Here is a 72089-nt window from a genome sequence, read left to right on the forward strand (position 1 = left end):
ATGGTTTTTTTTCTTCTTACTTTAGGGACATGCGCAAGCGTTCACTGTCTTCGGGTTATATATGTGCACATGAATCTTTCAATAAACTTAGTTGGAGTAGCGCCTGTCCCGTCCGTCTTTCTGTGTGGTTCGTCTAAAACTTAGGGCTGTATTTCCTTTGGTTTAACGCAATATCACATTTATACACCAGAAAATAGGAATCGCATGTGCCAACAGTATCAATTCTTTAGAAAAACGAGCTCTGTATCTGAGAGGAGAATAGGTGTGCTTTTACACGCGCATCCTGAACTATTTATCTTTTCGGCTTCAATGATTTCGCGCATTACCCTTTCTCTGCTTTTTCATATTACCAAACTTTTATCAAAGGTTTTTGACTTGCATGCGAGAATGTGATCAACCAGCGATTCGCCTTACTCATTTCTGATGTTGCGAGTGTGTTCCATTAGGCGCTCGTTCAGACATCTCCCCGTCTGGCCGATATAGTGTTTCCCGCATGACAAGAGAATTTTATACACAACACCTTCATCGCACGTGACGTGATTCATTTGTGATTCATCGCACGTGATTCCTGTTTTCTGGCGTATAAATGGGATGCTTCAGGAGAATAATGTTTCTTGGAAGCTAGCGCTCGTGGTGTTCGTCTCTCGTCTCATGTGTCCTCGTTTTTTGCTGCGCTATAGTGTATTGGAACTATGTAACACGAAGCTCAAAAAACCACGCTACTGAACTATAAGAGAACCAGTTCTCGTGTGAAACCACTACCTAATACTATCAAACTGAGCTACGAGTCTTTTTTGGTGCCTCTGCCAAGCTGAGGGGAAAACATAAGTTGGAATGGACTCAACGAAGTATATCTGAACCCAGGAATTTCGTGTGGGAAGCAAGTACAGAACGTTCTAGCTATTACACAAGTGGTCATCCCGGCTGTTAAACTGCTCCACACTCTTGCGCTCTGCACTGCGCATCAGCTTCGTCAGCTTCAACCTATGCACAAGAAGCTTTCGCACGCCCTACTCAATTTCGCTTCTTTAAAACCCTCCCAATTTTTCTATCCCCTGATGCAGCAAACTTGTTATTCTAAAAACACGGAAAGAGGTTCACACATCCATTGCTGAGCTCATTTTATCTATCCTTAAACACGTCTTGACCTGCAGCATACAGACAACAGGACTGCTGTACTTTGTCTGGGTAGCCAGAAATTAAGGAGCGTGATATAAAGACCTTCCAGAAAAATCTTTTCATAGTGCATCGAAGGAGTAAGCAATCTTTCCTTCGCATTCTTGCTTACCATGTCAGCATTAGGTATGATGAATGCAAGCCATACCTCCTCAGGAGATTACATGGCTGGAGGACACAATGTACGATTGCATACTACCACACTGCAGAGATGTCATACACAATGATAACTACAACTGCAGCTATTGTCATTCATTGACAGTTCTGATTGTGGCTCTTATATTCTTTCAAACCGTGTTCATACTGTTGTAAAGTGTTTCGCTAATAAACATATTTTCATTTTTTTGTCACTTGACAATATATTTGTTAAGTCATCATCAATATAATACCCTGCCAAACTACACTCACTGCAGGGTAAAGTGCTATCCCATTTCTATTCAGATAATGGAGTCCTGCACCAGATGCACCAAACTTATTCCTAAAATACCCCCCGACTTTCTACTTCCCCCTGCTTCACATGCCTTGCCCTCTGTTTGCATCCAGAGTCTTACACTTATGATGAAACGTTTCTTTCCATCACCTTATGAGCTCATTTTCGTGTGTTGATATTTAATAGATGACATTAAATCACATTTGATTGAAGCCTACTCTGCTCACATCCCATCTATTAAAGATGCACAGATTCCAAAACTTCAGGTACCTTTTTCGTGCCTTTAAAGAGACGCGCAAGCCAACTAATAATGAAATCCAGGTCAAATAAACTAGTGGACACTATGATTGCGTATTTATAATCAATTTTATACAAGCACGTTTGCTCTAGATCAGCACAGGGCTGGAGTACAATCTGCTTTCAACACAGACACAATATGATGCTTGATTGCAAATTTTGCTAATGGTTTGTCATCTACCACCCACTGCTACTACTCCAGGTAAGCAGCTCTTTTGTCATTGATTTTGTTGGTGGAATAAAACAACATTACATTATTTTAAGCCATAGGTGTGAATACGGAACGAGTGTTGGGAAGGGGGGGTGGGGGTCCCATTTCTTATTTTATTTATCATCTCGGTTAACTGAATAAGCATTAAAAAATGAGAGCGAGTCTGGATAAGTAAAAGCTTTGTCGGGCTTAAAGCCAAGGAAGAATATAAAAAGGTATCGAAAGCTACAGATTAAAAAATAACAGTTTAAAATGATGACAAAAATAATCCCCTAATCTTCTGAGAGGGATGCCAAGTCTGCCCCATAGAGTTACTCTCTCGGACCTGAGCTCTCATTTTTAGATGTTCAGGGATATGGCCATGCAGGTTTTTCGACAATACCGGTCACAGAACGATAATGGTCGCGAAAATAAACTTTTGTGAGACGAATGTCATTTTAAATTACGCATCTATGGCAAAGCTAGTTTTGTATTCTAAGCGCACAATATTTTGCATACGTTGCAATTCCATCAGATGAAAATAAATGTTTTATAAGCATTCCTTATCTTTGCGCTGCATTCTGGCTTAAAGGCCTTGATGCAAAGGGAGAGGGGGGGGGGGGATTGCAGTGAAACTTCGCTCCCCCGAATGCAGAACCCTGGGCACACCTATGTTTGAAGTAGTATAGCCCGTCATCACACGATGCTATAATGCCGAATGTGAAAATATAAATGGTAATTAATAATATGCCACGCAGCACTTGCAATTGAAACTGGAAGGATGTCTCCTCACCATGAAAAAATAAATGAGATAATTCGTTAGCATTCAAAATTAGTTGTCTTTGCCCTTCAAAGTTACGTGTGCCCCTTTCCTTTTTATCATTTGCCCTTCAAAGTTACTTGTATCACATTACATTCAGTTTAGGTGCAACTATTTTCATTAGCCTTTGCTTTCCGTCCCATACATTAGTACCGGTAAGATAGCTGTTACATCATTTCTTCTTGTGCCATTCTTGGCCTGACATTACTTTTCATATGGCCTCCCAACTTTCCTAGTAGTTGCGTTTGTACCATGATTTGGATCTGCAGTAAACGACCGGCCTTAATTAAATGTACTTCCTTCTCTCTTCCAGTGCTTTAGAAGAACGGAGGTTTGGGCTAGTTGGTGATCATCCATGTTTTAGCAGCAGCGCAAAAGGAACAGAGACAAGTGGAAGGAGCCGTCGTTGTGTACCTCCTTCCACTTGTCTCTGTTCCTTTTGCGCTGCTTCCAGTGCTTCACTGGCTGTTATGTACACTCACTACATGCCAAAACTTTTGAAAAATATAAGTTTTTGCCTGTTTATACAAATCATTTCGGTTTGCACTAGGCCTTCAACAAAGCTTTGTGATTCATCTCCTGCATTATTTAGCAAGGTGTAGCCAGCAGCATCGCAGATTACTAAAGCATTCTCCACTAACTTATACTCTTTACCCAGATAATAATAATACTTTCTAAACGTGAAAAGCACGGGAGAGATATTATACACCTCCCTACATAATGCCCACACATTTTGGAATTGTTATTTTCGTTGTAGAGGCCTATGTTTACTACCCTTGCAGCGACTATGGATGCTTTCCAGTACACTTACACGTGCTTCTTTTGAAACCTTTCCTCTAATGCTTTTCATGTCTACAAGTGTTTCGAAAAATGCGTTCTTTGAAATCAATTCCAAAGGTTTCCTACAACATAATCAAATAAGAAATAAGCTTATAATTTCATTTACTGCATCAGCATGTGCCTCTCTATAGCTGGTTTCAAAGGCAGCAGGTTCTGCTGTCTGTGCTGTCTGAAACAAAACGTTAATTCAATTGATTTTGTACATGAAACAAACTGTCACTTAATCCTGCACCAATGCAACGCATTGTAAGTGAACCCAGTTCAAAGCGACAACTGGCTTACTGGGTCTGCTCGAGCTCAAGAATTGTCACTGCATCTTCAATAATGTCACCATCCTGTGACACCTGCAAAAGAGGGCGGATGTTCGAAAGCACTGCACAAATATTCTTTTTGAGAGTACGGGACAATTTGTGATGAAAACAATTAACGTACTGTGCCTGTGTGCGGCAGCTCGTGCATCGCCATGTCAGCTTCCAAACTGCAATCGTCATCTGATGTCTGCTGTAGAGGAAAAAGTACATAAAAAGTACATAAATTCGATATCTTTGTGCGCTAATAAGCACACTCCAAAGGGGTACAAAATATGCAGCACTGACAAATAAGGAGTGGTTCCCGCTTTGAATTAAATCTCGCAGTGTAGCTTTGATTCACAGTACAAAAGTGAATTTATCTTTTTTTTTCATATGTGATACGATTGTAGCTGACCAATATAAAGATGGCAGTGCAAATACAAAAGCAACATTAGCAACTATTTTATCTGCAGCGTCTAAAAAAATATATTACTTTGAACAGAAGTCAATGCTATTATTTCAACTACGTGCTAATGCTGCGTAATGTCCAAACTTTGCCTTGCCTTGCCTCGGGAAGTTCCCGGTGCCGGCAGGGGTGCTGTTTTTATAGCTTACATTTCGCGTTCTTAGGCACAGAAGTCAAACATGGACAATAAATCATTGCAATGGCTCCAGTAGCATTGAAAAACCGCATCTAATTTAAAACAACGGTAATGAGCGGTGTGCACATTGCTTGGAAAAAGAAGAGACCAAAACGGTTACGAACCAGTACTTGGACAGTAACTGGTTCCGTGCACCTGCGAAAAATACATACAGAAATCAAAATGCATCTAGAAATCAATATTTGGCTACCATACATACACTCATTGCCGGACTTGGACGTGAGGCTTGCAGGGAAAGGTTTTCTTTTGCATTCTGGAAATTAAGGGGACCGCTTATTACCGGTGGCATCGCCACCACAACGAGTAAGCCTACCTTCGTCATCGGCGCTTCGATCTCGTGTTTCATGACGCGCCGTCGCCTTTCACGATCTAGGACAATTTTCTGGTTTAAATAACGAAAAGTACTGAGCTTTTCACGTCTGATGTGTAATGTTTAGACCGCATCTCAAGACTGGAGGCTGACAACGGAGACACTCGCACTGCTACACACCTATCTCGCGTATCCAAGGTGAAGCATCGGTTCCGGATTCTGAGATGTCCGCTTCCCGTCGACAAATTGAATGGAGCAGACACTCGACGACATCGTAGAGACGAAATCCTTACGATTCACAGCACTACTCCAGCGCTTCCTCAGGCCGGGGTCGGCTGGAAACTGATGCAACAGGTACGCGTTGCAGCCGCAGTCCTCTTCCAGAACACTGTGCTACAGTGCTGCTTTTATGCTGCATTGCGCTTCTTCTGGTTGTTTGAACAACCGTATACAGCGCAGTGCTCTCTAGACGTCGTCATAACTTTCTCGGATAAGCTTAAGATCGCGAAACGCATGCGCGGCACTCCACAAACGCACGCGCGACAGTCCTGCGAGCGAGGGCAACCATGGTACGCCAGCTACTCTCGCTACCGGGTGCCTGATATCCGTTTGTGACGCTTTGGTTTCGACGTTTCCGGTGCAAAGGTCTATAAACAGATACATTTCCGTCACTATCGCTTCCGCTCAGCCCAAAGCAGCCTCACTACTAGGGAAAAAAAGCAAGGAAGCAGCGCGCATATACTGCTTTGCAGTGCTTTGCCGAGGGCAGCTCCAAGGCGTCATTGGTTTGAAGCCACGCTCTCTACATTGACGAGCTTGCACTCCTTTCATCTATTCCGCACTGCTAAGAAAGAAAATGAAGATAGCTTGCGTGCTGTTGCGTGCTTTGCTCGCAGGACGGCAATGCACTTCCCATCCTCGAGCTCGAAACCGCACTCCGACATCCAAGTGCCTGCATTCATCCTTCCCGCGCATTAAACTACAGAGATATGTTGAAGCTAACCTTTCACGCCTTTAGGTAAAATGCAATTTAGAAATACAACGGCAAGAGACGCTGAACTTTTGCGTCACGTAATTGAACGGCCAGGACATTCAAAAATATTTTATATTGTTACTGAGCGGTATTCGCTGGTCGTGCTGACGAAAAAGAAGTGCGACAGACTCCCAGAAGAAGAAGACGCGGACGAGTGCGGTCCCTGAGGGGGCAGTTCTCTCGCCCGTGCTCTTTAAAATTTTAATGAGTTCAATTCCCACTCGTCAAGATGTTCGCACGTATATCTATGCAGATGACATCGCATTCTTTACGGCTGCACCTGACATTCAATCCCTCAACAGGCGCCTGCAATCGTACTTAAGCTCCCTTCAAAATTGGTTATGTGACTTAAGATTTACATTAAACGTTAAAAAGTGCGCTTTCCTTGCTTTCCAAATTCAGGATCCGGTAAATCTTTCTCTAACATTTAAGCAGGAAATTATTCGTCAAGTTAAGTCTCTGAAATATCTAGGGGTGATATGCGATGACCATCCGGCATGGAGGGATCACATTGAACATGTTGCAGCGAAGGGGGCGCGTGCTGTGGGTGTGTTGCGCAGGTTAAGCAATCCAAGGTCTGGGATGCAGCGAGACGCACTTTTAATGATTTATGTTATGTATGTCCACCCAATTATAGAATTTGGATCTGTGATATTTTCTGGTTCACCTGCTTAAAAAATTCGTCCGCTTGTTCTATTAGAGGGGGAAGCGCTTAGATTATGCCTTGGGCTCCCCAAATTTGTGGCTAACAATGAATTATACCTTGAAGCCCGAATACCACCCTTGTTAACTAGATTACAATTCTTGACTGTCCAGACATATCTAAAAATATATAAATCACAATTCCACCGCTCCATATCAATTTTTTGTTGCGAGCCAGACTCCTTTTTTGGAGTCGAATGGCCTCGGTTTCATACCCCGCAGGTAATTATAGTGCAAAATCTGTTACAACCTTTGCACGTAGTCGTTTCTACCATCCCTCCAACAAAAGTAAGTGCATCTTCGGTTTAAATTGTCTATGAGGACATTTTCCCAAATAATGCAAAACACTTATCACCTCACATTTTAAATGGATTGTTAGAAGATCATTTACAAAGTCTTCCTGTTAGCATAATGATAGCAACGGATGCTTCTCCATTTAATGAAAAAGCCGGCGTTGGAATATACTGTCCACTTTTAGACTGGGCTTTTTCAGTCCGTCTTCCGGATTTTACTCCAATTTTCCAGGTGGAGTTGCTGGCGGTAGTGCTTGCTCTGAGCAAACTAGAACCACAATACTCAACAGTGGCTGTAATTACAGACACTTATTCCTTGTGCTTGTCACTTTCATTGAATATGGATTCGCCAATTTTAAACACCCTTCTTTCATTTCTCCCCTCACATTTAACCTCATACATATAGTGTGGGTACCAGGACACAGTAATGTGACAGCCAATGAGGTTGCTGACTAACTAGCTAAAGAATCTCTGAATCGCCCTGTATTGCCCATCCTCCCGGCAACAGCGTACATAACAGCAGCACGATTTCGGAGGCGTGCCTTATTAAGAACGCAGTCTGTATCTGTTTTATCATCGAATTACTACCTGGATCTCAAGTATTCCTGGAATAGGAAATCATGTCAATCAAGGCTGACTGAGGTCTTTCTAACCAGGCTACGCTGTCGTATTTCGCCCCTAAATTTCTATATGCACAGGTCTGGTTTGGCGCTTTCTCCTGTCTGCTCATTCCGCGGGGAACCGGAAACAATAGACCATTTCTTGATATTTTGCCGCCGTTTTACCATGATGAGAAAACGGTATTCAGAAAAGCTGTTACAACATCTGGGTCTTAATTTGAGCAGCCAAATTTTATTATCGTTCGGTGCCACCATGCTTGGGTACAGCCACAGGCCTATTTTTAAAGCCATTCAAAACTTCTTAATAGAAAAAAAACGTCTACCTTGCTAATATGCTTTGAAGTTTTATTCTGTACATATAAATCTTTCTATTCTCCTACTGCGCGCGTTAGTATTTACTCTTTTTTATATTCGTTTTTCATATTTACATTTCCTTCTCTCTTCCCTAGCATTTATTTCTATTTATTTTTGCGATGTAGTTATACATCTCAAAATCTAATATCTCTGCACCCCAATTCTTGGCCGATCCCCCTTTGTGGATATGTGCCATCAAGTTAGAGAACAACAACAACTGTGCTGTGATCATGCTCAGTGGTGTGGACAGCTGCCGTACTGTAAATATTTCCCCTAACATCTCTTGGTGGAGGTGAATATTTTGATCCCCGTCACAAGCTGGAACTCCGCAGTGGCCGACGCATCGCTACCACCACTATGACTACTGACGCCGCTACATCTTCTGCCGCCGCACCTGCTGTCGTCATCGCCCATCCCCGTGACCCCGGAACCTTCTGTGGGACCGACGACGTTGATGTCGACGACTGGCTGGCCCTGTACGAACGAGTCAGCAAGCACAACAGGTGGGATCCCACACTTATGCTCCCTAATATCATATTTTACTTGACTGGGAACGAGCGGGTGTGGTTTGAGACCCATGAAGAGGACCTCACATCTTGATATATCTGTAAGCAGAAGCTCCACGACCTCTTCGAAAAGCCCATTGGCCGTAACCTCGCCGCCAAAAAGGTGCTCGCTTCTCACGTGCAAACGTCTACAGAGTCTTGCATCACTTATATACCGGACGTCCTATCCCTGTGCTACAAAGTCGACCACGCCATGCCTGAGAAGGATAAAGTCGGCCACATAGTAAAAGGCATTGCCGACGATGCTTTCAACCTCCTTTTATCTAGACATTGTTCCACCGTGGACTCTGTGCTACAGTGTTCCGACATTGCGAACAAGCGAGACAGTGGCGCATATCTCATCGTTTCGACCGGCTACCGAACACGGCTGCCAGCTCCTCCTGTGTCGATATTCCGAATCCTCGACCGACAACTAATGACACTACTTTAACCCGCATCGTCCGCCAAGAACTCGAGGCAATGACTCCTGCACCTTCACTCTTGCATACCGCCGACAACACCTTGGCTACAATATCACTCATTCAGGCTGTTGTTCGCCACGAGGTTGCGAATATGGGTCTCCCTTCTTCCTGCCGCACCGACACCGTGGATTCAGAACCTGCCGCTCCAGTGATTGCAGCGGCCTCACCCACCACCGGTTTCACGCCCCGATATGAATGAATGAATGAATGAATGAATGAATGAATTAATGAATGAATGAATGAATGAAATCTTTTATTTGCCATCAAATACAGATGGGGGGATTGTAGAAAAAAAGCTGTCCATGGACAGCTTGACGGGTCCACAATCCACATCGGTACCGCAATCCGAATGAGTGGCGTACCCATGGCAATCGCCCCATCTGCTTTACTTGTTCCCGCGTTGGCCACATTTCCCGTCACTGCCATAGCCGTTGGTACACGCCATCTCGTCAATTCACCTACGTCGACCGCCGCGGAGACTATGCCCCTCGCTATTCCTCTCCTCGCCTCGACCAGACCACTGTTGACCCCGGTGTCCCTGTTCGTGCTGCTAACCGTTGACCATCTCCGCAGACCCGACGCTCGCGTTCTCCTCTTCCTCGCCGCAGTTTGTCCCCGTCCTATTCCAGCTCCATGCCGGAAAACTAGCCAATGCAGCTCCCGGAGGTGACGCTGCATTTGTGACCCGGACTGAAAAACCTCTGCTGACCCCTGCCCTACAAAATAATCGCATCGACGTCCTTGTGGATGGTGTTCCAGTTTCTGCTCTCATTGATACCGGCGTCCAACTGTCCGTTCACAGCTCCTCATTTCGTCGTCGCCTCAAAAAAGTCCTTACTCCAGCCGTCTCGCCCACAGTTCGCGTCGCCAATGAAAGCCCTGCTGCCGTGGTTGACATGTGCACAGCGCGAGTTACCATTGGTAGTCGTCATGCTCCAGTGTTGTTCACCGTCCTCCAAGAATGCCCCCACGACGTTATCCTTGGCAGTGATTTTTTAACAGCCCACTCTGACCTCATTGACTACTCTACCGGCCTTCTTCGAATGGACCTTTCCCTCTACTCTGACGAACCCTCCTGCTCACCCCGCCTTCGATCAGCAAAGTTCTGCCGCCTTCCTCCTGAAGCTGCCGTCTACATCCCTATGTCGCCATTCCCACCCGTTCCAGACGGCGACTATCTCGCGTGTCCCTTTACTGATGTCATCTTGCAGCGGCACATCACCCTTCCTCAGCTGATTGTGCATATCTCCCAGAACCGTACCACTCGCCCGGTCATTAACTTCAGCTTGTCACCTCAAGTTCTGCCCGAGGGAATTTCACTAGCAGAGCTGTCGCCGATGACCGATTGTGCCATTTCAGCTCTGACTACCGGTAATCCAAATGCCGTACCTGCAACCCCTCCCTCGCCCTCTACATCGCGCCCTGATCCTGATAAAAGCATGATTGCAGCTGATCTCCAGCCTGAATTTGCCGCAGAGTTAAAGCAGCTTTTGCTCACCTACAGTGACCTTTTTGACTTCGGTACCCGCCCATTGGGTCAAACGACAGTTTTCCGTCACCGCATTGACACCGGTGACGCCAGTGCTATTCACAGGCGGCCCTATCGTGTTTCGCTAGCCGAGCGACGCGTCACCCAAACAAAGGTCGACAAAATGTTGGCGAACGACATAATTGAGCCTTCCAGTAGCCCCTGGGCATCCTCTGTTGTGTTGGTCAAAAAGAAAGATAACCGTTGGAAATTCTGCGTCGACTATCGTCATTTAAATAAGATAACCAGAAAAGATGCGTATCCACTTCCGCGTATTGACGACGCGCTTGATACTTTGCACGGAGCTAGCTACTTTTCGTCCATCGACCTTGCCGTTGTCAGATAGGAAGGGGACTTGGCACCCGAGGGTGCCGCGTCCCAGGATCGCACATAATCCATCAGCCCATCATCATTCATCCGACGCCCCCGGCAAGGCCCCCTCCCCCTCCAAGAATGGGGGGGAGAGTTTTTTTTGTTTTGGGGCGAAGGTCCTACCCGGACAAGGGCCGCAACGCGCCAGGAAGGCGGTTACGGTCACGGGGCATCTGCCCCCTCCTCTGACGAGGAGCTCAGTTCCACACAGTCGCATTGGCCTGGAAAGGCCCCACCACATAACACACATGGCGCAACAATCACGCCTTCGGTCGCGTACAGCGGCGACGGAGATCGTTCATTGCGCCGCTTCGCCTGAGTGGCAGCTCCCGATGTAGCCGAGCTGCTTGCGGAAGGGGTTCGGTGTCGAATGCGCGGCAGCGGTCTGCCTCGTTTCCTCCGGGTGACGGGAGTAAACTCGTCGTCATCGGACTGGACGAGGCTGCCGCTTGTCTGGCTCTCCAGTTGATCGGCTGCCTGCTGCGTAACGGCCACGTGCTCCAAACTCTCGGCCAATGGTGGCGCTTGCTGGTCGATGGAATCAGCAGGGCCGCTGTGAGCGTGGTCGCTCCGAGGAGCGAGGCGGTTCTGCACGGCCTGCGAGGACAGTTCGGACGCGGTAAGAGAAACGTCACTCACCGCGACTGGGGTGTCAGTTGTCTCCTCGTAGTCCTCCCCAGTAAACACCAACCCATCTATGAGACGGCTATAAACTGTCTTGCCAAGACAAGCAAGATGCCCGATAGATGTCTCAGTAGACCTCTGAGATGGCTACTAAACGTATATAATATGTCTCGACAAGATATGCAAGACATTGCCAGATGTCTTGATATTTCTTGTAGTGATCTTGTAGCTCAGCTAATGCACCCACTTTTTTAGGCTACAAGACGTCTTGCAAGATATCTCCTAGAAATCTGGAAGACAAATAACTTACTAAACGTAAGTCAGTCTAGCAGATAGCTATAAGGCATCTTGCCCAAAATAAACAAGTCACCTTATAGACATCTGAAGTGGCACCCAAGACAGCTGATGGACATTTAAAAGATGCTTTGACAAGATATGAAAGATGTTTTTATATGTCTTGGTACTTCTTGTAGCTGCCTTCTAGCTCAGCTAATGCACCCACTTTTTTAAGCTGCAAGACGTCTTGCAAGTCATCATCTAGAGATCATTAAAATAGATTCTGAATGTCTAAAATGAGCTCTAGAATCTCCTGCAATGCTCTAAATTATTTATTCTCTGCTATTTCTGGCAAAACTGTCTGAAATGCTTATGTATTTGCAGAGGTTTTCAACACCACTGCCAGACAAAAAATATAGTCTCATCAGATGCTACTACAACTAAAGCTGTATTGCCGTCACACACCCACAGTGCTCTTTCACACATTCAGTTATGATGCAAGCTAAACTGATGTACAATTGTAAATCATTAATTCTCATGCACTACAACTGTTGTCTAGTAATGAGAACTGTATGTTTTTATTACAAAGCGTGCCACATTTCACTGTTAATGGCCATCAGGTGCTCTTTAGAAAGTTTGGTAGTAACTGCACCCAATGCTAGAAAATGAGATGAGTAAACTACAGAACTCTTTAATTTCCTCAACATTATACATTGCAAATAGGCAACTTAATCTCATGCATGTTAAAAGCAAGGAAAGCCACAAGCAACAGTATGCAAATGAAAAAATGTGGTTCTCTGAAGCCTAATATTGTACCAAGGAAGAAAACACCAGAAAGAGCCAACTCATGAACACATGACATGTAAAGAATGATGCACATTGTCATTCATTCTCACAGACATTAAAACTGCAAACAGTAAGTGAGAACTGTACACATTCTTTTTAGGAAACATGCCACACTGTAAGGTGGACAGCCATGGTTGGGTGCTCTTTGGGAGATTCGGCAATAACTACAAAAGGTGCTAGGAAACAAAATGTGTAAATCATATATTTGATTTTTTTTCAACAATGCACTACGAAGTTACAAGCACAGAAACTAGACACTACAAGTGGTATGAAAATGACAAAATAATAATGCAGTTCTCTCCAAGCTTAAAATGATCTGTTTACAAAAGAATGACAACATCCATACTCCAAACAACAGGAAATGACTAGAAATAAACAGGGATAGGTATGCAAAAGTGTACAAAAACTGGTTGAGTGGTTGAACGAACTATCTGCATAATGTTTGTACAAAATAAAACAAAGCAACAAATTCGAATGAAAAAGCTTCAGTATACAGAAAAAGGCGCTTTCACAAAGGACCATCATCACGTGTTGCATTTCATACCATATGTGCATGCATGTCACCAACTGAATGCTGGTCATACATACATCTTGTAGAAACTACACAAACACTTGAGCAATAGGCACGACATCAAATCCATTAAAAAATCTACACTGCAAAAAAAGAAGCCAAGACTGCTTCACTGTTGCTGTTCCTGTTAGCATGACTAGAATGCACTGAAAAAAAAATGCAATGGCTGCATGCCTGTCATAGTTACATTCTACTATCATAACTAAAAAGTACTAAGGAAAAGGTAGCAGGTAAGGGTCATACATCACTCTACAAGAAACACTAGAAGGCACCATAAGGAAAAAAAAGGAAGGAGCAAAAGGTTTGCATCCCTGTCATTGTACATACCAACCACTATATTCCATATCAAAAGCTGTTTGCAGCACTACAAAAGATAAGGGCAGCATGAACCAGCCATGATGGCACCAACTGCCCTTACCTTTTGTAGTGCAGCAAACAGCTTGCGAGGAGTACAGAAGGCACAGCAAAAAAAAAAAAAAGAGAGAATAAAATTCAGTGTTGCACACCGTGCTGCTCTTCACATTCTGCTGGTATAAAAAGAAGGAAGTAAACTGCTGAGATCAAAAAAAAAAAAGAATAAAATTCAGTGTTGCACACCGTGCTGCTCTTCACATTCTGCTGGTATAAAAAGAAGGAAGTTAACTGCTGAGATAGTTGGTTTTCCAGAAATAAAAAAGGTATTTAGCATAACACAGACACACACAAGAAAGAAGACACCACGTGACTACAACTGTTTATTTAGGGGAAAGCAGTCGATGCATAGCTTTCACTGCTGATGTGCAAATGTACAAGGCAACAGGAAAACAGCACCAATCTTATCAAAGCAGGTATGAGAAATATCTGTTCAGCCGCAAAGAAAAGCTGGAGTGTCACTGACACAGCTCAAACCTGTTTAATGTATAGATGGTATCCTCTGCTCCCTGAAAGCTTGCTCAGCTAAGCCGTCACATAAGCTACGAAAGCAAACAGGTCGGCTGTCAGAAGAGACATGGCCAGCATTTCGTAAAGTGCACCACCGTCTATAAAATTCTACTGTCATGTAGAAAAATCTTATTTTGCACAAGCAGGATTCTGCGTCAATGGCCAACTTAGGGAACATGCAAAAGACATTAACAATGAAGGTGAGCGACTTCTCGTGCACCGTAGGGTTTGCACCAATTGTGAAAACTGTGGGTAACGGCTCATGAAACACTAGAAGCCCTTCATATAAAAAAGCAGGTTACAGCTGTGTCAGCAGCAAATTGGTTTTTCTTATGAGACTGAAGAAAAATTTCTCACGCATAGTTTGACAAAATGGTGCTGTTTCCATGTTGCCTTGTACCCGTGCGCATCACCTGAGTAGGCTATGTATATCGGCTGCTTTCCGCTGAACAGTTGTAAGTGCTGATGGTGTCCTCTGTCTTGTGTGCGACTGTGTTACGCTAAATAGCCTGTTATTATGCATGGAGAAAAGGCATTGAAAAAAAAACAAGGTCTGAATACCACTGCCAACATTCTGGCATGAAAGCATCGTAAAATGAGGGAGCTGGCATGGGTTGTGCATCTGTTATTCTGTACAACCCTAGAGGGCAGAGAAAATTGAAAAAAAAACTTCCAGGGCTATCAGATCCACTGCAGTCAGTTACAAATTAAGAATGAAGGGGCGAATATTCCTCAAAGGAGGCTTTTCTGCCAATCAGATCGTTCTCAACACTGGTACCACTCCAGCCCTTGTCCACAGCTCACTAGGCTGGGCAGCTTTTTCTTTATCGGTACTGAACACCAGCTGCACTGCCTCTTTTTGTCACCTACTGCCATGAAAGGGGGAATTCCTTTGTGGCTCAATTGATTGGGAGGCTCCTCTCTGTCAATTGTTGGAGGCCTACCTTTGCAAAATTACAAAGCTTCAAACTTGAGTTGTAAATGAGCACAGAAGGTGCCTTGATCCCAGCTGCTTGCTATTGTGGCACTGTTCATGGTGGCTCTGCAGCGCCTTTAGATGTGGACTTGGTCTTTGTCACAAGGCAAACACCAACCACTCTTTTGTGACGTCGGCAAAACTAAGTTTCATTGGTGTTGAAGGCTTTCCATGTCACACCTGCCAGGATTAAAATCAAAAGCACGATTTAGATATATGAGCTCCCAAACAGAAGGAAAAAGTCCCACTGTTGGCAACTCTAAGTTTTTGGCACAGTCAAACCATACCTGTGTATTCAGTCAGTAGCCCGCGACTGCCCAGTGAGATGTCAGTCCTGTGGCCCTCATTGCTAAGTTGTGTTTGTCACACAGACAGGAAAAGGATAGTTGCTAGGCAGCCGTGGAGGTGGTGGCAACCTGCAAGGTGTTCCAATGCTTTAAAGATTTCTTGTGAAGTTTAATAAAGCAAATCACTGACTACAAAACATAGGATATGAATTTAACCTCAAAATATGTCACATAAGGTTGAGAGTACTGAGTACACAATAGAAATATGTTTAACCAAGACACGCACTAGCAGCACAAAATAGTGCTGTGTATAATATATGTATATTAATAACTCCTTGATGACCTCGAAGGCTAAAACATTTTCTTGTCTTCACCAACAGACACACCTGAAGAGAACCACCATTTTCCTGATTTATACATTTCTTTTTTTTTTATTGAGAGTCACTTTCTATGCTGGGTAAGGTTCCTGCCTCTGAGTTTGCTAAGTGTTTCATTCAACATATGTAGAGAAGAAATAAATCTATGTATCATGTATATATGTATGGATGCATTACCTATGTATGTATCTATGCATGTATATATGTAGGTACCTATGTATGTATGCATCTCACCAGTTTTTCCTAGAACAAATGAAAGCAATATTTTAAACAGTGACCATGCACCCAGAGCAAAAAAAAAAAAAGGATGCATAGCTCACTTGCTTGAGCTGTTGGGTAAGTGTTTTGTTTACATGAAAATTCGCGCAGACACAAAATAACAAGAGCACCAAACACAGACACAACAGCACAATGTGAAAAAGAGCATTAAATTCTAAATTCTAAACTTAATTCTAAGTTAATTCTAAAGTCAAAGCTCAGCTACTTTGGTCATCTGACGAGAAGAGAGGAGTCGCTGGAGAAAGATTTGATGCTGGAAAAGGTTGAGGGTCGCCGGAGAAGGGGTAGGCAGCGAACGCGATGGTTAGATGGCATCCTTGAGGCACTGCAGAGGAAGTTATGTGATGTTAGGAAGATAGTGAGAGACCGGAAAGCGTGGCGTGACATGGTCCATAGGGTCACGAAGAGTTGGACACGACTGAACTGAACTGAAATTAAATGAAGGTATTTCACCTTTGATGCCAAACACCTTCACTTCGGGAGGAGTCCATATGCTATCAAAAGGTTTGCGTGGAGTCACAGCTTTGTTGTTGAGGACAGCCAGAAGGCATACACTGAACCCATTTATAACATGGCTACATTCTATACGCCTTAAAAGTAAGTTATGATTCAGTACTCTCTTTTCTTTTCCCAGTTCTGGATAGGAAGAGTCTATTGGCCCTGACGCAAGAAAACAAATGAAATTGATATGTTTTTGTATATTATAATAGGCTTTTCGTTATATGAGGTCCGTCCGAAAGATTTGCTTTCGATTTCTTTCTGTACCAATTCAACTGAAGCTTAATTTCTTAAAACATTTCCGCCAATTAAAAAAAAAAAAAAAAAAAAAAAAACCTGAGGACCAAAGCAAAAAGAGCACCAGCACATCACACAGCATGCAGTTCAGGAACTTAAAAAGAATTAAATTGTGCATTCTGAATATATGAAAATGTAAAATCACTTAATCACGGCAATGTAATGGCTGTCTGTAAACATTTTATGAACTATTAAAATTAAATCACTGCAGAATGTTTGTACGCCGTTCCTATCTCGCTATGTGTTTAAACTTGTGCCTGTGAACAGGCAGAGAGTATTTTGCTAGCAGTTGGGAGAGTCGCTGTGGCCAGAATGCACCTTACCCTCCCCTCTAAGGCGGCTTATTGAGATCGTTCTCTTTCTTTTTCGCAACCGCGGCATAACTTAGCGCGTATAGAGCTCTGCAGGCTGACGACCAATGCACGGCTTCCACTCGACGGTGCGCATTTTCTGTATCTTGCTGCAGAGTGAAGGCCACCCTAAGCATGCAGACTTTCGTGCTCAGTTGTGTTTCCTGGGAAAGTGTTAGAACCAGCGGCAATCAACGAAAGACGTCGGATCGCCAAGCTCATTTTGAAGAATTACATCGCGAGGTTCCGCCGCCAATGGCAGTTCACGAAACGCGGCGAGTGGAATTACAAGCGAAAAACCTTCCTGCATGCACAAAACTGTAGATGCGCCATAAAACACCGCCTTTCGTACTGACTAAACGGTCCGCGCGCGCTATCTTGCTCGCCCATACAGCCTGCGGCGGCGGATGCAAACAACGGTCTTTGCAGCATTTTTATCGGAAAAAGAAAACACTCAGTCACTTTACTGCTCCATTAAGTGACTCATTTAGAAGAAACAATTTCTTACTCACCCAGCGAAGCTTGCCTTGCAGCCAGAAGTAGCAGCCGCTGTGCGGGATACATTTTCAACGCAGTCACAAACCAACGGCCTAACGTGCAGACACGACTAGACACGACGAAAATTTGAAATGGCCAGCCGCCGAGCAGCGCATTGATACAATAACTTTAAAAACAATAGAAATCTGAAATATATTTCATAAAACAAGATATACAAGTAAAATGTAACTGTTGCTTATGACGTATTTGTTTCAAAACGGTAAATACAACCTGCGTCTTGCGTAATTATTTTGGCGCACTATTTTCTATCTCGCTGTAAAGAGGAGGGGTGCGAAAAGGCCACGGCGCGCGAAGTTTGGGAATGGCGGATCGTGCATAGCTGGCGTTCCGTATTAACATCGGCGCAGCAAATCTTTCCTCTGTGCGAACTACTGGCTTTTATCACACACGGGTACATCGCTAGCTTACTTTGTCGTTGTGAACACTCGGAGTTTGGAGTCTTCCGGCGGACTGGACTGCGCCCAGCGAGGTCGAACACAGTACGCGTGTGGCTATCGGCTGCAGAAATGAAGGTGTCAGTGGCTTTTGTACATTATGTTCAGATACCCATCGCCTAAACAGCATTTCTTGGTGCCATATTGGTCCTGCATGCTGGAAACAGCCCAAATTGCATGCTTAATTCAAAAGCGCAGGCACTTTGGATACAGTATTTTGCAAGCTGAAAAATTGCTAGAACAAACCTTCGACAATTTATACTTAGAGTATGCAGAACAGTGTCGTCCAGTTAAATTGTGTACATATTGCACTATAGGCGCATATATGTGACCCTGAAACGTCTTGTTAGGAAGTATGGTAGACTTCTGAAGCAGAACTCTAGAAGACATCTGGCGTAAGCCGGCTAATAACTGTCTTGCGTAGCTGAAGACATAAAAATTCTTCACTAGACAGATTCTAGACATCTTGCCGATGATGTCTTCTAGACTAGCACCAAGCGACGTCTTGTAGATGTCTTTGATAGCTCAAGATATATGTGACCAATATAGACATATCAAGACAGCTACAAGATACTCTGTGCTCAGTGGGCTCGGTGCCTTCCGGCGGTTGTTCAGAAGACAACGCGTCGGTCGGCTCTTTGGCAGCAGGCTGGGTGGGTTGTGGCACAGCTGCGGCTGCAGCGGCCACTACCATGGCGTGTTTGGCCACGGACGCGAACGTCCTAGCACCACACTTGATCAGCGCGTGGTCCGCGCCGCACTGGGGGCAGGGGAGGTTGCACGAAGCGTGGCCGAAGGCCCCGCAGCGCGCGCACAAGGGGACATCGCACGCAGCGCGCACGTGGCCACTAGCGCCGCAGCGCCGGCAAACACGTGCGACCCCCTCGTACTCGCACTGCAGGGTGAATTCGGCCACCTGCAGGAAGTTCGGCAGCGGTTCGTTCCGGCTACTGGCAGGTCTCTGTCGACGAGCGAGACCATGAAAAAATCGCGTTCATCACCCCTGACGGCCTTTATCAATTCAAAGTCATGCCTTTTGGCCTTTGCAATGCCCCAGCAACCTTCGAACGCATGAGGGACTCTTTGCTCCGAGGCTTCAAGTGGATCACTTGTTTGTGTTATCTTGACGATGTAATAGTTTTCTATCATATCCTTCATATCCCGCCCCCCAGCCTGCGTGCCGGGGGCGGGATATGAAGGGCTCCTTTACAGTGAAAATCAAGTTTTCATTCATTCATTCAAAAATATTCTTTTGTTCGGAGGGGCCTTTCACACACCTCCTTGTTTTAGCATCATGTCCCTTCATTATCGGTCCTGCAACACGTGATGGGAGGAGCGGCGACGCTTTACAGGCGCAAACGCGGAGGCGCCATCTGTTTCTCAACGACGCATCAGGTCCAGATTAGCAGCGGTGGACATTGCATGTAGGCGCTCGTTTTGCCAGCATGTTTTCCTCATTACTTTAGGCCAAACGACCTTTATATGCTATCATATATAATAGTTATGGATTTAAATAGGATTTACAATGGAATATTGTGGGAGTTTGATATACGCCATAATTCGATACACCAGGCTGAATATACCCATGACCGGCACTCCGTCGCTTTATACCATTTCTCGCATTTAGTGCGTTGCCCACTTGATCCCTGCGAACTTAACCTCATCCAACCACCTAATCTTCTGCCGACCCAGTATACGCTTTCCATTGGAATCCAATTTGTTACTCTTAGCGACTACCGGTTATCCTCTCTTCGCACTACATGTCTTCCCCATGCCTTTTTTTTTATTTATGTAGACTTGAATATCAGCAACTTGAGTGTTTCGTCTATTCATTCTGCCTGCTTGCTATTTTTCTAGGCTACACCTACCATTTTCCTTCCATAGCTCTCTGGGTTGTCCTCAACTTAAGTGGAACACGTTTTTGCTAGGTTCCACATTTTAGTCCCATAGGTGAGTACCAGTAAGGAGCGACAGTTATATACTTTTCTGACGAGCGATACCGGTAAGCTGCTTGTCATAATGTGAGAGTACGTTCCAAATGCATTCCGTATCTTATTCTCCTAGTTATTTCCCTTTTATGGTCCGCATCGAAGTTATTACATGTTCTAAGCACACGTATTCGCCTACCACTTCCAGCAATTCCCTACCTTAAAAGAGCGCGTTGTTGGGCGAGTCGGTGAGACATATATCTTCAAGGTATACTGCCCACATAAAAACAAGGACGAAAAAGGTATACACAGCAAGCGCTTGTTTGTACCTTTCTCGTCTTTGTTTTTGTGTGCGCAGTATACCTTGGGGAGGGGGGGAAGATTCACTACATATTTTAAACGTCTGTTCCTTTCCCTGGACCTCCAATATTTTTAAGATTTCTAAATATATTATTCTTTAGGCCTACCTGTCTGCTTCTTCTCTGTAGGTCATTAATCATTTGTTGCAGCTGTTCGCCGGAGCTAATTAACAAGGCTATGTCAAAGCGAATCGCAAATATTCTTCATCAACCTTGATACCTAACTGCTAACATTCCATATCTGTGAATATGTCATTTAAGCAAGCTGTAGTCAGGACTAGGGAGCTTGTGTCTCCAGGCTAACACAATTCTTGATTGGAATTTTATTACCATGTTTATACAGAAATCTGGTTGCGTGCTGGAGAGAGTGCGTGAACGCTTCGGCATTAGCGCCAGAGGCCGTAATAGAGGGCTCTGGAAGTTTCGAACTATGGCTGTGAGAGAGGCCGTAATGGAGTGCTGCGGAAGTTTCGATCCCCTGGGAAGCTTTAAAGTGCACTGTCATCGCACAGCACACTGGTTTCTTGCTTTCCGCCTGCATCGAAAAGCGTCCGCCGCGGCCGGGATTCGATCCCGCTTTTCTTCGGCACAGAAGACGAGCGCCATAACACACGCGGGGCCGTCAGGCTAATGTGTGACCGTTGTTACGTTTCTCCACCGAGAAGTGGGACAGCTGACGCGGCCACCGCATAGCAACAGGCAGAACCGCGAGCGGATCGGCCATTTCGACGCCGTTCATCGGCCGCGCAACGATTCCTCCCGCCGGCAAGTCTCAGCGTGTTCCTGTGCGTGCGTGTGTGTGCAAAAGGTGGCCAAGCCTGGAGCTCGAGGGAAAGTGCGTCGCCCTCTCCTGTCTGCAGGAGGTGGAGGAGATGAGGTCGGAACACCTGCGATTGAGTCATTCGTCGTGAACCAACATGTTTGGCTCTCCCTTTCCTGTGAGGGTTTACCCTTTCCCTATGAACTGGAAAAACTATAAAAAGCAGCGGCCGACTCCGCTGAGGGAGAGACTACTTTGACGCGCCGTTGGCACGACGCTAGACACCAGCTGTGTGAGAGTGTCTGTAATCTCTCCGGGTCAGCTTCACTGCCCGTTTCTTCCTGATGTTACAGTAAAGGTTGTTTCGTTAAAAGACGCCTCGTCTTTGCTGGCACCTTTGATGCCGTCCGCCGTCCACGGAGCCGCCAGGCCAACGCTACCGAGGGGCCGCGCGCCGCACGTAATAACTGCTGGCAGCGGTACGCTAACCCCGGCACTCGCGACCCAAATGCAACAATTGGTGAACAGCGGTGGGATGACGACGACCAAGCCGTAATCGTGGTTGGAAGGACGAGCCAGACGATACCGTCGTCCAACAACTGGTGAACAGCGGAGAGACGAGGACGACCAAGCAGTGACCGTGGTCGGTGAAACGAGCCAGGCCTGACCGAGGTGCAACATCTGGTGGGAAGAGCGGAGATGTCACAGGCGTGACTCGTGAATCAAAGCAGCTCAGCGGAAAGGCGGGAGCAGTGCAACGAGCCCTGTGTAATGACTGGTTGCCTGCAGCGGAACGACTGCGTTGGATTCTTGGCTGCGAGGTTGGTGAGTGCGGGACTTTCTTCTACTGAGTTTTGCCAGGCTTTTGTTAAGTAGAGAACAGAGCTGGTAATTGTGTTGTCGTTGTTGCTGGGTTAATTGCAGCAAGGCAATAGTGGGCAGTAGAGAAGGCAACATTCGGAACAGCCATGGATTTGGATTTGAAGTCGTTTCGCAAACCGAAATTGCTAGAGCTTGCGAAGGAGCTGGGTCTGAATTTGTCAGACAAACTCAGAAAACCAGAAGTGTTAAAGGCTATTCTTGAGTCGAAAGCTGAAGATGACGAGCTTTTGGAATGCCTTGAGATCATTGAAGAACGTAAGGAAAGGATAGAGAAAGAGGAGCGTGAACGTGAGCGTGAACGTGAACGTAAGGAAAGGCTAGAGAAAGAGGAGCGAGACCGTAAGGAAAGGCAAGAGAAAGAGGAGCGAGACCGTCAATTCGCTATGGAAATGAAACGTCTCGAAATAAACGCGGGACGCGCTGGCAGTGCAAGTCGGGCTCACGGTGCAGGAGAACGGGAATCGTTCAAAATGAGTGACCTAATGCGGCCGTTTAAGCTTGGAGAGGACATTGGTTTGTTCCTGGTTAACTTCGAGCGAACGTGCGAGAAGCAAGAGTTTTCTCGGGAAACGTGGCCACAGCGCTTGCTCACATTGTTACCCGGTGAGGCGGCAGACGTAATCGCTCGCTTGACAAAAGAGGAAGCAGAGGATTACGACAAAGTTAAATCGAGTCTGCTAAGAAAGTACAGGCTGTCAGCAGAAGCATTCCGTCGGAATTTTCGAGAGCATGAGAAAAGCAAAAGTGAGTCGTATACAGAGTTTGCCTACAAGCTTATGTCAAACATGTATGAGTGGCTCAAAGAAGAAAAAGCGTTTGGTAACCACGATAAGATTTTGCAGTGTTTCGGGCTGGAACAGTTTTACAGTCGGTTACCCGAGAACGTGCGGTATTGGGTCATGGATAGGCCAGATGTTAGTACGGTGGATAGAGCCGCCGAGCTAGCTGAAGAGTTTGTGACGCGTCGGGCTCGTGGAGCTAAGGACGGTCAACAGGGGGAATTCGGCTCTAAGTTTGAGAGGCCGAAGTTCAAGCCCTTTAAAGCTAAGGAGAAAAAACGTGGTGCGGATGCGAGTCAAAGCAGTCCGGCCGGCGATAAAGCGACGGAGGTAACCGAAGCCGAACGGAAAAAGAGGTTCGAGGCAAGGCAATCGCGCGTCTGTTATACGTGCCAGAAGCCTGGTCATTTTTCGGCGCAGTGTCCAGAGACGAAACCAAAGATCGTGTTTTTGTCGTTGTGCAGAAGTGACGAGAACATGAAGCTTCTCGAACCGTACACTCGAGACCTCCTCGTGAACGGGAAACAGTGTCGAGTGCTTCGCGATTCTGCGGCCACCATGGATGTTGTTCACCCTTCTTACATAGAACCAGAGATGTTCACGGGTGAATGCGCGTGGATCAAACAAGCAGTGGAAGCTCACAGCGTATGTTTGCCCATAGCCAAAGTGCTTATTGAGGGGCCTTTCGGCGCTCTTGAGACAGAAGCTGCGGTGTCATCTATGCTTCCTCCTCAGTACCCGTACCTGTTTTCAAACAAGTCCGATCACCTCTTGCGCGAAAAGGGGCTTGTTTTTGGAGAGGCTAGCGTACTGGCCTTAACCAGATCTAGAGCTCGGGAGCTAGCTGCAAAGGCGGTAATTCCGAAGATGAGGTTGTCAAGCGATGAAAAAGGGTCGGAGGAACAGCACGCTGAGATTGAGACCACGTCCGCTGTAAACACAAGTGAGCCTGAAAAATTGAAGGCACCGGATACAGGAGAGAAAATGCCCAACACGGGTAGTTTAGAAGAGCTATCTGCAGGTTTGTTCGTCGCGCCTACGTCAGAGAGTCTTAACTTGTTGCTGAATGTCAGCAAGTCTGCTTTGATAGCCGAGCAACGAAAGGATCGCAGCCTTGAGAACATCCGCTGCAATCTAAAAGAAGGTATCGCCAAGAAAAATGTCAGTTTTGAAGTAAGAAATGGGGTCCTGTACCGAAAGTATCGAGACCGCAGGGGAATTGAGTTCGATCAGCTGATCGTGCCTGAGTGCTATCGTCAGGATCTGTTGCGCTTGTCGCATGGAGGTTCGTGGTCAGGACACCTAGGAATTAAAAAGACTAAGGACCGCCTATTGCAAGAGTACTATTGGCCAGGATGTTTTCGGGACGCAGAAGAGTTTGTAAAGACATGTGACACCTGTCAGCATGTGGGCAAACCTGGGGACAAATCGAGAGCGCCGATGAGGTTGGTGCCCGTCATTACGGAACCGTTCAGAAGGCTCGTTATTGACACTGTGGGACCACTACCGGTAACAAACTCAGGGTATAGACATATTCTGACAGTGATTTGTCCCGCGACAAAGTTCCCCGAGGCAGTCCCGCTTAAAGAACTCAGTTCAGTGGAGATAGTGAATGCACTGCTGTCCATATTTGCGCGAGTTGGTTTTCCTGCAGAAATCCAATCAGATCAGGGCACAGTGTTCACTAGCGCTTTGACCACATCATTCCTGGAATAAGGCTCTTGCATAGCTCCGTGTACCATCCCCAGTCGAATTCCGTTGAAAAACTTCACTCCGTCATGAAGCGGCTTTTGAGAGCTATGTGTTTTGAGCGAAAAACTGACTGGGAGCTATGCCTGCCGGCGGCGATGTTTGCCCTAAGAACCGCGCCGCATGAAACTACAGGGTTTTCGCCAGCAGAGCTCGTGTACGGTCGGACGCTGCGATCTCCTCTTCGCATGCTTCGTGAATCGTGGGAAGGCCAGGGCGATGACCCAGTCGTAGTAGAGTACGTGCTCAGGTTGCTCGAACGTTTGAGGCGGGCGCAGGAGTTGTCAGAAGAAGCCATGATCAAAGCTCAGCTGAGGGCCAAAGTCCATTATGATAGGACAGCTAGGACCCGTCGCTTTGAGGTGGGCGATGAGGTAATGATTTTACGCCCATCGCTGAAAAACAAGCTGGACGTGCAGTGGGAGGGTCCGGCACGTATTGTGCAAAAATTGTCGGACGTTAACTACACAGTGAGTCTGCCAGGAAAACGGAAGGTACATCAAGTTTACCATTGTAATCTGCTTAAGCCGTACAGGCAAAGGGAAGCAGTGGTGAGTATGATGGTGAACATGCCCGAAGAGCTTCCGGTCGAACTTCCGGGACTAGGTACAGTGACGAACAGGGAAGTCACCGAACAGCTAATTAGTGAATTAGTCGCTAAAGCACCGCTTTCGCCTGAGCAGAAAACCGAATTGCACGAACTCTTGCAAGAGTTTCGAGGTCAATTCTCTGATAGGCCTGGTAGAACTTCTGTCCTTACTCATGACATTGAACTTACCTCCTCTGAGCCTGTGCGGTCCAAGGCGTACCGTGTACCACCCCGCCAGCGCGATATTATGGAGGCTGAGGTAAAGAAAATGTTGGAGCTGGATGTTGTGGAGGCCTGTGAGAGTGATTACACCTCCCCTTTGATTTTGGTTGAGGTGCCAGGCAAGGACCCTCGTCCTTGTGTCGACTACCGCAAGCTAAACTCCATCACTAAGGATCAAATTTATCCGATCCCAAACATCGAGGAGCGCATCGAGAAAGTTAGTAGCGCTCAGTTTATTTCCACACTAGACCTTGTCAGGGGTTACTGGCAGGTTCCCCTAACAGAGCAGGCTAGTAGGTATGCGGCGTTCATTTCACCAATGGGAACTTTCCGTCCTAAAGTTTTGAGTTTTGGTTTAAAGAACGCGCCTTACTGCTTTTCAAGCCTCATGGACAAAGTGTTGCGGGGACTTGAGGAGTTCGCTTTGCCTTATTTGGACGATGTTGCGGTATTCTCGGCATCCTGGTCGGAGCACATGACACACTTGCGGGCAGTGCTAACCCGTTTGCGCCAAGCAGGCTTAACGGTCAAAACTCCCAAGTGCCAGTTGGCACGTGCCGAAGTTGTTTACCTCGGTCACGTGGTTGGACAGGGTCGTCGCCGTCCTTCTGAAATAAAGGTTGCCGCGATACGAAACTTTCCTCAGCCGCGCACAAAGACCGATATCCGGTCGTTCTTAGGTGTCGCCGGCTACTATCAGAGATACATTCCCAGGTATTCTGATATTGCGAGTCCCCTGACAGATGCTCTCAGAAAAACGGAGCCTCAAACAGTCGTCTGGGACGAGACAAAGAAAAGCGCTTTTAGAGCCTTAAAGAGCGCTCTAACGTGCCAGCCTGTGCTACGATCGCCAGACTACACTAAAGAGTTCGTGGTTCAGTGCGATGCTAGTGAGCGTGGCATGGGAGTTGTACTATGCCAGAAAGAGACTGGAGGAGAGGAACACCCCGTCCTGTATGCTAGTCGCAAACTGACCGGTCGTGAGCAGGCGTACAGTGCCACCGAGAAAGAGTGTGCCTGTCTCGTGTGGGCCGTTCAGAAACTATCGTGCTACCTTGCCGGCTCGAGGTTTATCATCGAGACGGATCACTGCCCTCTCCAATGGCTGCAGACAACTTCTTCCAAAAATGGTCGCCTCTTGCGCTGGAGCCTCGCTTTACAGCAGTATTCTTTTGAGGTGCGTTACAAAAAGGGGAGTCTCGACGGTAATGCCGATGGCTTAAGTCGAAGCCCATAACTTGAGAAGAAGCCTTTATTCACTAGTTGGTGTTTTTCTTCCTGACATAGGATTTTGAAAATTTGTATTGTATTATCTTTGTTTGAAATGCTGTTTTGAAAATGCGATTTTCAAATTTGTGGACGCGTTCCAAGTGCTGCTAAGCTGCCCCTTTAATGTAGATGGGGGCATAAGAGGGAAATAGTCTGGCAAAACTTAGTGAAGTTTGTGCCGTGCTTGCTGGCTGACCAGTTGAGTTTTTAGCGTGGTTGTGATGCTGTAGGTTGTCAGAAATCTCTCCTGAAGACAAGTTGCAGAGTGCCTTGGAAACCCGGACTTGCCAAGGACTTCTTCAGGCTGACTGGCTCAAGAGAAACAGAGTCGGACGACCCTGGTTAGCAGCAACATCCCGATCCCTCCGGACAGCGGATGCAGTCCCCTGCCCTTCGGGATCTCCCTTCCCCGGCGGGGCAGTCTGTTACGTTTCTCCACCGAGAAGTGGGACAGCTGACGCGGCCACCGCATAGCAACAGGCAGAACCGCGAGCGGATCGGCCATTTCGACGCCGTTCATCGGCCGCGCAACGATTCCTCCCGCCGACAAGTCTCAGCGTGTTCCTGTGCGTGCGTGTGTGTGCAAAAGGTGGCCAAGCCTGGAGCTCGAGGGAAAGTGCGTCGCCCTCTCCTGTCTGCAGGAGGTGGAGGAGATGAGGTCGGAACACCTGCGATTGAGTCATTCGTCGTGAACCAACATGTTTGGCTCTCCCTTTCCTGTGAGGGTTTACCCTTTCCCTGTGAACTGGAAAAACTATAAAAAGCAGCGGCCGACTCCGCTGAGGGAGAGACTACTTTGACGCGCCGTTGGCACGACGCTAGACACCAGCTGTGTGAGAGTGTCTGTAATCTCTCCGGGTCAGCTTCACTGCCCGTTTCTTCCTGATGTTACAGTAAAGGTTGTTTCGTTAAAAGACGCCTCGTCTTTGCTGGCACCTTTGATGCCGTCCGCCGTCCACGGAGCCGCCAGGCCAACGCTACCGAGGGGCCGCGCGCCGCACGTAATAACTGCTGGCAGCGGTACGCTAACCCCGGCACTCGCGACCCAAATGCAACACCGTATACATTGCAGTACTCACTCAGCTATTTGAATAACTTTTTTACATGATGTGAAAGATCCCCGATTTAAAATAATCAACTTAGCGCGATACGACTACAGCATCTCGTATGTAAATGTTCACGGTATGTGGATCCGATATGTAACAAGGCGAAGCATTGCACTCGTTCTAAATGCTCCAGTGGTGTGGATATGACGGTAAACCAAAACATGATGCAATACCCTGAGGCCTATACAGGCAGGACAGATGACTGAGGAAAGGCATATTGGAGATCAGCAGAGTGCTTCAACCAAATGGCTTCAAAACACACTCAACTCAACTCAACTAAGCAACTCAACAAAAGCGAGGAGGTTATGTGGCGTAAGCTACAGACTGGAGTATTTCCGAACGCCCAGCTTTACAGCAAGTGGCACCCGGAAATTTTTAGCCCCAGGTGCAAACGTTGCGATGGCATAGCGGATATGATCCATATGATATGGACGTGTCCTAGATTTGGAGAACCTGACCGAACAGATGAGTCCTGGGAGGCACTACTTCTCAAGCAGGACGAAAAAGGGCAACGAGAAGTCATCCGTCTTGCCCTGGCCGCTGCTAAGATCCAAGGGATAAAGGTCGACGGCTGAGGGGGAGGACATGGTTGGGACAGAGCTTCGCCTCTGATCCTCACCAACCTTTTGACGGGTGCAATAAATGTTATTTCTCTCTCTCTCTCTCTCAAAACACACCGCCACACACTTGCGCTTTGTGCGTTTGTCCAGTAAGGCTCGAATGTTGCAAACACCTCACTCCCTGTTTAAAATACCGTTCGTTTTCATTACCCAGTTGCTGGTCGTCACCTCCTCGTGGTATGCTGCCGTTCTTCAAGTGCGCTTGGAAACGCCGACACTGCTATCCATCGACGAAAGCCCTGATTCTGCCCCAGCAGCCTGTGGAATACCAGTTCTGGTTTCACCGCCCCCCATCGTTGGAGCAACACCAGGGCTCTGGCAGTACAAGATAACCGCATCGATAGTGACAGCGGCAACACCCTTTAGGATGCTGCGCCTCAGGGGTCTTTCTGAAGAGGTCATCGCCCGGCTACGCCAAGGTAGTGGTGAAGTGGCAACGCCTCCAGTCTCGTCCGGTCGAGGTACAGCGGGGTCTACGACAGGGATGCCCTCTCTCCCCGCTGTTCATGCTGCTGCTGAGCGATCTTGAGGGTGAATTGGAAAGGTGTGGCGAGGGTTCTGACGTCATACATGAACAGTGGCCGGTTAGTGCAACACGTCCTACCGGGCCTGCTGTATGCATACGACATTGTGCTTATGGAGGGCTCAAAGGCAGGACTGCAAAAGTTGCTGGATATCAGCACAGCGCACGCGGAGCAGTTGGGTCTACATTTCAGCAAGAGGAAGAGTGCAGTACTGTGCTGGTCTCTTGTCAGTACGGCTGTGGAACCGAGCCCACTGCTTCAAGGGCACGAAATCCTGTGGGCTTCAACCTACAGGTACCTCGGGATAAACCTCATGACACAGCGTACCTACCTGGTAGACTACGAGAGCAGTCTCCGTGAGAAGGCGGTGCGAAACCAGAATGTCCTCAGAGCCAAGGCGTCGTGGTCGTTCAACAGAATGGAGGTCCTACACACCATATGAAAGGCGGTAATGTTGCCAGGTCTGACATATGTAAATGCAGTGTTGTGTACCACGTCCTCGACGCGGGAATTTATGGAACGAAGACAGAGAAAGGTGGGAAGACGAGCACCGAGAGCCCATTGTTCATCCTCCAAAGAGGCAGTGCAGGGTGATGTTATCTGGTCCTCCTTTGAGGCCCGGGAGGCAGTAGCCAAGATTAGTTCAACCATGTGCATGACTGGTTAATGGTATAAAGGTTATCTCCTGCATGTCACTGTGAGTGAGTCCAGATGAGTCGTGAGTCGAAGTGAGTGAGCGTAGATGAGTCGTGAGTCAAACATGAATGAGTCGAGATGAGTGAGTTCAGATGCGTCGTGAGTTGACATGAGTAAGTCCATGATGCGTCTGAGTTCAGATGAGTCGCAGGTCGCAGTGAGTGAGTGCAGATAAGTCGCGAGTCAAAAATAGTGAGTCTAGATGAGTGAGTGAGCCCGGATTAGTTATGAGTCTGAGTGAGCCCGAGTGAACCGTCATCATGCGTGAGTTTGAGTTCATGAGAATGAGTGAGACCGAGTCAGTCGCCAACTTTCGTGAGTTATAGTTCATGATTATGAGTGAGTCGGGGCCTTGTGAGTCTGAGTGAGAGTGAGCCCGCCGATGGACCAAATTTTCTGAGTGAGCCTGCGTGAGCACACGTGATTTTGCCGACCTATGGGTGGTTTCAGTGCCTACGAGTCTGTTGATTGCCGCAAGTAGTGGCAGTCAGTTCTCGACTTGCATCAGCCGCGCGTATCGTTTTCCTCTCTTATTGCACAGTACATTACACTGCAGCCCCCTCCTCATGCCTTTCTTTGATCATGGTGTGTTCTCCGTTCCTATGACGGGGCAAAAGTGCTTTCCTTCCCGCTTCAATACGGGCTACTAATTCTGCAAGGAAACATTTTCGTTTTTTCGGCGCCAAAAGAGGACGAACGGCTTCAGCTGTGACAACGGGCCATACCAAGAAGGGGCCGAGCTCTACAAAAATATCCGTTTGTAAGAGATATATTAAGCTCAGGTTTGTGTCCAAAGCATGGACGGCAGAGTACAGTTGCTGTTTGCGTCAAAGCGTGCGCGTCGTGCGTTACTGGCAAAGGAGGTGGTCTCTCGAAATTCCCTGCCTGCCCTGCCTAATGTTCAAAGAATTCATACTACGGCACTACATTTGCTTTCGCCGGCACAAGCGCCCGAGTACGGCCGGGCCCACGGGCCCGACTAGGAAAGGATAAGAAAAATTTTGCCGGCTGTGGGCCGGACATAAAATTGCGGCACGGGCAAGATTCGCTCAGCCTCCGCGTTATCTGCTGCGCCCTCGCTCGGCCTCCGATCTGACTAAAACAAATAGGCCGAACATCCACTTCGCGGAGCCGAGACCCCGACACTATGGCGATAGGCGACCGTTGGTCATGTTGTCGTCGGCGGTGTAATGCGACAGATCAATGCGTCGATAAGCTAATCATGCAGCCTACTTACTGAGACCGTGTCTATACCGAAGAAAATATGCATTTCTCTATATCTTTTTTTTTTTGACGTAACATGTTCATCAAGCACTTCTGCAAGAGGGATGACCATTGTGTCAACCGTCCTCGAGAAGCAGAAGTGTCCTGTGACATTGCAGTCGACAGTCCGCCGTCTATCCTCTTTTGAAGTCACACGAGCATTTCCAAATGGCAGTCATTCTCCGTTGGAGGAGTTTCCCGATTTCGATTTCTATCGCGTTTTCTTAACATGTACCGCGCGCTATGCATTAAAACTTTGCGAGTAGAATTACAGGCTTGTGTATCATTCATAGAAGTAAAACAAAAACGACAGTTCGTTGAACGACCCAATCACCACCATTTAAGACGTGAAATTATTCATGTTACTTGGCTTACGGACAAATTTTCGTTTCTATTGTTTTTCCCTGTGCTATAACCAGCTTCGAAATAAAAGCAGTCAGATCTAGCACTGCCTCCGCTGCCCTTCAGGCAAAAGCAGCCCTAACTCACTGATAAGGAAAAAAGGCAGACAAGCCTGCAAATACTACCCTGTGCTTTGCCGAAGGCAGCTCCAAGCCGTCACTGGTTTATTTGACTGGTTGATTGATTGATTGATTGATTGATTGATTGATTGATTGATTGATTGATTAAAAACTTTGTTTGCCACCCGTAGAAGACCTTTAAAATCTGGCTGGCAGGCATTCGCCCATGGCAGCCTCCTCCGCCAGGTGGACACTGTTCCGCTGAATCTTTCAAGAAGGGTGTCCCAGTTATATCTACTCACTGTATTTTGTTCCACCCCGGGACAAAATATAGTGAGTAGAGATAACATTCCCATATTTATGTACTGCATCACTAGTGACGTTATCAAACTAAAGCTTTACGTATGGACGGAAACAATCGTGGCCGCGAGCACGACCTATTAAAGGATTTTATTTTGCCTTCAAAAAGAAGGCATGCGTACTGTTATGTGTTTTACTCGAAAGACGGCTGGACACTTCCACTCCTTCAGCTCCGCACTCCGATGGCCAAGCACCTGCTTTCTTTCTTCCAACGCACTGAATTTCAGAGATATGTTGCAGCCATTCTTTCACTCCTCGCAGTGAAATAAAAAAAAAGAAAACACCTGTATTATGCACAGAACTGACGTATCCCCAAGGTCACGTTTGAATCATGTGATCGCACGCCCAGGACATTCCAAAATGTTCTCCCGGGCTTAGCGGCCCCGTTCATACACCTCGTTTTTTCTAACACCATGTGCCTTCTTCACCGGTCCTTGCCTCACGCGATTAGAGCTGCTGCGGCGCTTTATCGGCGCAAACGCACAGGCGCCATCTGTCGTGGCAACGGTACATTACGTCTCGATTAGTTGTGCTTGGCGCCGCACGCCTGCGCTCGCTTTCCGGCACGGCGCGGCGATGATGCGTTTTCGAAGAAAAAACCTGTCCACGCTTTCACATAAAAGATGTTTTCTCAAAGTCAATTTGCAATATTTTGCTTTCCTTGTTTCGCTACGCTGCTGGCGAGAGAAATCTAGTTTTTTTTATACAACCATTCCTTTTTGTAGCGCTGCAATCTCAACTTCGCCGTGAATACGGTTGTGCCCTTCTTGTTATAAATGTCACAAAGCAAAAGTAGTTTGGTGCGTTAATAACAGTCTCTACTGCACTTACCTGTACACACATATCCATAGCCTGAACAAGATGTGCCCTCACTGCGGCAACAGCAGGAGTGACAATTCGATTTCTCGAAGGTGATCGGATTACTTTCATGCGATAGCATATCTTATGTGACTGATAAGGGTGTAAGGTGGTTACGGTTATCATCACTGACTGACGGTTGATAGTGGCGGGCGTCCCTACGTGTTTCACGTAAGGGGTGTCCCGTGGTTTCGTCACCAGGCGCCTTCAACGCCATGGAACACTTCGAAGACTGGTCTTCGACATAGTTGTCCCTGCGGGGACCAGTCCCGAGACCGTCGTCGACGCGGCGGCCTCGATAGTGGGGTTACGCGACGTTTACTGCGTCCAGCATATAAAAATAAGTTAAATTGGTTCACAGGAAGGGAAAGGCGCAGTAACTGTCACACTTGCTCTGTGGACACCCGAACCGCGCCGTAAGGGAAGGGAGGAAGGTGGGAATGAAAGTGGAAAGAGAGAAAGAGGAGCCGTAGTGGAGGGCTACAGAGTAATTTCGACCACCTGGGGATCTTTAACGTGCGCTGACATCGCACAGCACACGGACGCCACTTCGTTTCGCCTCCATCGAAACGCAGCCGCCGCGGTCGGGTTCGAACCCGGGAACTCCGGCACAGTAGTCGGGCGTCTTACCACTGCACCACCCCGGCGGGGCTCCAGCATATGGGCGCCCAGTCTTTTCAAGTTACAGTGAGGAGCACGGCATCCATGTCTCTAATCGTTGACGTCCGCTGCCTCGTCATCGGCAGCGAGCGTGTACTAATCGTCCCTGTTGGGCCTCAAGTTACCACCGTGACTGGCTGCCTTTTCTTGCCGTCTTAAAGGGGGCATGAAACGGCTAGAAAGGTCACTGACAAACGTTTTCAATGTGTAGAACAAATGCTTCCGAGCATTCGTTCAAAGTAAAACTCATCGGAAAAAATCCAGCGATTTATTATTAATTTTTAAAAACAGCGTTTTTTGAAATCCGCGGGCAGCGCCATTTCCGCGTGGCGGCGAGATTTGGGACTGTTCTGCCGTGATTACCTACGTCACCAGTCACAGAGTGACAGGCCACAACAGGCTGCCATTGGCTGCCGCCGCGATGCCCTCTACGACACTGACACACTTCCGGTAGCTGCGAAAGTCGTCTGCTCGAGTGCTGCAATGCATGCGTGAACCCGAGCTTGGCGCTTCGGTTCGCGATGTTAACCGAAAAGGTGGTGGCGTCCGACTGAAAGTACGCGTCGGTGCAGGAGTGCGAAAAGAGCACTAGCTGGTCCGATATAAAACCGTACCGATTAAATAGGCAGCATCAACCTTTATGTACCGACCGACGGCGCAGCAGCGTACTGTAGTCCCGTCTCGTCTTTGCCGCATCGACCATTTGTGCGGCGTGTTAATAATTAAATGGAACGTGCGTCAAAAAAAGGTGTACCCTCAGCTTCATCGCGAAAGTACACAAATTCGCACCGCTTAAGTGCAGTACCCGATGCCGCCAGGCGCGGGCGCTGCGGCCGACGGCACTCCGGTCGTGCGCTGCTCCCTGCTCGTCGCTAGGCCCTGTTTCTTTTGCATCGCAGCCACGGCGGACGGCATTTTAGAATCGTCCGCTTCGCTGCGTCTCTAGTGTAGTCGCTCGCGTGCTTCTGTGCATGATTCTTGCGTGTAGCTTCGGAAAACAGTGACAACCTGCGCTGCCGAACTGCATGTGGCGAGCCGCTTTGCTCATGTTTTGCGCCGTTGTTTCTGGATCGGCCGATGCGTACACATGAGATAAAACACGCGTGCACGTTACGCATTGGCACTTCCTAAACTATGTGCGTCCGACTGAAAGCGCGCGTCGGTGCAGCAGTGCGAAAAGAGCACGCAGGTCCGATTCAACACCGTATACCGATTAAAAAGGCAGCATCAACCTTCGTGTAAATGAAACGTGCGTCAAAAAAGGTCTGTCCTCAGCTTCATCGAAAAGTACACAAATTCGCACCGCTTATGTGCAGCACCGGATGTCGCCAGGTTACCGCAGAGATGCCGTCCGCGGGCGCTGCGACCGACGGCACTCCGATCGTGCGCTGCTCCCTGCTCGTTGCTAGGCCTTGTTTCTTTTGCATCGCAGCCACGGCGGACGGCATTTTACAATCGTCCGCTTCGCTGCGTCTCTAGTGTAGTCGCTCGCGTGCTCCTGTGCACGATTCTTGCGTGTCGGTGCGAAAATCAGTGACAACCTGCGCTGCCGAACTGAATGTGCCGAGCTGCTTTGCTGATGTTTTGCGCCTTCGATTCTGGCTCGGACGATGCGTACGCATGAGATAAACACGCGTGCACGTTGCGCATTGGCACTTCCTAAACGATGTGCGAAAGGACGTCGAAAAAAAAAGCACTACACTACCCTTTTTGTTAATCTCTATTTTAAGATTCGCGGACGAATAATTCGTGCTCACCTGTCATCCGATATCCAAACTCTGTAGCGATCATCAGTCCGTGCTCTCGTCGGTGATACGTACGCGTATACATTCCATTAGTTATGCACAAGAGATGCCTCTCGCCGACCATAATGAAAGCAGCAGCTCCGGACTAAAAGCAACGACGACATATGTTTGCACGCGGGCAACTCGCACGCTCGATCGTCTGCCAGCATCCATGCAGAGTCGATGCTATCGCGTCAACTCCGCGAGGGGTCACCGGCCGCCGTTTGTGAAACCGCAGAAGACGGTACCAAAGAGACTGACCCAGGAAGCGCGAGAGAAGAAAGCGGTCTTGTAGAAAGCCGTGCTCGGCAGGAGTGCACGCTAATTTGCGCTGAATGGGACAGGGATATGAAGGAAAGTGCTCCCTCCGCGGCGGCCGCCGGTATGTGAGGACTCCCGCCTGCAGGTATGCGCTCGCGAACGACCCGAGTCGTTCGGGCTGCTGTCGCACACAATTCCGAGAGGTCAAGAAACTGAAGACACTGGCGGCCGAGGAAGACAGCAGACAAGGTTGAAAGCTACGCAAACGCAGACGGGACGGGAAAGGCAGAGACCGTGAATGCATGGGCGAAGCTCGGGGGAAAACTGGCGCAACGACCGGAAGTCTGAGTACCGAGCGTCACCCCGTCACCCGATGACGCTTCGTGGGCGGGGCTAGCGGGGCGGAGTTCCCGAGCTGTTTTCTTCGTTTTTTTCTTCTGGTGTCTCGGAGTGTTGAGTTGAGGGTAGCGAGGAGGAGCGCCATTTTTAATCGCCGATATCTCTGGTGTTAATGAAGCTAGCTAAATAATTCTTGCGGTGAATTGACCTGTGAGGGAGTACCTATCTCTGGACCGATTTGCTTTACCCCGTTTTAGGCATTGCATGACCCCTTTAAGTTTCAAATGAAGCGGCCGTCCAGGTACTGAGCCAGCATGATAAAGTCCTGTCCGTCACTGTGGACCAGATGAGCTCCCGTAAGGGTGTTCTCACTGGGACACGGTATGTGCGGATGGAGATGTCCGCGTCGTCATCAGTACCCAACTATCTACGCGTCGCTGGGCATCGCGTAACCTTTGACTATAAAGGTATGCAGCGTGTTTGCCGGCGATGTGGCTCCTCGGATCACTTTCGGGCGCAGTGTTCAGCGCCTTTTTGTGGACGCTGTGGTATCCACGGTCATCAAGGCGAAGGCTGCATTTTGTCCTGCCGATGCTGCAGAGATGACCACCCGACGGTGACGTGCCCGGTGCGCCGTTCCTACTCGGACGCAGCGGCAAGTGCGTTTCCTCCGCTTACACCCATGAAGCCTGCAGTGCCGGCCCCATCTGCCAAGCCAGCTGAGTTGGCTAAAGGCAAGGAGGAAGTGCAAATGGACTCTGTAGAGGGCACATCAAAAACGTTGACGAATTCGTCTACTGGTACAATGCCGGAAGGAACGGCCAGCAGTGATGACGTGCCGTTAGACAACCATACGACTGTTCCATCCGAGCCTGAGATTGCTTGCGCGACGGCGCATGACGTCGTGCTGGCCCCCGGATCGTCGTGTGAGCCTACTGCTACTGAGGTAGCTCCTGCCACATCGTCACCGGAGCCTCCGTGCACGGCTAAAGTTCGCGGCGTCCAGGCCAAGCATGGAGTTCACGGAAAGAAGGTGCAGTCGGCATCCAAGGCTTTGACTCCAGCAAAAACCCGCGCTCAGCTCGGAGCGCAGGCTGGTCGTATTATGAAGCTGGCGGCGACGCCGGCCACTGCTGGCGTTTCTAAGATTCGTGGAGCCTTGGAAAAGCAAACTGGGCGCGTGAAGAAGCTGCCGGCATTACGAAAGGATTTAAAGGGGTCATCTGAGGTTCTGAGCCAAAACAAACAGAAGGCTTAGCTTGATTAAGCCTAGTGATTGCGAAAGCAATACCGTAGCTACGCTTAGTTCAGCTGGTAGTCTTGCTGGTGGGGGTGCTTGTCATTGGACGTGTGGTTATGCAATGATATTACCTGGTTATTCTGTGTACAACTAGTAGCGATGCGACAAATTGCTGTGGCTGCAATGATATACTTGGTTGTAGGCGAGGTTTCTTCGTTTTCTTCGGCTTTCATTTTCCCTGTCCCGAAACGCACGTTGCTTATCGAGTCACTCCTGTCGCTGTTCCGGAGTTTGGTGCTAAGCATACTCATAAACTTAACTCCCGTAGAGGCTGCACGCTGTCGCCGAGCGGCATACTGGGCACGCCGCTTAGAAAGTCTCTGTTTACGCTCTTCTTCGGACTCCGTAGCTTGCCGTACTTTTCTCTTCGCATTCTGCCGAGCGGCTTTCGTGGTAGGCGGCATCGCAACGTCTGGCCGACGGCTCGCCGCGCGCCCGGTTTTAAAGCAGATGGCGTGACATCACACCGCTAGAGGCGCCGCGTGCGGCGGGCGCAGGAGTTAGGCAGCAGCTACCACGCGCGGCCTAGCCTCACGACGGCACAAGTTGGTGCCCTGCTGTTGTTGTTGCTATAGGGAACCCAACCTCAAGCTTGGCTGCGCGACTGCAGCGCGCCGTCCTCCGCAAGCGGCAAAATTCTGAAGCATTGGTTGGGCGCGGCGCTGATGCGGCGCTTGACCGAACGTGTTCTGGCGGCTTCGTGTGCTGCTCGCGCCGGCCCGCCGCCGTGGCTTCGCAAGCATGCAAACAGGTGCCACAGCTGAGTTTAAAACATGGCTGGATTGGTTCCGCGGCGCTCGAAATGTGGGGAAGTGTACTGTTATGTTGCTGGCTGTCGCAAAAGCTCGCCTGTAGACTTTCGTGTCTTTGCGGTTTCTGCACGCAGAAGCAGCTCGCGTTTGTCGCTCGCGTTGTTGAAAGCTGCTTGCGCGCGCGCGCGCCCTGGCCGCTGTCTACTCGCTTTGCGCGCGCTCCTGTTTCTACTTTTCAAACTCGCGCTTGGACGAAGTGGTGTTTGAAGCCAGTGTGCAGCGATGTACACGCTTCGGTAGGGTTTTCAGAAAATACTTGACAGCGGTGGCTATTTTCGCAGCGCAAACGTCAAAAAGGGAGAGCTGTTAGTCAGCCATGTGCATTCTGTTGAGCAGATTGTAGAATACAACGCTGTTATCGTGAAGGCTAAGTGTGTGTCGCAGGTCAGCGACCACATCGTATACGACGTGGGATTTGAGTCATGTATTTCATATTTATTATACCCATTTCATTAAGGCCCAGATGATCTCTAAAGAGGGCTTCGGATTTTTGCCGCTGGCCTGTTCAAGACTCATCTTCGTGGGAGTTTATGAAACGGCATACAGCAGCAACATGCTTGCAGCGCCGCTGAATTCCTGCCTTGCAGGTACACTTAGCACGGGAAATCGCAAGCTGGCGCTTTTCAGGGCATGTCCACGCTAACTGCAAAGAAACATGTTACATAACAGAGACGGGCCGTTTGGTTCACTTCGAACCCACGACATAAGGAGCAAAACTAACAAAAGAGAACAAGGATATGCTGCCTCGCAACTCATGCTCAGACGCAAATTTTTTCTTTAGAAAGCAGACACTGAAGCTCCAAGGCAGGATATATAAAATGACCGGTAAGCAAGGATACAATTGAGTGAACATGTTCGTTTAGTTTTGTAGTGTTTAACGTGCGCCTCAGCGCGACAAGGCTACGAGGGGCGCTGTATTGTTGACCTGTAAATATTTCACCCCCCCCTCTCCCTTGCGTGGTTTTTTAATGGGAAAGTACATTTCTAAGGGCCTCCTTGCAGTTCACCTCCAGTGAGCGGCGGCCGGGATCAAATCCGCGTCGCCATGACCAACAGTCCCTAACGCGTGAGCCACCGCGGCGGGGTGAGTGATTGAATAAAACAGTTATATACCAATATAAAGGCTATAGGAACAATGAAGTAATAAACACGCAGCGAAAATTTGTTTTTCTATATATTGTCCAGAACTGTCTCATTTACTCTGTGGAATTGAAATTACTCGATCAATTGCGGCACCAGTTACTAGCGGCTGAATGCGATTCACGAAAATTAAAGCGCGAAAATGTTTCGTTTGAAGCAGAAGGGTTGATGTTTCTTTGTATACATGTGAATGCACATTCTATTCAGGTGGAAGCTACGTATAAATTGCTCTGAGTATGCAATTGCACGACAATCGGCGTCAAAATTAACGTATCGGCATATACTGAAAAACGCGCCGAAGATGCGAACGAACCCACGTATCTTTTATTAAGTTCATAGGCACCAACTAGATTACCATCTGCAAGCTCTTTAGAAATTAAAGCAAACAGCACATCTTATGGTTGCATGCGCCTTGCAATCTGGACCTTCATGAAATGGGTATAATAAAAATTAAATACTTGCCTCAAATCCCACGTCGTACGCGATGTGGTCGCTGACCTACGACGCACACTTAGCCTTCTCGATAACAGCTCATCTTCTATAATCTGCTCAACAGAATGCACATGGCTGACTAACAGCTCTCCGCTTTTGAGGTTTGCGCTGCGAAAATAGCCACCGCTGTCGGCTATTTTCTGAAAACCCTATCGAAGCGGGTACATTGCTGCACACTCGCTTCAAACACCACTTCGTCCAAGCGCGAGTTTGAAAAGTAGAAGCAGAAGCCCGCTCTCGCAAGACAGCTTTCTTTGAGCACGGAAATGCAAGCACGTGCAAAGCATGTAGACTGCGGTCAGGGCGCGCGCGCGCGCGAGCAGCTTTCAAAACGCGACCGACAAAGAGCGCGAGCGCGCAAAGCGAGTTGCTCCCGCGTGCAGAAGCTGCAAAGACACGAAAGTCTACAGGCGAGCTATTCACTCCACCCGACCGATTACATTGCGTTGGCCGGAGAGGGAGCTGTTCACTGGCGCCCGCAGCGCCACCCTGCGATGCTTGGGTCCCCTATGAACATTATTTTTCCACAGATGTAGGAGGGCCCCTACTCCCCGCCCCCAGCACGCAGGCCTATGAGACGGAGGCCGGGGCCAGCGCGTCTAAAGACAGGTGAAGCGACAGTGTTTCTTCGCGGCTTCAGCCACCAGGCGGATAGCTTGCTGCTGGTTGGCGGGACACTCGCTCCGCAGTAGCAGTTCCCCGGCTTCTTTACTATTTATGTTTTCCTTGGCGCCAGGGGTAGAGTGTACGAGAACATTCTAGTACACTCTACCAGGGGAATCAAGGCATTGAAAGATTATATGATCCAGAGTACCCCTTTCTCCGCAGGTTTCGCACCTATTGTCCGCCTTTTCCTCCACTTGCGTGTGGAAAAGCCAGACGGGACTTGGGAAATTCCCAGCTTGCATGCGCCGCCAAGCGACGGCCTCCTTGTCAGTTAGCGTTCGGTCCGGTGGTGGCATCGACCTTCTGCTAAGCCTGTAGTGTTCTAAAAAAATTTCCTTATACGTTTGCCGCATCTCGTCCATCCCATCGCAATCGGGCGGCTCTACGGCTGCCCGGAAGTAGAGAGCTCGGGCTAGCTCGTGCGCCGCCTCGTTGCAGGGGACAGACTCGTGCGCGGGGGTCCAAATAATTCGTGTCCTTCTTTCAAGTTTTCCTTTCTCTAAAATTTTGGCTGCCTCCGTCGAGACCCTCCCTTTTCCAAAGTTCCAGACAGCTGTTTTGCTGTCACTAATGACTATGCTGGCTTCCGTTCCAACGCAAGCGAGCTCTATTGCAACATCTTCAGCCGTGTCTACATTTCTGCTCTAACGGATGCGGCGGCGGTGGGTACGGCGCAGCCGTTGGCGACCGCAGCCTGCTCTTGCAGCTGTGACGTCACAACGCTAGGCGCGCCGCGCGCGGCGGGCGCAGGAGTTAGGCAGCAGCCACCACGCGTGGCCTCGCCTCGCGACAGCACAAGTTGGAGTCCTGCTCTTGCAGCTGTGACGTCACACCGCTAGGCGCGCCACGCGCGGCGGGCGCAGGAGTGTTAGGCCGCAGCCACCACGCGCGGCCTCGCCCCGCGGCGGCACAAGTTTTTTTGCGGTTTTTGCGGCAGATGGTATGACGTCATAGCAGAGTTCACACCCTCCCAAGAAGTCCCGTCCTTCTTCAGGAGGGCCGGGAAACTCCGCCTAATTTGCGTGCAAAGCACTTTTGTGGAGCCACCTTGGGGCGCGCATCTGCCTTAGTGCCGTTCCAAATTCAACACCAGATATGGGATTAGGACTGAAAATTATTTCTTTAAACGGTCAGGGGTTTCGTAATATGCGAAAACAGACAGAAATAGTAGCTTTGGCTTTCAGAACAAACTGTGATATCTTATGTCTTCAGGAAACAAATTTTACTACTCTTTCTGATGTATTGGCCTTTAGGCGCGGTTTTCATTTGGAGTGCTTCTTTTCTTTCGCCACTTCGTGCTCGAGTGGCGTAGGAATTGTGGCGCTAAACAGATCCCTTTTTCGCGATCATCACTTCACTTATGACGGGTTTGGGCGTGTGCTAGCGTTCAATTGCTTATTTTCGGCTGTGAGGTTGCGCATCTTGTGTATTTATGCTCCGGCGGACTCCAGCCTTAGTAATAACTTCTTTAAAAGGTTGGATGTTTACTTTTTAGACTGCCGGCAACTAATAACAGTGGGCGATTTTAACTGTGTCATACACTCACATGATGATGCTCAAGGCCCTGGTCGAAGGCAACCGACTTGGAACGCACGTGAGCTGCAGCGCCTGGCTCAGCATTTTGCGCTTCTTGATGCGCACGAACTCATGCATGGGTCGCGTTTCTGCTGGACATGGCGTCGCGGTTCATCTGCGAGCAGGCTAGACCGCGAATATGTGCCGCAGTCCCTTTCAACGTATGTGTCGGCTATGGATGTTGTGACCTTGCCTCAGACGCCCATTCATATTTCTGACCACCGGCCAGTCATGCTCAGCCTTTCCTTTCCTAGCGCTGGCTCATTTCGTCCGTGGCGTTTTCATGTGCACGTACTACACGATTCGCGTTCGCGTGAGAGCTTGTAGCGAGCTTTACGCGTTTCGATTTCTGACAGTGCTGAAAATGAATGGGACACGCTCAAATCAATTTGGCGCATGCACAGTTCGATAGAGGGTCGTGCACTACGTCGTCGAGTGTCTCAGGAGCTGGTAGACATGGCTGCGAAGATCCGCATCGCACACAGAGCGGGTTGGCATACCCCTCTGATGCGCGCCTGGTGCAAGGAGTTACATAGCCGATATCAGTGCCTTATTGGAGCCTCGTCCCTTTCGGCGGCGGCCTGGCGTGAAAGGCGTAGTCCATATGCACATCCTGAGGTGCTTCGATTTGCGCGGAGAACTTACATCCATAGCTTAGCATTGACCCACTCTGCGTCCTATCAAACTAGGGATTGTATGCGTTTCTTGACGCACTTCAAACTAATGGCGTGTTCAGATGCTACGATTGATGTAGGAGCTGTAGAGACTCATCAAATGTTAGCTGGGTTGCCGCTGGTCAGCCCGGAGATGCATGATGTGCTTTGTGCACTTCTCTCTTTAGAAGAGGTGAAGACAGCTTTAGAGTCAATGTAACGCAGGTCAGCGCTTGGGCCTGATGGGCTTCCTGTGAAATTTTATTTGGGTGTCTGGGACGTTGTCGGTCCAATGTCCTTCGATAGTGCTTTGAGCCCCGCCGGGGTGGCGCAGTGGTTGGTCACGGCGCTCGACTACTGTTCCGAAGGACGCGGGATCGAATCCCGGCCTCGGCGGCAGCTTTTCGATGGAGGCGAAAAGCAAGGCGCCCGTGTGCTGTGCGATGTCAGTGCACGTTAAAGAACCCAAGGTGGTCGAAATTCCCGGAGACCTCCACTACGGCGTCTCTCATAGCCTGAGTCGCTTTGGGACGTTAAACCCCACAAACCAAACCAAACCAGTGCTTTGAGCATTTAGATTTTCCGGCCAGTTTTCGAAAAGGGAGAATAATTTTGATCCCCAAACGTTATCCTGGGTCATCTCTTCCAGAAGAGTGGAGGCCGATCACCCTTCTAAACGTAGACTACAAAGCTCTCGCAGCCATCGTGGTTCGGCGCTTGAGGGGTGTGATGGCCTCCCTTATTGGTTGTCATCAGGTGGGCTCAGTTCCTGGCAGGGAAATACATAGGTTGTCGTATGCCACTCGAGACATTATTGATTACACACAGAGACGCTTAGCTAGTGGTATCCTTGTTTCTTTAGATCAAGAAAAAGCTTTTGACCGGCTAGAACATGGCTACATATTCGGCGTTCTGAATGCTTTTCCGTTTCCGCAAAATTTCATATGTTTAATTAAAAGCATATATGATGGCATTCAAAGCACGCTGGCGATGGATAGGTGGGAAAGTGCCCCTTTCCCTGTGGCCCGCGGTGTCAGGCAAGGTTGTCCCCTCTCGCCTCTTTTGTTTTCTCTGAGCTTGGAGCCTTATTTGAGGGCAATAATCACAGACCAAAGTATCCGTGACCTCCCTCTCCCAGGCTGTCAGACGCTCCGTGTGTCTGCTTACGCGGATGATATTACTTTGTTTCTACGTGATGAAGCGAGCCTGCCGCGCTGCCTTCATCTTTTTGACCGATACGGCAAGGTGCCTGGGGCTGCTCTCAATTTTGAAAAAAGTAAATATCTTTTAATTGACCTGCCAGAAGCGCGCCTTAATGGTGCCCTATCAATTACGCACAGTGACACCATCCGCATACTCGGCATTGATTATGAGGCACGTGGGATAGCAGCTTCGATGTGGACTACCATCTTAAACAAGGTGCGCAGCAAGGTCTTTGACTTTGACTTTGAACAGCCCATGTTGGAGAAACGCTACATTGTTCACACTGTTTTCTGCGGGCGAATATGGTACCTCACACATGTAGCGCATCCACCTCTCAGAAATTTACGTTCTCTTCAGTCTCTTCTAAGTTCATTTTTTTGGGCTGGTCGCACGGAACTATTATGCCGTGCGACACTCGGCCAGCCACGTTCGAAGGGTGGGTTTGCCTTCCCTTCTTTGTCAGTCTGCTGTCGGCTGCTGGCTGTACGGTACCTTCTTCGTTTGCTGCAGGGTGATGAGTGCCCAGCACGGGTGCTTGCTTTCTATTTTTTAGGCACAAGTGTGAGGGAGCTTGTCCCTGACATACCACTCAACAGGGGCCCTCAGGCTTTCCAGATGCCTGTTCTTTATCCGTGTATAGTGGCATTTCGTCGCCACACCCGCCACGTGAGCCCTGACTTAGACATCTTGGCAAACAGAGTAGTGGAGTAAATGGGAACGTTACTACTTCCGCTGGTGCCTGCGGAACGTAGGCGGAGGGCGGATACCACTTGTTGGTTACCACTCACTGCGTCGTTTCTGCCAGGACATTTACGTGACTTTATGTGGCTTTTGCAGTTTTGCCTACACGAGATCGGCTGCAACGATAGGGCATTGTGCGGACCGCGCAGTGCCCCAACTGCCCACTTCAGGAATCCAATAGTCACATGCCCAGCAATGCGTCGTTGCTCGTGTTTTTTGGAGATCAGTTCATACCGGTTTCAGAAGTGTAGGTATTAACCGATTTCAGATAAATGGTAGATGTCTTCGCGGTCGCTTTGCACGATTGCTAATCGGAGCTGGGGCTTTCGCGATATGGCGCAATCGTTGTGAGGCTGTCGCATGGAGCCGGCGCCGACGTGCGCTTTTCCCTGTTCTGGCGCGTCAACGAAAGGAGATCGTAAGCTTTCTGGCTGAGGAACTTTTCTACCTTGGTGATCGAGAGTTCCTTCGTCAATAGTCATGCCCTTTTGTTTCCGTGTCGGATGGGCGTGTCCGGTGGTTTTTAACCCACCTTGGTACCTGTAATATAAAGTAAATATTTATGCTCACATCGCAACCCACATGTGCAATACATTCTGTACATGCGATTGCTGTATGTGTTTATATCCATTTTATATGGCAAATTATTCTACACTGTTTATACCTTCATGTATATTGCCATCCATTGTTGTATATGTCATCATCACGAACTCCCAAATTTTATTCTGATGTAAATACCGGTTTGTGATGTATTTGTTCCTTAGGATGTATCTTATGTGCACTTTCATTTGTTGTTAATCATGTGTATTTCCTGTTTTGGTCATTTGTCGCCGCTCATGTGAATGTCTAATGTGAACGTCTAATGTCTAATAAAACTTTTTCTAAACACGAAAAAATGGTGAATAATGATGATAGTATGACAAGCGAAACATTTACACGTGGGCCCGGGAAAAGGGTCTATCCATTTTTTTCTTTTGTTAGCTCGGACGCTGTACTTGGATCATACTTGCAGTGTGCAGAAAACGTGACCAGAAAATGAAAGCAAAAATATCAGGTATATTTATTATTAAACTTGTGCTGTAACCGTTCGCTCTGCAGCATTTAGGATGTTATGAAATTTCTTTTCCCGTTTATTATCCTTCAAGTTCAGGGCTAGTCCGCGATAAGCCCAGAATCGACGGACGTATGTCGCTCCAGTTGTTTACTGTTGAGTGTACGCAGAGTCCTTGAATAGTATTCTAGCCATAACATTCCTCCGTACATATTTCTGGGCGCTTCGTTCCCGCTAATATACTATCTGTATGTTTTGTGCAGCGACGGCCCCGGTGCTTTGGACATTCTGTGCGCATCACGCAGGCAGCAGTGAAGGCTGTTGCCTTTGTATCGTGGGCAGCTTGCGAACAGTGTTTAAATGCAAAACCATTGCTTACCTCGTGAGTGGGTTCAGCAGAAATTGATTATACAGATCATGTCATATCAAACATGTTCTCCTTGGCGTTCCTATACTCCGTTATCCTTTTATTTATTTATTTATTTATTTATTTATTTATTTATTTATTTATTTATTTATTTATTTATTTATTTATTTATTTATTTATTTATTTATTTATTTATTTATTTATTTATTTATTTATTTATTTATTTATTTATTTATTTGGTTAATATCAGGGCTGTTGAGGCGTTACAGATAGGAGTGGTATTAACTACTTATACAAAAATTAGAACTAAGGAGAATTTTTTAACAGGTGATGAACAAGCGCAGATTTGAAAGCTTCGGGTTCTAAATGGAGACTATGCAGGCGGGCAGGTGGTTTTAGTCTGAACTGGTCATGGGGAGGAAAGAGTAGAAATACTGGTTAGTCCTGCAGTTTGGTACATTAACTTTAAAACGATGGTCAATGCGGGATGATATGAAACTTGGAGCAGTGAAAAGACTTTGTTTCAAGAATTCATTTCTGTAATATATTTTGTGGAATGTGGAAAGTCGAGAAAAATGACGCCGCACTGAAAGATCTGGGAGTTCTAGAGATCTCTTCACGAGTGTGACACTGGATGAGCGGGAGTAGTTATTCAAAATAACACGAGCTGAACGATTCTGGACAGATTCTAAGATATTAATAACAGTTTTGATGTTACGATCCCACACAGAAGACGCGTATTCCATCTTTTTACGAACGACCGTTTTGTAGAAAAGTAGCTTTAAAGAAACCGGATCAAGTGAAAAGTTACGGCAAAGGAAGCCAAGCATGCGATTAGCGTTGTTACATGTTCGATATACGTTTTCCATTAGAGGTCACTGCTGATGTCTACGCCACGATACTTATATACTGAAACAAAGTCTAAAGAAGAGCCATTAAGAACGTACGGATGTGGGTTAGCCTTGTTAGGAAGTCGTGTTACTTTCATTGCTTTACATTTGGATACGTTCTGATGACTGTTCTTTCGGCAATGCGTGGAAAATGCGCCACCCTTCCACGCCGAAGCAATGGAGCAAGAGGGCTTCCCGATGAGCAGCAGGGTGGCCGTTGTTTCCCGAGGCCAGCAGATAATTTTCAAATATCCTGCGCCACTTCGTCCATGGAATGGCTGGCCTTCCCGGCGCTGGCAAGAATTCCGGTGGCTGAAGCAGGCTCATCTCGTAGCTTATTGGCGTCCACTCCTGTTTATCCTCGTCGTCATCTGTTGTATCGCCGTATGGGACACTCACAGCGGAGATGCAGCCAGCTAAACAAACACGACGCCAGTAGCCGAACGAAGAAAAAGCCCCTTTTAAAGGGGTAGAGACACCATATTACAAGGTTGTGCAAAACTTATAACGCGCTTCATTTGTGTTTGAAGACCATCACAGTCGAGTATCAGAGTCAAGTTTGTGAAAATGCCAGCTCTTCATTTCAGACCTATCGCTAGCACATTGACAGTGACGTAGATTCACTAAAAAAACCATAATCTAGTATTCGTGACGTCATTGCACAGTTTTCTGACGTACGAGACGATACTGCTGGTCAACTCGTTTTGGCTGTTCTTTGCACGCGTAGCATTCTAACAGTTCTAACGCACGAACAGCTCACTGTAGCCAAAATTATGCCTAACGGAAATATTCATTCACTAAAACTTTCGAAGGCTGCAGGCGACGGCTAGGCAATGTTCGGCGGACGGCGTTGTTGTCGGTTGCCGTAGCCGAGACCGGAGTCACTGCAGTGGCCGGCGGCGCAGACGTCAGGCAGTGTAGCACTCATTGGCTTTGTACCAGAAAAGACAAATGTTATCAGGACTACCTGTTATACTCGTGCAACAGTAGCATGCCTGCACAAGTGCGGAGCCTTCAGCAAAGACGCCTCCCGCGGGCTCGCTCGACTACCAACTGCACTGCTCTCTACCTGCCCTACTCGTCGCTAGGTCTAGTCGGTTTCGCCGGACGGCACACGGAACGGGTCAGCGACTCAGCGCTAGAATAAAGGTTCGTATTCCGTCACCGCCTTACTATAGAACGTCTATCTCATATTAAAAAAAATGGAAGTGGCTTAGCTTGGTTAAGCCTGGTAATTGCGAAAGCAATAGCTAGGCTTCTAGGTTCAGCTGGAGGTGTAGCTGGTTGTGGTGCTTGTGGTTATGCTTATGGTTATGCAGTGATTCACTCTGGCCACGGCATATGGTTCAACTATTGTTTATTGCGGGGTGCTACCTGGTTATTCTATGTATAACTAGTAGCGAGGCAAGAAGTGCCGTGGCTGCAACGATATACTTGGTTGTGGGTGAGGTTAAGGCCGAATGTACAACTGCCGCTCCGGCACCGGCTGCAACGGCATTCTTTACGCCAGCAGAAATGAAAGCATCCCTGGAGACTGCGTTGGTTCCATCTGCCACTAGGCAACCTCCTATAGTATCCAACGTTGCATCCCCGGCGGTAGCTGCGGCTGCAGCCCCATAATTCTTCTTAGCTTTAGGAGCACGTGGCACAACTGCAGCTCCGCCCGGCCGTAGATCAACGTTGGGCTTAACTCTCGGTGTGTAAAGGCGTACCCGAACCGGCGCCTTAAACGTCGTTCTAAGTGGTCTCACAACAGTCTCAGGGGTGACGTCACTCCGGCTGTAGTGCTCCCTCAGGAAGGGAGCGGGAGTTAGGCCACGGCATGAAAGCCAGCAGAAATGAAAGCATTCCTGGAGAGTGCATTGGTTCCACCTGCCGCTAGGCCACCTCCTATAGTATCCAACGTTGCACCCCTGGCGGTAGCTGTGGTAGAAGCGGGAGTTAGGCCGCGGTTGGTAGCTACCGCCTCGCGAGCCGACGGCGCGAGTTGGGGCCCCTGTTTTTGCGGCAGATGGGATGACGTCACTCCGGTTATAGCGCCTCTCGTGGAAAGAGCGGGAATTAGGCCGCGGTTGGTAGCTACCGCCTCACAAGTTGACGGCGCGAGTTGGGGCCCCTGTTTTCGCGCAGCTGTGCTTAGCGGCGCGCCAAAGGTCACGCTAAAGGTCAATGGTAGCTACCCCCTCGCTGCGCGAAGGGCTGAAAAGTGAAAGTAGTATTGCTTTCGTAATAATATGCTCGTTAAAATGTGTGTACGGCGACTATTCTCAATCGGCGTAATTTTCTCTTCAAAAGTAGCGCCGACGACTGTTCCGGGCTGCTAGCAGCATTGCTCTGCGCACGGGGGTCACCCCGGCGCTTTGCGGTGATTTTACGAGCGTCCTGCAATGTAAGCAATTGTCAATTTGAGTTCACTGTTGCCAAAACTATATTCGATGACTGTTTTCATTCACTAACATTTGTGAATTTCCTCTAAACGATCACCAGATTCGCACACATGAAATCAAAACGGCGCACGAAAGAGGTGCCTCGATCACTGCAATTCAAACTATATACTCGCGCGCATTTATTCGCGCTTCGCGCTGCTTCATAGTCAAAGCCTCTCCCACTTTTTAATTTTTCCGGCCGCTCAGATAGTATAGGAATTTGGTCAATATTGTAGCGAAGCGAGCAGCCGACATCGACACTGCTGCGAGTAACAAGTTATCGGAGAGAGGGTTGTCGTCAGCGATTCTGGGGCGACAACTGAATGTTTCCGAATGTTTCGTGTTTACGGGTACAATTGACTAAAGTGAACTACTACAGTTAGCCAACTCTTTCCTGCGCCATGAGAGCATGTGCCGGAGCCACACTACAAACAGCGCAGACGACGCGCCTGCTCCTTGACGTCACGAGTTTTTCGCCCACGTGGCAGTTCAATTTTATGTCTTCTGTTTCTTGACGTCAAGTAAAACCCTGGCCACTAAGAATCAAAACCGAAACTTCTGCATACTATTAATACAGTAATAAATTATTTAACGCAAATTTGGGCTTATAACACCGTGCTGTATGCTTACAGAATCGCTACGCACTATTTACAACGCAGAAGTATAGCACGAAAATTTAATAACAATAATAATAATAAAATTTATTATTTCCTTTTTCCACTACAAGTGCAGGCCTGCCAAGGCCTTCGAAGGCTTGAATGACAGTGCCCGGCAGTAGACAGCATATAAGTCATGCACCGAGCAGACATGAAAAAAAAAACGAAAAAAGCAACAAAACAAATTTAAGAGAATGGATTCAAAAGAGCGAACGCAAAAATAAATACATGCCAGGTGTAAAAACATAAGTAACAAAGCTGTGTACTGGAACTATCATCTTAATTTCACAAGACAATCCTTCACTATCTTTTTGGAATTAGCAGACAATATTTCTTTGGGTAACCGGTTAAGAACTGAGAGAACATAATGTTTTCGAAGACGCCCGCCATAGCGTGTACGCACTGTAGGCAAGAGAAAACGATCGCGACTTCACAGATCTTTCACAGGAACATAAGGTGTGCAAAAATCATTTGACCAGATGTGTTTCAAAACTGTTGTTTCAGAAAATAGATGAATAAAATTAAGGCATATGAAAAAGTTCAAAAGCTTTAGTATGTTCATCACGCGACCTACCATGTAATACTGATTTAAGGGCGGATTTCAGTAAACTGTTCACTTTCTTTCGCCAAAAGGCAGAGCAAAAATAAAAGCAGCGAATATCATCGCGTAACACACTGTAGGCTAAGGCGTATACTATTTGCTTACGTACATTCATAGCGCAAAGGGACTTGACAGAGTACAGCAAAAACGCAACTTTCCTTTAATAGACTAGTCGCGGCTATATATACACATACAGGGACCACCCATGGCTCTCTCCAGGACAAGTTAACAGAACTATAAAAGATTCTGCCGAAGTGGCTCAGTGGTTATGGTGCTCGGCTGCTGAACACAATAATGCGTAATCAAATCATTATTGGGTTTTGATGGCGGCAAATAGCAAGGTACCCATCAGGGCACATTAAGACATCAGTGGTCAATATTTCCAGAGCCCTTCTAAATGGCGCCTCTAATAATTCAAATCACTTCAGAACGTTAAACTCTATAAACCAAACTAAACAATCAAACTGCACATCCACTTTTGTCGTTACACTTTTGTAGTCCCCTCATAGCGGGCATGATTAACTTACTGTTGTGCTTTTACAATGGCGGTGTTCAAATTCCAATCAGAGTGCTTTCTTCGTAATTTTCCTCTTTTATGCCTCCAAGAAACGAATTGGCTTACATAACAGTACCATCATTTATAAACAAGTACGGATTTAGTAAGATTAAAGAGCAACTCTACCTACGAGGACTACAGGATAAGCCTCAGTTGCCTCCATATTAGACCTTCTTTAGGTCATGCAAAATTGGCAATACAGTGCCCACTTTGATGAGGGAACTGAAAGTCAGAACACATATGCCAGATGTGCACTGACTGCATGCTGTGCACTATTAGAGCACCTGATATCAGGCCATCACATTAATGACATCGTTTTTCCTGATATTTTATTTACATTTCCTTGATTTCCTAAAATATGCAGCTTTTCCTGTCAAGTGCAGCTTTTAACATTGTTAGACACCATTTTGAATGAGAGCCGGATTAAGGTAGCACAACCCTGCACAGACAAAAACATATCACTAATTGTCTTCTGTGACGTGATTGGAAGAGCTTGCTTGAAAATTCTGTAGTTCTTGATTCTGTTGATTGCACGCTCCACATGAATGCGAACAGATGCAATTCGTGATGTGGCAGTCACCTCTCTTTCAGTCAGTTGTTTTTTCCAACAACATAAAATCACAATGTATTTAGTGAAAACGCTTCCATGTTGTGCGAAAAATAACACAACCTTTTGTGAAACCTGGCGTGTTCAGTCAGACTCCTTGCACAAGTAGCTCGTCATCAAAGGAGAAACCTTCGTCCGCCATGAATTTCTCTCCTCTAATGAGGTAATCTCCAATGCCACTCTCTCTTGTAATCAACTTATCTGAAGCACGTCCGCCGTATGCTTTTGAAACGAACATTATATGCCTGTTAGGGATATTGCCTACAAGAAACTTAAGTGTGTTATGGGATTTGTAACTGCTATAGATCTGTGATCAGGCCATTAGCGTTCTCGTGCGCTGCAACATTACCTCTGCGCAGTCAAGGATACAAGTAGTGGACCCATATCCACAGTCTGTAAAGGATGCTGGCATGTTGTCTTTGATATCTTCTTTTGGAAGCCAAGTCACAACCCACTTCATCACTTTAGAAAGCACTTGAAGCATGTAACGGACATTGTTGCCCACTACAAAAACGGACATCTGGAAGATTCTTGCTAAGTGTCCATAAAAAAAGACCAAGACGGAGCCTCATAAGGCACATCAGCAACTGCTCAGCACGTGACAGTATGCTTGCTTTTTTGACTAGTGCGGACACAGCTATTACAAAGTTCTTTAAAGCTGTCTATGGAATTCCTGCATAAAACACGATATCGTCAGCAGAAAGTCCATCTACAAACGACTGTCTGTGTAACCTAATCATGGGCGATTTTGCACACCAGTGGTCCTCATAGGTGACATTCTGCCACTGTGTGGACTTGTTTAACTTTTGAACCTAAGAAAAAGGAAGGCAGGGCGTCGGAATCAAGGCACCAAGCGGCTAAGCTTAATATTTTGAGTTCCAGTTCAACCACTCTCTGAACAGCTCAGCCCAGCTTATTCCCATCTTACGACACTGCAAATTGGAACATACTTGACACATATGCCCTTGTGCACTATTCTGCATAGTATTTATTGTTTGTGTGGTCGCTTCCATGGCATTCAGTAAAATATTTGCTGACATAGCTATACACATATGGTGTTTTTTAGTATGTTACTGTTCATCCACATTCCTAAGGGAATCCATCCAATGAAATTTCAATGCAATGCTAATGGAAAATCGAAATGGTTCGTTCGTCTCAAATGTTACAGCAAATTGCTTTGCTAGCAGCAGGTATGGTTCTCAAGAACCACTGTCTGTGTTGAAGAGATTGTGCAGTTTTTTGGTGGATGTGAGCTGTGTGAAATTTTTTTCGAAACGTTACACATATCGCAACACACAGCATTGTTTTAAAAGGTGCTAATGTGTAACACTCAGTCAATTTCCCTTTTGCCAGACGCGGCCAATAACATTTGTGAAGGCACAGTATATTCTTTGTGATACTGGGTAAATGTGGAATGCATTGTTTCACTCACACTGGTTATGCACGGTACATCGGGTCCTTCTGTGTCACTGAACTCGGTAGCAGCCATGGTGTGCGTACCCCGAAATAACATTTTTGGTCATAAATGTTTAGCCACAATCATAAAACTTCGGTTAGCGTGAGCAAAAGATTCAGTTTGTTTTCTTCACCTCCTTGTCTTCGTGCGTGGTTGGCAATCCTACTTCAACATCGCTGATAGTACTAGTTGCTCGCACAATCTAAAATAAGTAAGAGAACCAATACACTATAGCGCAGCAAAAGACGAAGACACAAGATTCGAGAGACGAACACCACGAGCGCTAACTTCCAACAAATTTTATTCTCCTGAAGCATCACATTTATACACCAGAAAATAGGAATAACATGTGCCAACAGTATCAATTCCTTAGAAAAACGAGCTCTTTATCTGAGAGGAGAATAGAATGTGTGCTTTTACACGCGCATCCTAAACTATTTATCTTTTCGACTTCAATGATTTCGCGCATCACCCTTTCTGTGCTTTTTCATATTAACAAACATTTATCAAAGAAAGGCTTACAGCTTTTTGACCTACATGCGAGAATGTGATCAACCAGCGATCCGCCTTGCCCGTTTCTTACGTTGCGAGCGTGTTGCATTAGGCGCTCGTTCAAATATCTCCCTGTCTGGCCGATATAGTGTTTCCCGCATGACAAGAGAATTTTATACACAACACCTTCATCGCACGTGACGTGATTAATTCGTGATTCATCGCACGTGATTCGAGTTTTCTGGCGTATAAGTGTGATGCTTCAGCAGAATAAAGTTTCTTGTTCTTGGAAGTTAGCGCTCGTGGTGTTCGTCTCTCGTCTCATGTGTCCTCGTTTTTTGCTGCGCTTTAGTGCATTGGAACTATGTAACAAGAAGCCCAAAAAGCCACGCTACAGAACTATAAGAGAACCAGTTCTCGCGTGAAACCACTACCTAATACTGCCAAACTGAGCGAGTCTTTTTTGAAACCTCTGCCAAGCTCAGGGGAAAAAATAAGTTGGAATGGACTCAACGAAGCGTATTTTAACCCAGGAATTTCGTGTGGGAAGCAAGTACAGAACATTGTAGCTATTACATAAGTGGTCATCCCGACTGTTAAACTGCTCCACACTCTTGCGCTCTGCACTGCGCATCAGCTTCGTCAGCTTCAACCTGTGCACAAGAAGCTTTCGCACGCCCTACTCAATTTCGCTTCTTTAAAACCCTCCCAATTTTTCTATCTCCTGATACAGCGAACTTGTTATTCTAAAATACGGAAAGAGGTTCACACATCCATTGCTGAACTCATTTTATCTATCTTTAAACACGTCTTGACATGCAGCATACAGACAACAGGACTGCTGTACACTGTCTGGGTAACCTGAAATTAGGGAGCCTGATATGATGACTTTCCAAAAAAATATTTTCATAGTGCATCGCGCGAGTAAGCAGTCTTTTCTTCGTTTCTTGATTACCGTATTAGCATTAGGTATGATGCATACCAAGCCATACCTCCTCAGGAGATTACATGGCTGGAGGACACAATGTACGATTGCATACTACCACGCTGCAGTGATGTCATACACAATGATAACTACAACTGCAGCTATTGTCATTCACTGACAGTTTTGATTGTGGCTGTTGAGTTCTTTCAAATTGTGTTCATACTGTTGTAAAGTGTTTCGCTAATAAACATGTTTTCATTTTTTGTCACTTGAGAATATATTTGTTATTTCATCATCATTATCATATTCAGCCAAACTACACTAACTGCAGGGCAAAGTGTTCTTCCCTTTCTATTCGGATAATGGAGTCCTGCACCAGATGTACCAAACTTATTCCTAAAATGCCCCCTGACTTTCTACCTCCCCCTGCTTCGCATGCCCTGCCCTCTGGTTGCATCTAGAGTCTTAAACTTATCATGATAAGTTTCTCTCCTTCACCTTATGAGCCAATTTTCTTGCGTTGATTTTTAATAGATGACATTAAATCACATTTGATTGAAACCTACTCTGCTCACAGGCGATCTATGCCACAGACGCACAGATGCCAAAACTTCAGTTACCTTTCTTGTGCTTTTAAAGAGACGCGCAAGCCAACTAACAATGAAATTCAGGTCAAATAAACTAATACACACTATGATTGCGTGTTTTTAAGCAATTTTATACAAGCACGTTTTCTCTAGGTCAGCACAGGGCTGGAGAACAATCTGCTTTCACACCTGATACAATATGATGCTTGATTGCATATTTTGATAATGGTTTTTCCATCAACCACCCACTGCTACTACTCTAGGCAAGCAGCTCTTTTGTCAATGATTTTGTGGGTGGAATCAACAACATTACATTATTTTAAGCCATATTTGTGAATACGGAAAGAGTGTTGGAAAGGGGGGGGGGGGGGGTCCCATTTCCTATTTTATTTATCATCTCGGTTAACTGAATAAGCATAAAAAATGAGAGTGAGTCTGGATAAGTAAAAGCTTTGCCGGGCTTAAAGCCAAGGAAGAATATAAAAAGGTATCGAAAGCTACAGATTAAAAAAGAACATTATAAAATGGTGACAAAAATAATCCCCCAATCTTTTGAGAGGGATGCCAAGTCTGTCCCATACAGTTACTCTCTCGGACCTGAGCTCTCATTTTTAGATGTTCAGGGATATGGCCATGCAGGTTTTTCGACAATACCGGTCACAGAACGATAATGGTCGCGAAAATAAACTTTTGTGAGACGAATGTCATTTTCAATTACGCATCTATGGCAAAGCTAGTTTTGTATTTTAAGCGCACAATATTTTGCATACGTTGCAATTCCATCAGATGAAAATAAATGTTTTATAAGCATTCCTTATCTTTGCGCTGCATTCTGGCTGTAAAGGCCTTGATGCAAAGGGAGGGGGGGGGGGGATTGCAGTGAAACTTCGCTCCCCCGAATGCAGAACCCTGGGCACACCTATGTTTGAAGTAGTATAGCCCGTCATCACACGATGCTATAATGCCGAATGTGAAAATATAAATGGTAATTAATAATATGCCACGCAGCACTTGCAATTGAAACTAGTAGGATGCCTCCTCATCATGAAAAAATAAATGAGATAATTCGTTAGCATTCAAAATTAGTTGTCGTTGCCCTTCAAAGTTACGTGTGTCACTTTCCTTTTTATCATTTGCCCATCAAAGTTACTTGTATCACATTACCTTCAGTTTAGGTGCAACTATTTTCATTAGCCTTTGCTTTCCATTCCATACTTTAGTACCGGTAAGATAACAGCTGTTACATCATTTCTTCTTGTGCCATTCTTGGCCCGACATTACTTTTCATATGTCCTCCCAACTTTCCTAATAGTTCCGTTTGTACCATGATTTCGATCTGCAGTAAACGACCGGCTTTAATTAAATGTACTCCCTTCTCTCTTCCAGTGCTTCACTGGCTGTTATGTACACTGTCGTGACGCTGGGGCTACGTCGACCCGGCCTTCACTTGGTAGCGTGCAGAGACTCGGGTTGAAGAAGGACTGAATCTTCGAAGTTGGTAAAATATGTACAAGCAGGTTTACTGGCACTTTGAGAAAACGTATTTACAAGAATATTTACATGAAAAAGAAGGGTACATCAGCAAAATGACAAGCGTTAAGAGTTCATAGCGAGAAGCGACTGGATGAGCCGTTTACCCAGGGCCCAGAGCGACATTTCGTGCTCTGCAGCGTCCTTAAAACCCCCCTATGTCCAGCCCCTCTCTGAAGATGCTGACCAACCAAATCCAGGGCACGCCCCTCAGGTATCGGCATCCAATCGAACACATCACTGCACTGATGGTCTGAAGCACTGACTGGTCCGGCATTCATTCGTTGGGCGTGATCACTTGTTGGCGGGAAAAGCTTGGGAACGGCGAGGAGAGGAGGTACATTTCTATTCTTCAGCAAAGAAACCACAGGCTGGTTCTGACAAGGGGTTTTACTTCTCAGAAACCCGAGTGCACGTGGCGCCGCATAGGGCTCCCAACATGGTCCCTTTTCGACAATTGCAAATCTTTTCTGCATTCCCGGGAAATCACTTAATGGCCGTATGAGTCATGCTCCTTTCTTGTCCTGCACGTCAGCGGACATGTCACTCTGTCGTCTCCTTTGGATAGGAGGCATTCATCACTGGAGGATAGCACTTCTCGACTGGAAGGGTGAACAAAAGAAAGAAAGCACTTCCTGCTATTTCCCTCAGGGGGACGTTTCTTTGTGTTTTTCCAGACGTTCTCTTGACAGGGTCAATTTGGCATTTGCAGGTTGTCCACAAAGCAAAACATGCTTACAAAACAGGATTCCTGGAAACAGGCTCACTTAGAGCCATTGGACCATCACCACATATTCACAAAACTTATCCATGCCCACAGGCGAACAATAGAGCGCGCAAATGCGGATGCTTGGTCGTAACAGCCTCCTCCCCCGCCAGAAGAGACTCGGAGGGCAGCAGTCGCAGCTGCTGCATGAAGAGACGACTTAATGGCCTGCACGTGAACGCTTGAAGCTCGCTGTTGCTTGTCGCGTTGTCTTGATTGTTGTAGGCCAAATTGCTCGAGCTGTCTGAAACTCAACCACATGTCGAAGCAAGCACTCGGCTCCCGTCTGAAGAGACCAGGTTAAAAGAAAACTGCCATTGTTGTTCGAGAAAAGCCCACTCTCAAGACGTTCAGGACCCACGTATTCCTAGAAAACCAAACGTGCTGCTTTACATAGCCACACATATACAAGCGCACGAAAAAAAAAAAAAAACCTGATTATCAATTTGGATACATGGTGAGGAACATCTCGGACCGCTTAGAAAGAGCGGCTAAGCGCGTCCGCATTCCCATTTAACTTCCCCTTTTTGTATCTTATTTCAAAATTGTACTGCTGTAAAATCAAGCTCCACCTAAGAAGGCGACTGTTTTTCGATGTCGCAGTTTGCAGCCAAGCCAGGGGACAATGGTCCGTCTCTACGGTGAATTTGGCCCCTCCAAGATAGCACTGCAATTTTTGAATGGCCCATACAATGCAAGCGCACTCTTTCTCTGACGCGCAATAAGCCCTCTCTCTAGAACTCAGTTTTCTGCTCAAGTAGAGCACGGGGTGCTCATTACCGTCGTCATCTCTCTGGCAAAGAACAGCACCTAACCCTCGATCACTGGCATCACACTGGACCGTGAATTCTCGGTCATAGTCTGGAGCTCGCAATACCGGACGGCTAATCAGCACAGCCTTCAGGTTTACGAAGGAGGCTTCCTTTTGTTCGTCCCAGACTACATTTGTCGGTTCTGTCTTGCGGAGAGCGTCGGTCAGAGGGCTAGCCAAAGCTGAATAGTTAGGGATGTAGTGATTGTAGTATCCCGTCAGACCCAGGAATGCTCGAATTTCCGTCTTCGTGCTCGGCCGCGGGTACTCTGCTACCGCAGAAATCTTAATCTCGCTGGGTTTCCTGAAACCTTGACCTACATTGTGACCCAAGTAGTCCACGGTCGCCCTTGCCAGGCAACATTTCTCGGCCTTTACGGTTAGTCCAGCTTGACGCAAAAGGCTCAGTACAGCTCTTAGATGTACCATATGGTCCGCCCATGAGTCGGAAAAAACCGCAATGTCGTCTAAATAAGGCACCGCGAATGTTTCACACCCCTTTAAAACCCTATCCATGAGTCGGGAAAAACAAAATGGAGCATTTTTGAGCCCGAAACTCATCATTGTTGGCTGGTAGCTGCCCGTCGGAGTGACGAAAGCCGCGTATCTGCTGGCGCGTTCAGTGAGCGGTACTTGCCAGTATCCTCGAGTAAGGTCCAGCGTAGTCACATATGCCGCTCTACTGACCTGTTCTACTCTCTCCTCAATATTCGGAATAGGATACACTTGATCCCTGGTGAGAGAATTTAGCTTTCGGTAGTCTACCACAGGCCTAGGGTCTTTACCTGGAGCTTCTACTAAGATCATAGGCGAAGCATAATCGCTTTCCGAGGGTTTTATTACTCCCAATTCCAGCATGCGAGTTACTTCCCTATCCAGAATTTCTCTTTGCCTTGGAGAAAATCGGTAGCACCTTGATCGCACTGGCACGTCTGAAGTCAGCTCAATATCGTGCTCAGTCAAATCAGTTCTGCCTGGCCTGTCCACGAAGGAGGCCTCAAACTCTGTTATTATCTCGCCCTGATCGGACAGCTGGGATTTCTTTAGTTCTCCTCTCTGCTCCGTCTTTTTGAGAAGCTCCTGAGCGTTGCTTCCTTTTCCGCTGAGGCAAATCAAGTTGTCCCCCATCTCCTCGGGAAGGTTTAACGTTAGATTTACCACGGCTTCCCTCTGCACATAAGGCTTCATAAGATTGCAATGATAAATGCGCACTTCTTTACGCCTACCGGGAATTTTCACTGCGTAGTTAGTGTTAGAAAGCTTTGCAACGACTTCAGCCGGTCCTTCCCACTGTACTTCGAGCTTATTCTGCCTTGAACTTCTCAGCAACATCACCTGGTCCCCGATACAAAACGTCCTTTGACGGGCTGTCTTATCATAGTACACCTTGGAACGAGCCTGGGCTGACTTCATGCTGGCCTCAACGAGTTCCTTAGTGTTATGTAAGCGATTCAAGAGGTTCAGAATGAATTCTACTACTGTTGGGTCTTCTCCGCGCCCCTCCCAGGCTTCGCGCACCATTCGCAAAGGTGAGCGCAGTGACCTTCCGTACACCAACTCGGCTGGGCTAAATCCAGTGGATTCGTGCGGCACTGACCGCAAAGCGAAAAGCGCTGCAGGCAGGCAGGTATCCCATTCGCGCTTGTTTTCATAGCACAGTCCCCTCAGGACTCGTTTGAGAACAGAGTGCCATCTTTCTACGCTGTTGCTCTGCGGATGATGGATCGAGCTATGCACTACCTTAATGCCGCATCGCTCGAGAAATGAGGTGGTGAGGACACTCGTGAAAACGCTACCCTGATCACTTTGGACCTCGGAAGGGAATCCAACTCGTGCAAACACTGACAGCAGCGAATCCACTACACTCTCGGACGTCACCTCGCGCAGCGGAACAGCCTCTGGAAATTTCGTGGCTGGGCATAACATAGTGAGGATATAACGGTACCCTGACTCTGTCACAGGAAGTGGCCCAACTACATCTATTACTAACCGGTGAAACGGCTCGGTAATGATTGGTACTAACACCATCGGAGCTTTCCACTTATCTTGCGCCTTTCCAACCCGCTGGCACGTGTCGCATGACCGTACAAAATTTTCCGTGTCCTTAAAACATCCAGGCCAATAGTATTCTTGCAACAGCCTCTGCTTTGTTTTCCTTATTCCAAGGTGACATGACCACGAGCTGCCATGGGAAAGTCGCAGTAAGTCTCCGCGGTACTTTTGGGGAACGACTAATTGGTCCCGCTCTACTCCGCGCTTATCCTTGAATAAGCGATACAGCACTCCCTTTCTCATCTCGAAAGAAATATTGTTTGCTGTCTTAGTGGCGCGGTGGCGCTCCCTTATCTCCTGTATCTTGGGATCATTGGCTTGCTCTATAGCTAAGTCCTCTCGGGTTCCACTTAAAAGTCTCGTGAGATTACTAGACACTGGCGGCAAGAGGTTACTCTCAAGAACGTCCTCATTCCGCGTCTCATCAAGCTCCCTTTCAAGTTGACATATCTGAGATGCCTCGCTCTCAAAGTTTTCTGACCTGCTATCTTCCGCATTTACCACTGTTTTAACTGCCGTTTCCTCCGCTGTGGATTTTTCTGGAATGAGCAGTGTAGCTAGTTCTCGCGCCTTTGAACGTGTTAAGGCTTGCACAACTCTGTCTCCGAAAAGGATGCCCCTCTTTCGCAGCAGCATGTCCGATTTGTTGGAGAACAAATACGGATAGCACTTAGGAAGCTTTCCTGAAACGGCAGCCTCGGTTGTTAATTCGCCGAAAGGGCCCTCGATGACCACGTTCGCGATCGGCAAGCACACACTCTGTTCCTCAACTACCTGTCGGATCCATGCACACTGTCCTGTATAGTCGGAAGGCGATACATACGCCGGATGGACAACATCCATCGTTGCGGCCGAATCGCGCAGTACCTTGCAAGGCTTCCCGTTGACTACTAGGTCATGCAGGTAGGGTTCTAAAAGCTGCATATTTTCATCGCAGTCCCTGACATACGAGAAAGCAATCTTTTCTTTCCGGCAGTTGACGGCAATGTGACCCTGCTCATTACACCTAAAGCATGTGAGCGGCTTCCTAGCCTCAAGCTTATTCTTTGTGTTCTGCACGTTGGTCACTTCCCCACTTTTCTCACTGCCGTCCTTTCTAGGGAATTTGCCTGAAGAAACCTTCATTTCTTCGTTTCCAACTCTAGCAAAGTGCCTTTCCTGACGGTTTTTCACACTGAACTTGGGATTGCGGGGCCTATCCACTGCTGGGTTGCTGAATTGTCGGCGCGAAGCATACTCCTCAATAAGTTCGGCAGCTTCAGTTGCCGACTTAATTTCGCCTCGGTCCTGTAACCAATTTCTTTCTTTTTCTGGGAGGCAGTTATAAAACTGCTCCAAAAGAATTCGCTCGACTACAGCGTCCCTATCACTGTAGGAATCTGTGCTCTTTAGCCACTCGCCCAAATTTACTCTTAAATTGTACAGGAATTCAGGGTAACTCTCGTCTCTGGACTTAGTAGCGTTCCGAAAACGCTGTCTGAACGCCTCGGCGCTAAGCCTATACTTTCTCAGAAGGCAAGCTTTGACCTTCTCGTAGTTGTCCGCGTCCTCCTTGCTTAGCCGCGCGACAACCTCCGCTGCCTCGCAGGGCAGAACCGTCAATAATCTCTGAGACCACGTGTCTCGCTGGAAGGACAGTTTTTCGCAAGTTCGCTCAAAGTTAGCCAGATACAGACCGATATCCCCTGATATCGCATATGGCTGCATGTACTTTGACATCTTGAAATCTGCCTCTTTGTTGAGAAGAGGTACCGCTAGCTGGGGACAATTGCCCGACCTCTTGCTCAACTCTAGTTCTACTTTCCGGAGCTCAAGTTCTTGCTCCAGCCTTTTTGCTTCTCTCTCAATGTCACGCTCACGCCTCTTTTCCTCTTTTTCCCGCTCTTTCTGCTGTCTGAGCTGCTCCTCCTTTTTTTGTCCGATGAGGTTCCATGCTTCACTGAGCTCCTCATCATCGGCTCCCAAATCATTGATTGCCTTTAAAATCAAGGGTTTTCGTGCCAAACCACTTGTATCAATTCCCAATTCCTCACACAATAGCAACAGGTCCGGTTTCTGCAGCTTTTGTAGGTCCATGATCGCTCCGAGTGTCGGCTACTTCCAAAACAACTGTGCAAACTACCAACCTAAAGGCGTTTCCACACTCTCTTTACCAGTTCTAAAATCTAACCCTGTTCTAGAACCTGGTCCACATCAGAAGAAAAGCCAAGCACTCACCCACACATGCGATCGATGTTCCGAGCTGCCCTCTTGTTGGCCGATTGTTGCTCCTGCTTGTTGCTTGAGATGCCACCTCCGATCACAAGGTGTTGTGGCTTGTAGCTTCAGATCCACCTCCAATCACCAGATGTTGTGGCTTGTAGATTCAGATCCCAACGCTGGGCACCAGTCGTTGTGCTTGTAGATTCAGATCCCACCGCTGCCACCAGTTGTCGTGACGCTGGGGCTACGTCGACCCGGCCTTCACTTGGTAGCGTGCAGAGACTCGGGTTGAAGAAGGACTGAATCTTCGAAGTTGGTAAAATATGTACAAGCAGGTTTACTGGCACTTTGAGAAAACGTATTTACAAGAATATTTACATGAAAAAGAAGGGTACATCAGCAAAATGACAAGCGTTAAGAGTTCATAGCGAGAAGCGACTGGATGAGCCGTTTACCCAGGGCCCAGAGCGACATTTCGTGCTCTGCAGCGTCCTTAAAACCCCCCTATGTCCAGCCCCTCTCTGAAGATGCTGACCAACCAAATCCAGGGCACGCCCCTCAGGTATCGGCATCCAATCGAACACATCACTGCACTGATGGTCTGAAGCACTGACTGGTCCGGCATTCATTCGTTGGGCGTGATCACTTGTTGGCGGGAAAAGCTTGGGAACGGCGAGGAGAGGAGGTACATTTCTATTCTTCAGCAAAGAAACCACAGGCTGGTTCTGACAAGGGGTTTTACTTCTCAGAAACCCGAGTGCACGTGGCGCCGCATAGGGCTCCCAACATGGTCCCTTTTCGACAATTGCAAATCTTTCCTGCATTCCCGGGAAATCACTTAATGGCCGTATGAGTCATGCTCCTTTCTTGTCCTGCACGTCAGCGGACATGTCACTCTGTCGTCTCCTTTGGATAGGAGGCATTCATCACTGGAGGATAGCACTTCTCGACTGGAAGGGTGAACAAAAGAAAGAAAGCACTTCCTGCTATTTCCCTCAGGGGGACGTTTCTTTGTGTTTTTCCAGACGTTCTCTTGACAGGGTCAATTTGGCATTTGCAGGTTGTCCACAAAGCAAAACATGCTTACAAAACAGGATTCCTGGAAACAGGCTCACTTAGAGCCATTGGACCATCACCACATATTCACAAAACTTATCCATGCCCACAGGCGAACAATAGAGCGCGCAAATGCGGATGCTTGGTCGTAACAACACTCACTACCTGGCAAAACTTTTGAAAAATATAAGTTTCTGCCTGTTTATACAAACCATTTCGGTTTGCACTACGCCTTCAACAAAGCTTTGTGATTCATCTCCCGCATTACTTAGCAAGGTGTAGCCGGACACATTGCAGATTACTAAAGCATTCTCTATTATACTCTTTACCAAGATAATAATAATAGTTTCTAAACGTGAAAAGCACGGGAGAGATTTTATAAACCTCCCTACATAATGCCCACACATTTTGGAATTGTTATTTTCTTTGTGGAGGCTTATGTTTACTACCCTTGAAGCGACTATGGATGCTTTCCAGTACTCTTACACATGCTTCTTTTGAAACCTTTACTCTAGTGCTTTTCATGTCTACAAGTGTTTCGAAAAATGCTTTCTTTGAAATTAATTCCGAATGTTTCCTACAACAGAATTAAATAAGAAATAAGGTTATGATTTCATTTACTGCATCAGCGCGTGCGTCTCTATATCTGGTTTCAAAGGCAGCAGGTTATGCTTTCTGTGCTGTCTGAAACAAAACGCTGATGCAATTGATTTTGTACACGAAACAAACTGTCCCTTAATCCTGCACAAATGCAACGCATAGCAAGTGAACCCAGTTCCGAGCGACAACTGACTTACTGTGTCTGCTCGATCTCAAGAATTGTAACTGCATCTTCTATAACGTCACCATCCTGTGACACCTGCAAAAGAGGGCGGATATTCGTAAGCACTGCACAAATATTCTTTTTGAGAGCACCGTACAGTTTGCGATGAAAACAATTAACATACTGTGCCTGTGTGTGGCAGCTCGTGCATTGTCATGTCAGCTTCCATACTGCAATCGTCATCTGATGTCTTCTGTAGAAAAAAAAGTACATAAATTCGATATATTTGCGGGCTAATAAGCACGCTCTATATGAGTACAAAATATGCAACCCTGACTAATAAGAAGTGTGTTTCCGCTTTGAATGAAATCTCCCAGTGTAGCTTTGATTCACAGCATAAAAGTGAATTGCATGTAAACATTGGTTATCTTTTTTTTTTCATATGTGATACGATTGTAGGTGACCGATATAAATATGGCAGTGCAAATGCAATAACAATATTAGCAACTATTCTATCTGCAGCGTCTAAAAAAAGAGGTTACTTTGAGCAGAAGTCATTGCTATTATTTCAAGTACGTGCTAATGCTGCGTAAAGTCCAAACATTGCCTCGATGCGTTCCCGGTGCCGGAAGCGGTGCTATGTTTTTATGGTTTACATTTCGCGTTCTTAGGCACAGAAGCCAAACATGGACAATAAATCATCGCAATGGCTCCAGTAGCATTGAAAAACCACATCTAATTTATAACAACGGTAATAAGCGGTGTGCACGTGGCTTGGAAAAAGAAGAGACCAAAGCGGTTACGAACCAGTACTTGGACTGGAACTGGGTCCGTGCACCTGCGAAAAATACATAGGGAAATCAAAATGCATCTAGAAATCAATATTTGGCTACCATACATTCACTCATTGCAGGACTTGGACGTGAGGCTTCCAGGGAAAGATTCTCTTTTACATTCTGGAAATGAAGGGGAGCGCTGATTACCGGTGGCATCGCCAGCACAACGAGTAATTAACCTGCCTTCGTCTTCAGCGCTTCGATCTGGTGTTTCATGAAGCGCCGTCGCCTTTTCGCGATCTAGGACAAATTTCTGGTGTCAATAACGACAAGTATTGAGCTTTTCACGTCTGATGTGTAATGTTTAAACCGCATCTCAAGACTGGCGGCTGACAATGGAGACACTCGCACTGCTACACACCTATCTCGCGTATCCGAGGGGAAGCATCGGTTCCGGATTCTGAGATGTCCGCTTCCCGTCGACAAATTGAATGGAGCAGACACGCGACGACATCGTATAGACGAAATCCTTACGATTCACAGCACTAATCCAGCGCTGCCTCAGGCTGGGGTCGGCTGGAAACTGATGTAACACGTACGCGTTGCAGCCGCAGTCCTCTTGCAGACCACTGTGTGTGCTGCAGTGCTGCATGCTTTTATGCTGCATTACGCTTCTTCTGGTTGTTTGAACAACCGTACACAGCGCAGTGCTCTCCAGACGTCATAACTTTCTCGGATAAGCTTAAGATCGCGAAACGCATGCGCGGCACTCCACAAACGCACGCGCGACAGTCCTGCTAGCGAGGGCAACCATGGTACGCCAGCTATAATCTCGCTACCGGGTGTCTGATATCTATTTCTGACGCTTTGGTTTCGTCGTTTCCGGTGCAAAGGTCTATAGACAGATGCAGTTCCGTCACTATCGCTTCCGCTTGGCCCAAAGCATCCCATACCTCACTGCTATAGAAAAAAATCAAGGAAGCCAGCGCGCACGTACTGCTTTGCCGTGCTTTGCCGAGGGCAGCTCCAAGGCGTCATTGGTTTGAAGCCACGCTATCTACATTGGCTAGCTTGCGCTCCTTTCATCTATTCCGAACTGCTAAGAAAGAAAACGAAGATAGCTTGCATGCTGTTCCATGCTTTGCTCGCAGGACGCCAAGACGCTTCCCATCCTCGAGCTCGAAAGCGCACTGTGACATCCAAATGCCTGCATTCATCCTTCCCGCGCATTGAATTTCAGAAATATGTTGCAGCTATCATTTCACTACTTAAGGTAAAATGCAATTTAGAAATACAACGGCCAGACACGCCGAACTCTTGCGTCACGTGATTGAGCGGCCAGGACATTCCGAAATATTTTATATGATGTTTATGGTTCTAGTAATCGGATTTGTGAGAACAATCTTTTTGGCCTCCTCTGGGATCCGTCCTTTTGCAAAATTCCAAACAACCGTTTTGCTGTCGCTGATTATAGTTTCGGCCTGTGTGCCAGTGCATGCGAGCGCTATTGCAACCTCTTCAGCGGTGCTAATATCACGGGTGCGTGTTGAGGCCAAAATTTTAGATGCACCTTCTCAATTTACTACTGCCGAGACGGCTGGTCTGTGTTGTCCGCATGATGTGTCTACATAAGCTGCGCACCTGCTGGCCCGAGATCTCTACCACCGGAAGTGGTAGAAAAGCCCGAATTCAAGGGAACTAAAGATTTTACTATCACATACAATGAGATCACTGAATCTTACAAACTAGATCGAAAAGTCTTCCCCCCCCCCCCCCCCTCAGATCAGTCTCTCACTAACAATGAAGCACGCATCTGGAGACGATTACAAGTCGGTAACTACGTCTGCCCATCCTGGGATTTTAAACAGAGACCGCAATTGTAAAAATTGCGGCCGGAAAGGCACGCTAGATCATATAATATGGGAATGTGCCGACTCCTCGGGCGCCGCCGTTAACATTGATAGTAGAGTAGCTTGGGAGGTTTGGCTGTGGAACGGAGATCGCACCGTTCACGCGACCAGCCTGGCGGCTGATGCCATAAAGAGTTCTTTTAACCTCACCTGGACCTCAGCCTGCGGGGCCCTCATCACCTGCCCCCAGCTGCGTGCCGGAGGCGGGATATGAAGGGCTCCTTTACGGTGGAAATCGTTTTCATTAATTCATTAAAAAATGTTCTTTTGTGCGGAGGGGCCTTTCACACACCTCCTTGTTCTAACATCATGTCCCTTCATTTTCGGTCCTGCAACACGTGATGGGAGGAGCGGCGATGCTTTTCAGGCGCAAACGCGGATGATGTTTTGTCAATCTGTTTGTCAACGATGCATCAGGCCTCGATTAGCAGCGGTGGATGTTGCCTGTAGACGCTTGTTTTGCCAGCATGTTTTCCTGATTACTTGGCTAAGGCGACGGCGATCAATTTTAGGCAAAACGACCTTTATATGCTGTCATATATAATATTTATGGATTTATATAGGAATATTTTGGGAGTTTGATATACGCCATAATTCGATACACCAGGCTGAATATATCCATGACCGGCACTCCATAGCTTTATATCATTCCTCGCATTTAGTGCGTAGCCCACTTGATCCCTGCGAACTTAACCTCATCCAACCACCTAATTTTTCTGCCGACCCAGTATACGCTTTCCATTGGAATCCAATTTGTTACTCTTAGCGACTACCGGTTATCCTCTCTTCGCACTACATGTCTTCCCCATGCCTTTTTTTTTATTTATGTAGACTTGAATATCAGCAACCTGAGTGTTTCGTCTATTCATTCTGCCTGCTTGCTATTTTTCTAGGCTACACCTACCATTTTCCTTCCATAGCTCTCTGGGTTGTCCTCAACTTAAGTGGAACACGTTTTTGCTAGGTTCCACATTTTAGTCCCATAGGTGAGTACCAGTAAGGAGCGACAGTTATATACTTTTCTGACGAGCGATACCGGTAAGCTGCTTGTCATAATGTGAGAGTACGTTCGAAATGCATTCCGTATCTTATTCTCCTAGTTATTTCCCTTTTATGGTCCGCATCGAAGTTATTACACGTTCTAAGCACATGAATTCGCCTACCACTTCCAGCAATTCCCTACTTCTAAAGAGCGCGTTGTTGGGCGAGTCGGTGAGACATATCTTCAAGGTACACTGCCCACACAAAAACAAGGACGAGAAAGGTATACACAGCAAGCGCTTGTTGTGTACCTTTCTCGTCTTTGTTTTTGTGTGCGCAGTATACCTTGGGGAGGGGGGGGGAAGATTCACTACATATTTTAAACGTCTGTTCCTTTCCCTGGACCTCCAATATTTTTAAGATTTCTAAATATCTTAATCTTTAGGCCTACCTGTCTGCTTCTTCTCTGTACGTCATTATTCATTTGTTGCAGCTATTCGCCTGAGCGGATTAACAAGGCTATGTCGAAGCGAATCGCAGATTATTGGGATAGTCTTCATCAACCTTGATACCTAACTGCTAACATTCCATATCTGTGAATATGTCATTTAAGCAAGCTGTAATCAGGACTAGGGAGCTTGTGTCTCCAGGCTAACACCTTTCTTGATTGGAATTTTATTACCATGTTTATACAAAAATCTGGTTGCGTACTGGAGAGAGTGCATGAACGCATTAGCGCCAGAGGCCGTAATAGAGTGCTCTGGAAGTTTCGAACTATGGCTGTGAGAGAGGCCGTAATGGAGTGCTCCGGAAGTTTCGAACCCCCGAGAAGCTTTAACGTGCACTGTCATCGCACAGCACACTGGTTTCTTGCTTTCCGCTTGCATCGAAAAGCGTCCGCCGCGGCCGGGATTAGATCCCACTTTTCTTCGGCACAGAAGACGAGCGCCATAACCACTGCAACACACGGCGGGGCCGTCAGGCTAATGTGTGACTGTATACATTGTAGAGCTCACTCACAGATAGTTAGGTTTAACTTGGATAAATGTGCGCATATTTTGCCATATGATTCATTAAACTTGTGACTTTTTACTTGAAAACACATTTTTGCATCTTGCTGCGTTTTGATGTTCTGCCTTTTTTCTTGTCTCTATATTTTATATTCTTGGTATGCTAAGAGCTGCGAAGGGTATGCGAACTGAGCAAAAAAGAGAATTGTTGCAAGACACTATAATGAAGCAACCCGCTTCATTTGCGACTGGAACTCATGAATGGAACTTGAATCTAGGTCAGCAGTGGATATCAGTTCAGCTCATCGATCGAAGCAAAGCGTCGTCACAGAACATAAAAATCGGGAACATCAGAAAACGTGAGGCAGCTTGCTTTTAATAAAGAGCATGCGAAGACACTTCAGTTCTGTACGACGATTTTTGTTTTTGCACCAATTCATAGTCCTGCTGTAACCATTGACTGAAGCACATAATCATGAAAGCTATTTGAATAATTTTTCTACATGATGCGAAAGATGCCCGATTTAAAATAATCAACTTAGCGCGATGCGACTACAGCGTCTCGTATGTAAATGTTCACGGTATGTGGATCCGATATGTAACAAGGCGAAGCATTGCACTCGTTCTAAATGCTCCAGTGATATAGATATGACGGTAAACCAAAACATGATGCAATACCCTGAGGCCTATACAGGCAGGAAAGATGACTGAGGAAAGGCATTTTGGAGATCAGCACAGTGCTTCAACCAAATGGCTTCAAAACACACCGCCACACAATTGCGCTTTGTTAGTTTGTCCAGCAAGGGTCGAATGTTGCAAACACCTCACTCCCAGTTTAAAATACCGTTTGTTTTCATTACCCAGTTCCTGGTCGTCACCTCCTCGTGGTATGCTGCCTTTCTTCAAGTGCACTTGGAAACGCCGACACTGCTATCCATCGACGAAAGCCCTGATTCTGCTCCAGCAGCCTAAGGAATACCAGGTTTGGTTTCACCGCCCCCCATCGTTGGAATAACACCAGGGCTCGTGCAGTACAAGATAACCGCATCGCTAGTGGCAGCGGCAACACCCTTGAGGATGCTGCGCCTCAGGGGTCTTCCTGAAGAGGTCATCGCGCGGCTACGCGCCCTCTATACAGACACCAAGGGAGTTGTGGAGTGGCAACGCCTCCAGTCTCGTCCGGTCGAGGTGCAGAGGGGTCTACGACAGGGATGCCCTCTCTCCCCGCTGTTGTTCATGCTGCTGCTGAGCGATCTTGAGGGTGAATTGGAAAGGTGTGGCGAGGGTTCTGACTTGTCATACATGGGCAGTGGCCAGTTAGTGCAACAGGTCCTACCGGGCCTGTTGTATGCAGACGACATTGTGCTTATGGAGGGCTCAAAGGCAGGACTGCAAAAGTTGCTAGATATCAGCACAGCGCACGCGGAGCAGTTGGGTCTACAGTTCAGTACGAGGAAGAGTGCAGTACTGTGCTGGTCTCTTGTCACGACGGCTGTGGAACCGACACCACTGCTTCAAGGGCGCGAAATCCCGTGGGCTTCAACCTACAGGTACCTCGGGATAAACCTCATGACACAGCGTACCTACCTGATAGACTACGAGAGCAGCCTCCGTTCGAAGGCGGTGCGCAGCCAGAATGTCCTCAGAGCCAAGGCGTCGTGGTCGTTAGACAGAATGGAGCACCTACGCACCATATGAAGGGCGGTAATGTTGCCAGGTCTGACATATGTAAATGCAGTGTTGTGTACCACGTCCTCGCCGCGGGAATTTATGGAACGAAGAGAGAGAAAGGTGGGAAGACGAGCACAGAGAGCCCATTGTTCATCCTCCAACGAGGCGGTGCAGGGCAATGTTATCTGGTCCTCCTTTGAGGCCCGGGAGGCAGTAGCCAAGATTAGTTCAACCTTGTGCTCGACTGGTTAATGGTATAAAGGTTATCTGCTGCATGTCATTGTGAGTGAGTCCAGATGAGTCGTGAGTCGAAGTGAGGGAGCGTAGATGAGTCGTTAGTCAAACATGAGTGAGTCGAGATGAGTGAGTTCAGATGAGTCGTGAGTTGAAATGAGTGAGTCCATGATGCGTCTGATTTCAGATGAGTCGCAGTTCCCAGTGAGTGAGTGCAGATAAGTTGCGAGTCAAAAATGAGTGAGTCTAAATGAGTGAGTGAGCCCGGATTAGTTATGAGTCTGAGTGAGCCCGAGTGAACCGTTATCATGCTTGAGTTTGAGTTCATGAGTATGAGTGAGCCCGAGTGAGTCGCCAGCTTGCGTGAGTTAGAGTTCATGATTGTGAGTGAGTCCGGGCCTTGTGAGTCTGAGTGAGAGTGAGCCCGCAGATGGACCAAATTTTCTGAGTGAGCCTGCGTGAGCACACGTGATTTTGCCGACCTATGGGTGGTTGCAGTGGCTACGAGTTTGTTGATTGCCGCAAGGAGTGGCAGTCAGTTCTCGACTTGCATCAGCCGCGCGTATCGTTTTCCTCTCTTATTGCACGGTACATTACACTGCAGCCCCCTCCTCATGCCTTTCTTTGATCATGGTACATTCTCCGTTGCTATGACGGGGCAAAAGTGCTGTCTTCCCCGCTTCAATACGGGCTACTAATTCTGCAAGGAAACATTTTCGTTTTTTCGGCACCAAACGAGGACGAACGGCTTCAGCTGTGACAACGGGCCATACCAAGAAGGGGCAGAGCTCTACAAAAATATCCGTTTGTAAGAGATATATTAAGCTCAGGTTTGTGCCCAAAGCATGGACGGCAGAGTACAGTTGCTGTGTGCGTCAAAGCGTGCGCTTCGTGCGTTGCTGGCAAAGGAGGTGGTCCCTCGAAATACCCTGCCTGCCCTGCCTAACTTTCAAAGAATTCATACTACGGCACTACATTTGCTTTCGCCGGCCCAAGCGCCCGAATACGGCCGGTCCCACGGGCCCGACTAGGAAGGGATAAGAAAAATTTTGCTGGCTGTGGGCCGCACATAAATTTGCGGCACGGGCAAAATTCGCTCAGCCTCCTCGCAATCTGCTGCGCCCTCGCTCGGCCTCCGATCTGACTAAAACAAATAGGCCGAACATCCGCTTCGTGGAGCCGAGACCCCGACACTATGGCGATAGGCGACCGTTGGTCATGTTGTTGTCTTCGGCGGTGTAATGCGACAGATCAATGCGTCGATAATCTAATGATGCAGCCTACTAACCGAGACCGTGCCTATGCCGAAGAAAATATGCATTTCTCTATATCTTTTTTTTAGAAGTAACATGTTCATCAAGCACTTCTGCAAGGGGGACGACCATTGTGTCAACCGTCCTCGAGAAACAGAAGTGTCGGCATTG

At 47.4% G+C, this 72089-nt stretch overlaps 1 protein-coding gene, 2 long non-coding RNA genes and 1 pseudogene across 3 annotated transcripts in view; 1 reads left to right on the top strand and 3 right to left on the bottom strand.

Annotated features, from left to right (window-relative positions):
- LOC146186930 (uncharacterized) overlaps nucleotides 1–4346 on the bottom strand; it is a 6579-nt gene extending 2233 nt beyond the window's left edge. Inside the window, exons 1-2 of the long non-coding RNA XR_014707883.1 lie at nucleotides 4186–4346; nucleotides 4036–4097 (exon numbers count right to left, since the gene is read on the bottom strand). This is a non-coding gene — a long non-coding RNA (uncharacterized LOC146186930). The remainder of the gene's footprint in view (nucleotides 1–4035; nucleotides 4098–4185) is intronic.
- Nucleotides 4347–12510: 8164 nt separating this feature from the next.
- Nucleotides 12511–18556, bottom strand: LOC146186931 (uncharacterized). Its single transcript, XR_014708182.1, has 3 exons — nucleotides 17759–18556; nucleotides 15446–15574; nucleotides 12511–15338 (listed from the first exon to the last, which is right to left on the bottom strand). It is a non-coding gene; the product is annotated as an uncharacterized LOC146186931 (long non-coding RNA).
- A 3689-nt stretch (nucleotides 18557–22245) lies between these two features.
- On the top strand, nucleotides 22246–24662 carry LOC146186932 (uncharacterized). Its single transcript, XM_084608147.1, has one exon. It carries the CDS (start codon nucleotides 22254–22256, stop codon nucleotides 24660–24662), a length of 2409 nt encoding a protein of 802 aa, XP_084464273.1. The 5' UTR covers nucleotides 22246–22253.
- A 25009-nt stretch (nucleotides 24663–49671) lies between these two features.
- On the bottom strand, nucleotides 49672–52932 carry LOC146186933 (uncharacterized; annotated as a pseudogene).
- Nucleotides 52933–72089: the final 19157 nt, after the last annotated feature.

This window comes from Amblyomma maculatum, chromosome 6 (genome assembly GCF_055883805.1).
Source record: "Amblyomma maculatum isolate TAMU_Amacu chromosome 6, ASM5588380v1, whole genome shotgun sequence".
In the NCBI taxonomy this organism is placed as follows: Eukaryota; Metazoa; Arthropoda; class Arachnida; order Ixodida; family Ixodidae; genus Amblyomma; species Amblyomma maculatum.

Coding starts and splice junctions, on each gene's coding strand:
- LOC146186932 (XM_084608147.1), top strand. CDS start 22,254: ATGGATTTGGATTTGAAGTCGTTTCGCAAACCGAAATTGCTAGAGCTT.